Source organism: Macaca mulatta, chromosome 14 (genome assembly GCF_049350105.2).
Source record: "Macaca mulatta isolate MMU2019108-1 chromosome 14, T2T-MMU8v2.0, whole genome shotgun sequence".
NCBI lineage: Eukaryota > Metazoa > Chordata > Mammalia > Primates > Cercopithecidae > Macaca > Macaca mulatta.
The window spans coordinates 28,436,960-28,509,048 of record NC_133419.1 but is presented as its reverse complement, the minus strand read 5'-3'; the positions used below and the strand labels follow the sequence as shown (position 1 = coordinate 28,509,048).

At 39.2% G+C, this 72,089-nt stretch overlaps 1 protein-coding gene and 1 pseudogene across 2 annotated transcripts; one reads left to right on the top strand and one right to left on the bottom strand.

Moving 5' to 3' along the window:
* Nucleotides 1-50,801: 50,801 nt before the first annotated feature.
* Nucleotides 50,802-52,049, bottom strand: LOC717607 (succinyl-CoA:3-ketoacid coenzyme A transferase 1, mitochondrial pseudogene; annotated as a pseudogene). The gene has a single exon (XR_013670.5). The product of XR_013670.5 is annotated as a succinyl-CoA:3-ketoacid coenzyme A transferase 1, mitochondrial pseudogene (transcript).
* LOC716730 (succinyl-CoA:3-ketoacid coenzyme A transferase 1, mitochondrial) lies at nt 52,048-52,729 on the top strand. The gene has a single exon (XM_015114487.3). It carries the CDS (start codon nt 52,205-52,207, stop codon nt 52,712-52,714), a length of 510 nt encoding a protein of 169 aa, XP_014969973.3. The 5' UTR covers nt 52,048-52,204; the 3' UTR covers nt 52,715-52,729.
* The last annotated feature ends 19,360 nt before the right edge of the window (nt 52,730-72,089 follow it).

Sequence of the window (72,089 nt, the reverse complement as noted above, 5' to 3'; positions counted from 1 at the left end):
TGTTAGTTCTCCCTGTGTCTACTCTGTGATGGTAGTAAACAAATAAACAACAGAACAATCACAAAGTCCAAAAGGGATGAGAGACTTGAAGCCCTCCTTAAAAAATATCTTCAGGAAAGAAGTAAACAAAAACCCTTTATTTCCTGCACTAAACAAAATTTCTCTTGTTTTTGGACATCTTATTGAAATAATATTAAATCAAACAAGCAGGCTGAACAATAAATGGAGAGTCATGAACACTATAAGACCTAATCAGAAGCATAGGGAATTATAGTGAGTGGATCTTCGGTTGCATAATAACGACAATTTTTACTCTCAGGAAAGTATGCTTTTTTCCCTAAAAGCAGACAGAATGTCAAACAGAAGTTGTAATTGGATGATGTGATTTACATACAGATTAATCCATTATTAGTCTAAGTGAGAATCTTGATTCAGCAAGATACTTATCATCCAATTGCTTTGCTCACATAAATCCAAATGACTTTGTAACTTTAATTGTATTGCATGTTCCAGAAATATTGTCCATGATTACACCCTGTTTGCAATAATTAGGTGGTAATTAGCATTACAAGTGTCTTTTAAAAAATACTATCATTAGAGAGATGGCTAAATGAATTACCTGGCATGGGGCACTTGGTTTTCTTGGCATAGGTACCTTTCTCCACAGAAGGGGCAGTGGTGTTCAAAGGCATTCTCAGAGAAAGCCTGTATTAGTCTGAAATCACTGCTGTAACAAATCACCACAAACTTAGTGGCTTAAAACAACACAAATTTATTATCTTGCAGTTTCTGTAGGACAGAAGTCTGGTAGACTTTGGTCTGTTTGGACACCCAAAAGGCCAAAAGCAAAGTGTCAGCAGGCTGCATTCCTTTCTGGAGCCTCTAGGAGAGAATCTGTTTTCTTGCTCATTCGAGTTGTTGGCAGAATTCAGTTCCTTCCTACTATAGGACTGAGCTCCCTGTCTCCTTGCTGGCTGTCAGCTGAGGTTCATTCCCAGCTTTTCAAGGCTGTCTGCATGTCTTGGTTTATGGCCCCCTCCATCTCCAAAGTCAGCACTGACAGGCTGAGTCTCATGCTTTGAATTGCTCTTGCCTTTTCTTCATAGCATCTCTCTGACTTCGGCTGAGATTAGTTCTGTTTAAAGGGCTCATGTTATTATATTGGACTCTTCTGGATAACCCAGGCTACTCTCCCCATTTAAAGTTTCTTAACCATAATGACATCTTCAAAGTCCCTTTTGCCATATGAGGAGACATATGCATGGACTCCAGAGTTTAGGGCCTGGACATCTAAGGGAATCAGGAGGGGTGCATTATCAGCCTACTACAGAGCCTGAGCCACATATGTGTTTCATTAGGCATGCTGTATCTTCTTAAAAATAATAGCAGGATACTAGTTATTTCTGTCTTTCTTGGAGTATTGACTGACTCAATTAGAGAAAGACAAAAGGACAACGGAATGCTTTGATGCTTAGACTACATTGAGATGCAACAATAGGCAGAGAAAAGAGAATTTCTGTTAAGTAACTGGTTGATATTTTTGAGAGTGTCTCATAAAGAGCTACTGATTTTGAAAACATTGGCTTGTAGGATGCTAAACATTTATTTATTTATTTGAGACAGTCTTGCTCTTTTTGCCCAGGCTGGAGTGCAATGGTGTGATCTCGGCTCACTGCAACCTCCGCCTCCCAGGTTCAAGTGATTCTCCTGCCTCAGCCTCCCCAGTAGCTGGAATTACAGGTGCCTGCCACCACACCTAGCTAAATTTGGTAGTTTTGGTAGAGACGGGGTTTCACCATGTTGGCCAGGCTGATCTCAAACTCCTTACTGTAGGCGACCTGCCCACCTCAGCCTCCCAAAGTGCTGTGATTACAGGTGTGAGCCACTGAGCCCGGCCTAAACATTTATTTATTAAAGAAGGGTTTGTTTACTTGTGTTTTTTTTAAATTTTTTCCATCACATATGAGTCCATGAAGACAGAGGTAATGTCTATCTTGTTCACTACTGTGTCCATAGAGCTAGGAAGAGGACCTGGCATGGAATTGCTCAATAACTATTTTCAATAATACATATTTATTGAATGGACTATTTAGCTACAACTATGACAGCAGTTCCAGGAAACCTAGCAGTGAAAAAGGCAGACATGGTCCCTGCCCACTTGATCTTAAACAGACATTAAACACATGATGACATGACTAATTATAATGAGGATTGATATGGTTTAGATCTGGGTCCCTGCCTAAATCTCATGTCAAAGTGTAATCCCCGATACTGGAGGTGGGGCCTGGTAGGAGGTGATTGGATCATGGAGGTGGTTTCTAATGGTTTAGTACCATCTATCTAGTGCTATCTTGTTGTAGAGTTCTTAGGAAATCTGGATGTTTAAAAGAGTGTAGCACCTCCCCCACCTCTCTCTTCCTCCTTCTCTAGCCGTGTAAGATGTGCCTGCTTCCCTTTCGTCTTCTGCCATGATTAAAAGTTTCCTGAGGCCTCCCCAGAAGCTGACATGATTCCTGTATGGCCTGCAGAACTGTGAGCCAATTAAACCTCTTTTCTTTACAAGTTACCCAGTCTCCAATATTTCTTTATAGCAGTGTGAGAACAAACTAATACAAGGATAAAACTGAAAATCTTAAAAGTGGTAGAAATGTATTTTACTATTTGAACTTAAAATGTACAATTGTCCACCAATATTTTGATGTAGCATCAAGATATTTTGTTTGAATAGGTTTTGGTTGCATGAAGTTCTATGTTTTCCTACTTACATAAATCATACCCCAAATTCATATCTATGATTGTCAGTTTCTGCTTCTCTTCAGTGGTATGAGGACTCAAGATCAGGGTTTGGCAAACTATGGCTCCCCATCTGTTTCTGTATGACCTAGAGCTAAGAATGGGTGGTTTTACATTTTTTAAATGGTTGGAAAAAATTAAAAGAAGAATAATATTTTGTGACATGTAAAAATTATATGAAATTCAAATTTCAGTCTTTGTAAATAGACTTCTTTGGATCATAGTCATACTCAATCATTTACATATGATCTATGGCTGCTTTTATGTTACAGCAGTAGAGTTTAGTTGCCACTATACAGCCCGCAAAGACTCATTATGGCCCCGCAAAGCCTAAAATATTTACTATGTGACTCTTTAGAGAAACTGTTTGCTGACCACTGTTCGAGATGCTTGAATAGTAAATTGAGGGAATAAATCTTGTAGATTTCTACCCCAATAATTTTCTTGGTAGTATGTGTATGTTGAAAAGGGGCTTCAAGGGGAGGCCAGTAGGCTACTTTCTAAAGCATTACATCTTATATCAATAATTGTTGGTGACTCCACTCTATTCAATATTTCCAAAACATTGAAATCTTAATCAACTAAGAAAGGAAACAGCTCTCCTTCTTAGTTGATTCACATTTTATCAATTTACACTTGCCCCAATTAAATTATACAATGATGTCAACAGGTACGTATTACCATAAATTAGTTTCCAGATGAACACAGCTGACTCCTGGTAAGCAGACATCTCCAAGAGTGAGGCAGAAGTACATACTGTTCCAGAGAGGAGCCCACTAGCTGCAGACATAGTGAGGTCATCTGTCCCTATATTGTATGGAGGAATGGAAAGGTCTGGTTAATGCTGCAAGTTGGTCAAGTGAGAGCTTCAGCAGATAAGAAAATTTAGTACAAATTAAACATAAATTTGTATAGAATAACTAGAACCATGCTTTTCTAGATGTCATTTATCTATCATGCAAGGTAACTTGCATCTAGAATTTTGAATTTTAGCATTATTAATGTGGGGAACTAGTTTATGTTACAGAACTTTAAACCTCTAATATAGGAGACTTTCTTGCCAGAGCTCTTAAAACTCTGATTTTACTTTTATAGAAACCTTATCTTCCCTTCAAATATCAAAGTGAAATCCCTTATCCCACTCTGTTTAGAATTCAGTCAATAATTGCAGTGATTTTTTATGCTTTCCTCCAAGATAATTTTTTCCTGCAATCTCTTAATTCAGGAGAGAGTTATCCATAAAGTCTGCTTTATTTTTTTTAATGCCCAGTCATATGACTCTGTGCCTCATTAAATGAATATTCTATCTTCTGAATAGTAATTTCAATTTATTCTAATGAGGGTAATCATTGCAAAGTATAACAGATAATTAAAAAGTAACCACTTAGCCTGATGCAGGTGTTAAACATAGAGTTGATGCAGATTTGCTATCATTTTCAGTTTAGAAACTTTGTCTTTTCATATTTCAGTGGTTCCTTTAGTCCTGAAACATCACCTCCTCAATGAGCAACTGGCTTGTTTTTACGTTATAAGGACTTGGGATTACAAAGTCAAAAGGAACCTCTATGCATCTTTCCTTACTTGCCTCAGTAGATGCAATATGAAAAAAGCATAGCATTAAGGAAGAATCTTTTCTTTCTTTTTAGTTTCTCCCTCTGGAGCTGAGTTAAACTGAAGTACAGTCATTAAAAGGTTACCTAGAGTAACAAGCTCTCTGCCAAAAGCAGAGCAGAAGGCTCTATTCCTCTGTGAGTTGTTTTGTGAAGTAGCTCATGGCTGACAATCAGTGAACTAAATCCTCGGACAAGGAGAGATTTACAAGGACTTGTCTACAGAGACGAAGTGTTTCTACAGACTTGAGAAGAGCTGGGACCAGGGATTAGCAGCCTTGCACATAAATACAGCTTGTGGCTTCAGGATTCCATAGCTGGGAGCTTTCAATAGCCACTCTGTGTAAATATGCCTATGAAATTGAGTTCTAAATATCGATCGTGCTGCATACAGGATTCATATGGCTTCCAGGGTTTACAGATGGGCTAACCAGGTGTTCTCCAGACACATATCTCAACCATGGAGCTCTTTTTCCTGATTTCTTGGGAAGCTATAGTGCTTAAACTCTCTCCTCCTGCCCCGCATCCCATCACTAACGAAAGGGCTAACCAAGTTAAGTTTTCACCCCAATCTCCTTTCTTCTGGCTCACAACTGTGTATTGTCCATTGTGACTGGTGTTTCCTGGCAAGTCTGTTAGGTATTAGGAGTGGTGAGGTTATTGCAATTTGCCCATGGACATTTAATTCATGACTTTGTTTGGATGTGACTCCTAATATTCAAGGATTAATTTTGTTAGGCCCAGATAAAAGAAGTAATAATCAGAGATAAATTGCATAGGGACTTACGTGCATAGAATAACACAGCTGGAAGAGACATTAAAGATTATCTAGGACATCTGTACTGTTTTTTTAAATATGAGAAAATTAAGGCCTACAGAGGTAAGAGACTTATATATGGCCACAAAGATGGCCTAGTTCAATATGATGATTACAACCTGCGGGATTATAATAAGCCACATTGCTTGTGCACTATCAAGATATCGTCATTACAAGTATCCGCTGTGAAGCCAAATTTCCTGGGTTTGAATCCTATCTCTGTAATTCACTAACTGTACAACCATGGAAAATGTGTTTTCCTTTCTGTGTCTCAGAGTATTCATTGACAAATGGAGATAATAAACGACCCTCATAGGGTTGTTTGTTTATCAAATTAGTAAATACACATGAACCACTCAGAGTAATACGTATGAAGAGGAAATGCTCATGTTGGCGCTGGTGCTATCACTACTATCCTATTACTACTACTCCCTACTACTACTACTAGTTCTTGACTGATTTCTCCCAATTCAATGTGATCTGGGAACCAATAAAAAATTAAAAAGAAGAAATATACCATGTTTTGCATTTTCATCGGAACAATACATATAAGTGTGTTTGTGTATGTATGTGTACTATGTAGGTGTTTAAATCTATTGTATGTGTGTATCCTTTGTGTAAAACTATTAAATAAGATCAGCCAATTTTCCCCTGAACTAAATAGGAACTGACTCAACATTTCATCACTCTCAAATTGCTGATTTGCAAGTATTAACACTCCATTTTGAATTTACGTGTGTCCTTGTGGGACATATATCATGATATATATTACTGGGGTGTGCCTGGGGTTGGTACTTCCTCATTTTTTTCAATAAGTTGAGTCGTAAAGCAGACTGAATTTTTATTTTGTCTTGGTGCTTGAAATGTAGCCCTTGTGTAGGAGGTAGGAAACATGAATTTCCGTGTTCTAGTTACTCTTGGAATGCTTTTTCTTGGGAGGAGTATAAAATTGGTGGAGTAAATCCTCTACCAATATAAAGAGAAGGCCTGATGGCTTATATTAGTCTCACTTTGTTCTGAAGAGCCTTCACTCATGGTCTTGCAGAAGGTACTTATTTGAAGTAGCTTATTTATAGTAGCTTATATAAACTTATTTATAGTAGCTCTGTAATTACAAAAAAGTGGAAGCAATTTAATGACCATTGAGAAGAAAATGGAAAACCAGATTGCAATTTATATAAGATATTACATAGCAGTAAAAATGAATAATCTATAGCAATATAAAATAACCTAAATGAGTGTCGATAACATAATGATGAATAAAACCACAAATTCCAGAAGACAGTCTATAATGTGGCATGATTCTTATAATGTCTTAAAACAAACTACAAAACAATATGTTATTTAAGAATACATATGTATGTGGCAAAACTCTCACATACATATGTATTTACATATTAATTTCTAAGTAATAAATAAATGAATCAATAAAAATAAAATAAAACCGTGCATTGCCCAATGACAACATTGTATTATGAATAATCCAAGTCTATGCACCTGAGGTCCATAGGAAGAAAAAATAATTTCAAAAAGAATAATCACATAAGCCATTGTTTTGCAAGAAATAAAACTTCAGCATGTAGTGCATACAGAATAAAAACCACAAAGTGTGACTTGGGAATAAGAAACTGTTATTTAAAAGTCCTAAAATTTTTTAAAAATCTTATGTGATAACATCTGTCCTCTGTAGCTTTTTCACTCTGTGATTGCTGGCCAAGACATTGCTATTTGTATTTGAGTCCATGAGGTAAGGTTATGAGATCGCCTTCATAGGACTTTAAAAGAAATAAAATCTGGGCATATTTCCATTCCCTCTAGTCCTGCTAAAGCCCAGAGTAGAAAAAAGGCAACAGATTCCGAGGACTCATCATTCAAATACATGGAAAAAAGCCAGACGAATCCTTTTTTCTACTACTGGCTTCTCTTTCATCTCTGCTGTTTGTTTCCTTACTCTGGTGTGTAAAGAGCGGGTGAGTCCCAAAGCAAGAACAGGCCAAGAGAAGATGCATGACTCAGCTGGTGAGCCAGTGAGCCACCTGAGAGCAGCACGACATGTTTGAAACATGTGTCTGGGTTTCTCTTTTCCCTAAACGCCCGATCTTTGTTGACTTTTGAGTAGCATGGCTGCTGCTGAATAATAACAAAGAACAAACTTGCAAATCATAAAGTGCAAGGATAGGCTTACAGGAGAGGGCTGGGATTCACAGGCTGTTTTCCTGATTTTCCCTTTATCTCTTGTGATGCCAATAAAGATGTACTTGTGAGAAGAGCTTAGAGTTTTGAGCCTTTTCTGATGATACTTTGACTTGTAACTTTCCAACTTGGAAAACTTTCTTCCTCAGGTCAGATGTGGAGAAAATCGGAATAAATTTCCCCTATTTCACTGCAGTGCTGAGAGAAAACTACTACCCTCTGAAGGGCACAGAGAAAATTAAACCAGTGCAGCCCCTTAGAAGTAAACGACAGTGAACAGACCGAAGTGGCCTGCTGCTAGTCCCATAGTTTTTGGAAGCATTATGTTTTATATTAAGTAATGCAAAGTCTGCTTTCCACTTAGCAACATGCCTGAGCTTCTTTTAATAGAAAAGATCCCTATCTATCTATCTATCTATCTATCTATCTATCTATCTATCTACTTGCCAAATTGTCTAAGGAAAACAATGTTTCTGAAATATGTTTATGCTATGACTTCTGGTATCCCTGGGGTACACCACTCTATATTGTTAGAAATATTCATACCTTAGTTAGAAAAGTACAGAGTTAGACATTATTGGAAAGTAACAGTATTGTCTTTCTTCATATGCCAGGTTGTTTCAATCACACACAAGTTAAAAATTTCAAATTAAATTGAGTCTATCAAATTGATTGTCTCAGTAATTATTTGGCTAAACTTAAGCTCAAATCACAGATGAATAACCAGTATTGAGGCTAATTATTACTTTGTCATATGGATGAGAGAGAAAACAGACTAAATGCTATTGCAATATGTAGAAAAATCTAGCATATGATATGTTATTGTCAAAGCAGCCTTAAAATTTTTTTTGAGCTAGGAGACAAATAGATAAATGAAAAAACACACAAACATTAAGTGACTGGATATTTACAAAGGCGATATGTGACTAAGATATGTTTGAATGAACTGATGATCTAAGAGTTGCACTAAAATTGAGGGTCTGCCTTTCCCTCCCACATTTCTTGTCATTTGTTCTCTTTGTCATTAAAATCACATAGGAAGGTGGTTTTACCACTTTTTAATGTGTATAGAACTCCTAAATTTGTATAATCAGTTACTACCTTTCTCCTGAGCCCCAGAATAGCATATTCCACTAAAATATCTTTAAGAAGTATCTTTAACTTAACATGACTAAAGTAGAACTCTCCTCCCCATTTCAATAAGTGGCACCACAAACTACCAGTGACCAAAACTTCAAAGAAGATATTGTTTTTGATTTTTTCCTTTTCCTCCTTATCCTACCCCATATTCAAACCATCAACAACATACTTAGCTTTTTCAATAATGCATGGAAAGACACTGTCTATGTCCCTCTATCTCACTGCTATTACTTGGGTCTAAGACACCCTTATTTCTTTCCTGAGCTTGGCTTTCACTTTTGGCTGCTCAACCCCTCCCATTCTCCCAGCAGCCAGAGTGAATTTTTGAGAGTGTACATCAAGTTGTGTTGCATGCTTGCTCAAAGCTCTCCACTGGTGTCCATTACAGTTGGGTATAATACTTTCCCTGTGCACAAAGCAATGGGAAATCAGTTGAAAGCCTCTCTCTCTAATCTCCCCTTCCCACCCTGTCCCCCTGTTTATTGTGCTCTGGCCCAGTAGCTTCATTTCTGTTTCTGAGAATCTGGTTTCCATTCTGGGGACTTTGCTTTTACTGCTTGCTTTGCCTAGACTGGCTACTTCTGGATCTTTCCATGGCCAACTCCCTTCCATCATTCAGGATTCAGCTCAAATGTCACTTCCTCAGTGAGTCCTTTCCTGACAAATCTATTTAAAGCCATCCCCTCCCCTTTGTCACTCTTACAGTGTTACCCAGTTTTAGTTTTATTCTCTTAGTAGTAATAAACTTCTAATATTGTTCTGTATTCATGTATTTGGAGACTACAGTTTAAGCTTTGTTGTTCATTATTGTATTAATATCTCTAGCACCTGGCTCAGTGAGTATCAAGCATTTCCGAATGACTGGACAATTTTTCCTTAACCTCATTTGAGTCTTATAACAACCTTCTGGGTGGACACTGTTATCGCCTCTTTCTAGTGGTTGGCATCTTAATTTTGGTGTTTTGGGATTTTTTTTTGGTAAGTCCATAACTCATATTTCTAGAAAGAATGCATAGTTCTCATTTCACAGGTGAAGAAATCTCAGGGTTCAGAGAAGCCAAGTTACCTTTCCCAATGTTATACATTATGTAAATGGCACAGTTGCATCTAAAATATGTGTCTTAAAAATTAATTTATTAATTAACTTTCCACAGCTTTATTGAGGTATAACTGGCAAATATAAATTATATGTATTCAAGTTGTACAACACGATGTTGTGATGTATGTCATTGTGAAGTGATTTAGTCCTGGCTCCTAGCTATTTGCTATTTCCCTGCTAACTTGTTACTTTCCAAATGGCAATTTCCCTAGTAAGAAACTCTGGAAGAAAAATATTGAATGGTAAAGAGTACATTTAGTTAGGTGCTCAGGAATTGAATCAATTTTTTTTTTTTTTTTCAAACATGTAATCGGTGTATTCTTCAATGAACTTCTTTACTTTCTTGTTGTTCAGACAATTCTAGTATGGGCTCCGTTCATGTCCTAGTGGAAAATGCTGGTATAATAAGATTGGAAATGTCGTTTTGAAACACTTACTGTTGTTTTTTCCTGCTATTCTCTTCCTTGGTTTTCTCTTCCGAGCCAAATCTTGTTTATCCTGCACTCAGTAAGTAGCAAGCTTTCTGAGTGCAAGACCTTGTCTTGGAGGTGATATTGAAGAGTGTTATACAGTTAGTCTTTGACTTAATGTTCTTCAAGCTCAAATCCAGGCTGTTGCTTTCTAATTTTGTGACCCTGGAAAAGTCTGTTTTCTTATCTGCTAAAGATACATAATAATAATAATACATACTTCCTAGGATTGTTAGAAGAATTAAACAATGATAACTTGCTAATCTATTATTACACTCAGTGTTGAGTATATACTGAGTATTAAAAAATAGTTAACTATTATTATTTTCCATCTTTGTACTTTTTTTTTTTTTTTTTTTTTGAGACGGAGTCTTGCTCTGTCGCCCAGGCTGGGGTGCAGTGGCCGGATCTCAGCTCACTGCAAGCTCCACCTCCCGGGTTTACGCCATTCTCCTGCCTCAGTCTCCTGAGTAGCTGGGACTACAGGCGCCCGCCACCTCGCCCGGCTAGTTTTTTGTATTTTTTAGTAGAGATGGGGTTTCACCGTGTTAGCCAGGATGGTCTCGATCTCCTGACCTCGTGATCCACCCGTCTCGGCCTCCCAAAGTGCTGGGATTACAGGCTTGAGCCACCGCGCCCGGCCCATCTTTGTACTTCTAATACCTAAGCACAGAAGCTAGCATATAGCAAACATATAAAAATGTTAATTAAATGAATCCAGGGGCCATATTATCGACTGGATCTTTGACAGACTTTAGTAGGCTTATCCCTCTCATCAATTTCCTTAAAGTTAAAGAGGAATTGAGAATTGTACCTGTTGTTTCCCTCTAACATTTGTTATACCTTGCCTAACCAAACCCACTTCCTACCCTACAGTTATTTGACAGATTTTTCAAATATATAGGTTCTTTCAGCATAAATTATTGTTAATAAGAAAATGTGTTTTGTTGAGACAACCTCTGCTTTCTGCTTAGATTTTGAATTGCCAGATTCTAATTTATAGAATTTGATGACACTCCTCCTAAAAGCTGGTCTTTTCTCCTCAGGTCAAATTACCCACCATTAGTCTCTCTCCAGAGCACCTATATTTTAGTTCTGGAATGTTCTGTTATCTTGTTTCCCTTGTTGATGGAAACATATCATTTTTCAATATTGCCTTTAAATTGAGAAATTCAAAGGTACACACGGGTTTTAGGAACCAGGAGAATACGTGCCACGTGCTCCCTTCTTCTGAGTTTGTTGCTGCTGAAGGTGAAGCCCAGCATGTTTTCTTTTTGCTGATTATAAATACCCAGTCACCAAAACTTCAAACCAGATATTGTTTGGGAACAAGGGAAGTGACTGGGGAGCCTTTCACAAGTAATGAACTTACCATATCACAGACCTATGCTGTTCACCCAGATAAAGACACTGCATTTTTCAAGTTATCAGTTTTAGTATTGTGCTTGAATAAAACAGAGACATTGATATGTATCTAATCTTGTTTGGATAAAGTTTGACTTTGCTATCTAAGATGTTCATCTAAAAAATACAAAAAGAACAGGAAACTTAAATGAATCAATAGTGAATACTTTGTAATACAAATCCCATTATTTTTTAAAACCTCCTTCTGTTTATCAGTCAATGTTGGGTCAATATTATGCATAGAATTCTTTTTCTTTATATTCATAGCCCATGTGGAAAGATAGCTTCTCTTTTCAGTTGAATGATACAAGGGAGTTGCATCAAACATCAGAATAATTATATTGGAGGATCAAGTTTTTAAGATGTGAACAGTGACATCAGGTAAACAAGAAAACACTCACCCCTGATCATTCCAGAATCACAACTCAGAATATAGAACGCATCTATCAAAATAAATTCATCAGAAGCTCTCTTAACTGATCTGTGCTTATCCTACTTAGCACATCAACTCAATCCTTTCTCTCTAAAACATAGATGACCATGTGCTGCCCACTACTAGGTTCTGGGCCATTACCTGGTCCTCTCTCACACCTTTCCTCTCAGAAATTGAGTGACGTGCTTACCAAGACGCAGTTGTGCTTAGTTCCAAACCCTTCTATGTCATTGTATTCATTATACTATATTCTGTAATTTAAGATAATGATTTTTTCGGAAAGGGAATATAATTTCTTTAAAAAATAAGTTGAATGATTTAAAAATCATTGATAAAGATGATTTGATAAAAATAAAATTGCTTTTGAATTAGAGGTAAGACCACTTTAGAGGATTAGAAAAAAAAATTGGAAGGATGCTTGCTTTACTTCCTTTGCAAGTATCTTCAATCTCTTGCTTTACTTTAAGCCAAAATTGTAATGTGTTATGATGTGTTATGGTTATGTTTTGTTGTAGAAAGAAGATAGAGTACTCTACCTGTGCATCTACTGTGTATCTATCTATTCAAAGGAACACCTTGAATCTGCATAGAAAGATTGGAGAGTGAAAGTACACCTATACATTTTAAGTTAAAATATCAAGGTGTATATGTGTATTTTGGAGGGTCTGCTTTATTATTTTCAAATAATTGACTGTCTGAAGGTATCAACTAAGCCAGACAAGAGGGCTTTTGCTCTGATTACAAACCTCATGAAACTGAAGGTTGAACGTGATGAAAAGAGAGGTAAGTTGTTGAGGACCAAGTGACTTCTCTTCTCAAGGTCTCGGTTTCCTTTTCTCTGAAATGAAAGGGTTGGACGTAATCAACCTGAAAGTTCTTTCTAATTCTAATATTTTGTATTTCTTGATACCAATTTGGCCAAAGTAAAGACCTTTCCTATTATGTTACCTGTTAGATGACTTTTCAGTCCGCTGTACTTCTCTCAGGTATACTTTTGTGAACATTGTGTTGGCCCTGGAATATTTATTTGAGTTCATCCTGGTCTCTTGTTAATCATTCAAGAGACACTTGTCTGGAAGAGAGACCCAGGTTGAGTTGCGTTTGGTTTAGATCTATATAAGAGCATGTTACTCCCTTGCTTAAGGTCTTTCAAGAGCTCAGCCTTCGGTACAGGGCATCATGCACCTTCCTTAGTATGCATCTAAGTTTTTGCATAATCCAGCGTCTACAGAGTATTTCAGCCTGACTGTATAAACTTCTATTACTGAACTGACTTGATTATCCTTATTCCAAGGTGTTGTTTATACTTCTGAGACTTCATGCATGCTGCTTGCTCTGTCTAGAATGTTGTTCTTCATCTGTTTTTTGCTGGTTAACACACACACACACACACACACACACACATATATATATACACACACACATATATATATGTATATATTTTTGGAGATGGAGTCTCGCTCTGTCACTCAGACTGGAGTGCAGTGATGTGATGTCGGCTCACTGCAAGCTCCACCTCCTGGGTTCATGCCATTCTCCTGCCTCAGCCTCCTGAGTAGCTGGGACTACAGGTGCCTGCCACCGTGCCTGGCTAATTTTTTCTATTTTTAGTAGAGACGGGGTTTCACTGTGTTAGCCAGGATGGTCTCGATCTTCTGACCTCGTGATCGGCTCGCCTCAGCCTCCCAAAGTGCTGGGATTACAGGCATGAGCCACCATGCCTGACCAACTTCTATATGTTTTTTAAAGAGTTAGTTTTGTTGCTCCTTTCTTTAGGGAGCTTTACCTGATTACCCCAGGCCAACCCAGTTACTTCTATGACTTTCTTAGAAATCTAAGTTTACTACCAACATTTTAATATCCCACAATATATCTCTTCCACTAACCTGTAACCTCCTAAAAGAAAAAGACTGAATCTATGTTTGTTCCAGAACCTGTACATTTTGCAGCATGGGGAAGTAGTTCAAAATGTTTGGTCAAATGCACTGTTGTAAACTTGGGGGTTTTCAACTGGACTTGAAAAACGTATCTAGACTGCCTGGCTTAAAACTTCCATTTTATACATGAAGAAACTGAGTCCCAGATGATTTTATGACTTTGCCCAGTATCTATTACTAACCCTGGAAACTATAATTCACCCCACTGTGTCTTGTCCTAAGCTTCCCTCCCTGGGATACTCAAATTCAAGAGCATCTGACTCACAAATTCATAGGAGAATATAGCTATTGAACAAGAGATAAAAATTAACATAATGAAAATGCGTACTGGAATGTTTCCACCCCAGCTCAGATTCCAAAAATGAACATAGGCTAAGGCCTAGTGAATAAGCCTTTCCCTGACTTATCAAGTAAGCATCCTTCTGTCTATACCCCACAATAGCCGTCACAGGTCTTAACTGAGGCTATATCTTGATGTTTCTCTTTAAAGTCTCATCCAGTGCTCATCTTCTCTTGTTATGGGGGCTTGAATCCTTGTGATATGTAGCCAATTAGCACTTAAATGTTTTGATCTGGATAAAAATTCTGCTGATATTAACTACTAGGTAACCTTGAGGTTACTTCAAGTTGAAAGATTCTAACTCTGACTATCCAACTACACCCCAATCCTAAATGGAAAGTTGTAAAATGTTTTAGTAGAAGAGAATGAAAGATGTTATTGAGTACAGAATTAATCATTAAAAAGGGACTGCTCAAAAGGAAATTAAAGGGCGAAAATGATGAGTAAGGCAAGTTAAAAAAAAAAACCCAATCCTTAAAGGTGTATGTTGTTTAAGCTTGATATTCAGAAAAGTTAGAGATAATTTATTTTTCCAAACTGAGACATTTTTGAGAATGGAAAAGAGGACTACTAATAAAAGCACAAGCACAAACCAGGACTGCCTTTGCAAAATCAGGACATATGGTTACCCAAAAAAAGCTCACCTCTGTCCAGTGTAGTTTCGTTGCTTCAAGAATGTTCTCCTAGATAAGCCATATGCCCAACAGTTGAGCTGAGAGTGTCAGACATGCTTCTGATCTGGTTTTCTATCTCTTCCCATTCCATTCTGGTCCTGATGCTTCATTTCACCAAATTCCACTCTCACAGCTTCCCATTTGCCTAGCCTTTCCCATTGGAAAGACATATTTGACTTTCTTAAATCTCTACTTTTTGGCTGCATGTGACTTAACTCTTCCATTTGTTATATGATTTGTGACTCCAGTGATTTTCACACTATTTTTGGTGGCATTCTAGGTTTCAAAGGTTCAACAAATGTTTGATTTTCCTTTAAGTTTTTAAAGATATATTGTTTACCCATAATTATTTTGGCTGACACAGGGGATGAGAAAAACTGTGTGGGAAGATAGCTTGCTCCCATCTTCCATCAGAGCAGCTCTCCCTTCTTCCTCTGGCAGTGATTCATATCAGGCCATTGTGGGCACCCATTTCCAATGCTGCCAGCCTGTGCCCAAGCCCCTGGGTGTCAGGAGGCAAGGAACCCAGCCTTGGGCCTATGCTGCAACTGCACTGTGATGAGTGTCCATCATGCCCAGAGCCTTACTCAATGCTTTAGGGAGGATAACCCTGCTTTTACCTGTTTTAAGTATTTTGTTCGAAAAGACTTTAACCATTAAATTTGCTTAAAAACCATGACTCTAGCTTTTCCCATAGTAACTGACTTTCCTTTGTTTTAGCTCCCAGGTTACTGTGTCTATACCTGTGGTGGGCAGCTTCTGAAATAGCTTCCAATGATCCCTGCTTCTGATATTTACAATCTTGTGTATTCCCTCTTTGTGAGTGTGGGATGGACCTAGTTGTTTGATTTTAACAGATAGAATACTAGAGCAAAGGTGATAGGGTGTTACTTCCAAGATTAAGGTGCAAAAGCTTGAGTTACTTGGGTCTTGCTAGCACTCTCTTTTCTTCTCCCTTGCTCTGATGAAGCCAGTTCCTATATTGTGAGCTACCCTACAAAGGAAACCTCATGGAAAGGAAGAAAGAGAAGCCTCAGACCAACAACTCATGAGGAATTGAGACCCTCAGTCCAACAGCCCTTGAAGAACTGAATCCTGCCAACAAGCTGAGTGAGCTCAGAAGTGAACCTATCCCCAGGTAAGCCTTGAGATGACTTCAGCCTTGTAAGAAGCCCAGAACCAGAGGATCCACCTATGCTGTTCCCACAGTCTTGACCCAAAGCGACTACGGGACAATAAATGTTTTAAGCCACTAAATTTTGGAGAAATTTGTGATATAGCAACAGATAACTGACACAGTGTCTCATTTGAAAGGTCAATTTCAACCTCAGCCTTACCCCATTTTCCTTTGGCCTCAGGGGAATGAACAAGTCACAAACATCACACAGACTTCAGAGAACTAAGACTATAACTTGTTCTTTTAAATCCTAGATCCAGGCCTGGTTATGTATCCTGTGATTTACATGCAGAACTCCAGTAGTTCCATCAAACCCTTGTTCAAGTATTCAAATGAATTCAAAACTACTGCTTGGGAAGATGACAACAACAACAACAAGAAGAACAGCAACAACACTTTCTCATTTTGCAGTGTACCGCCTGTATACGAGTCAGACAGCAACTTACCATTTTTAATTTCCTCAGTAAAATACTAGTGATGGTGTCTTCATTTAAGAACTTAAGCATCTCCTTGCAATCAGCAGCACAGGGCACTTGCATGGAAGGACTCCAGTCTGAATTTGACTGTTATACATCGTTCATTAAAAGTCCTGCTGAGAAAATTGGTATGTCAGTATCAGAGAAGTTGAACCCTTTATTTTTATCAGATTTTTAAGGCTTTATCATGACATTGAAGCACACCATGAGCTAGCCACATACTGGAATTTATTACTCTGATTCTCTATATAAGTGCCTTGAGAAAACTGCAATTTAAATTTACTCCTTAAACTTTGAAATAAAGAATGCCCATAAATAGAGCTATAGTGATAAGCTTTTGTAAAATCATTTTCAAAGACACCATCAGTTTGTTGTTCACTATACGTACATTATGATAAATTTTTTTTTCAGTTCAACACTATGAAATAGGTGTATTTCTCTGGTAAACCGGTACATGTTCTTTTACTGAACAATAAGAATGATGTAACATACTAACTTTCTCATTTTGCTTTGGCTGCCGGGAAATATGTTTATTTTCTGAGCAGTTATAGTAGCTACTCTCAGCCTAAGTTTGTTACTATATCTCGTTTTGGCTCCATATTTTAGTACTTGTTTAATTAATTTTCTTTTTATTTATTTGGCTTTTATATTGTTTTGGTGCCTTTATAGTTCAAACTATCACATTTTAGGGAGTTAGGTGGTGAAATGCTGCCCCTTTAACATTTGAAAAAAGGTCTCACTAAGTTAAACAAGAAATCTTTCTTCTTTTTTTTTTTTTTTTACTTTAATAGTAAAACCCTCTTCACAGAGGATTGAAAACATTTCTTTTAGAATTTTATAAATTAATCGGTAGATACATCTTATTTTTAAAATCCACATTATTAAGTAAAATCTCACAGTGGAAGGCATGAGATCCTGGTTTTGCCAAGCAAAACTGAACCTGGAAGTAAGCCAAGTGAGGCTGCAGCAGGAGGGGGTCAGTCAACCTTCTGCACAGAGCAGCGGTGGGAGTGGCCATCTTTGGAGGAAAACATGATGGAGCCTGCTGTGTCCAGTTCTGATTCTGTGGTCAGTATTGTTCTTGCTTGGGTAACTCCTTAGTTTGTACCTCTGGCCCTCTCAGTGATTCTATGAGCCACCTAGTATCCTATAACAAAAGCTTTTTATCTGCTTGGATTTTATTGTATGCAACTAAGAAACCTGAGAAACACAGGTTTACAAACACATGTACCTTCAGGGGCTAGTCAAATAACAAAAAAGATTGATGTGGGTCAGTATAAGAGCCAGGGAACAGTCAGAGGGGAGGAGGGATGTATATGCCCCTCTAATGGTATTCAAATTCAACTTTTCTAAAACATTCTTTTCATCACAACTAACTTGGTAACATCTGCGCTCTAAATTTAGCTTATGGGGCTCCCAGTTTGTGACATTTGACACTGATATTTATTTAATAGAGTTTTTTTTTTTTTAATTTGAATTTAGGGAATTTCTTGCTTGCCTTTTTTAAAAATGAAGTTGGCATTTTCCACCTAAATATTTTGCCATTTTAGCAACATGGTTGTGACTCTGTGGATGCCCTGGGGTTCCTAAGAAATTCTCTTGTACTGATTTACCTTATGGTGAGGGCAATCATGATCCCAAGTAAAGAGAAAGAAATAATCCTGGATTATGGATGCTGGATGCTGCTGGCTGATAGCAGCAACACTCTTTTTCAGCAAATCCTCATTCCTTTATCACGGAGAATAGACTCCCAGGAAAACCAAGCAGCCACAAAACTGGAAGCCCAGCTAACATTTTTCAGTCCTGGGATATAGTAGAAATGAAAGTTCTGTGGCAAGTGATGTGTCTGAAAATTGCATTGGAAGAGTGATCATTAGGAGGACTGTTGGCCCATTTCCAGAGTGGCAGGTATCTGGGATAATGTTCAGGGGAAACTCACCTATTTCATCCTTCCCCTCAAGAGCTGGTTAGCTTTAGTCCTTGAAGCAGTGAGATTCAGCACCTAATTCTCTATGTTTCATGCAGAGAGATGCAGTGCTTTAAGCCAACATTTGATTTGTGGTTTTAAAACTGTATTTGGATTGCATTCTGTTTTGTGATTCATGTATATGTTGCCTCATTCCTTTTCATTGGAACACCACATCTACGGGCCTCATTATCTCTAATAGACCTTTTAGCTCTCTCAGGGTTATGTGGTTTCAAAGTATTACAAACTCATTCATGTCATTCTAATTTAAACACGATGTTGTTATTCCTGTATCTATTTTATGAACTACCCTTCTGCTTCCTTTTCTACTTACTGGGTGTTACGGGAAGTGGAAGATAGCATTCCAATCAACTGTGGAGCTAAAACGTCTGGGTAATTGCATTTGACAAATGTTGAAACCCTATCCCCCAAATACTTGCAACACTTTCCTTCCTGACACCAGCAATAATGAAAATGTCATGGTGCTAATGAAGGATTTCTACTGCGGTCCCTTGAACATGGCCCAAATAATCATTGTCAGGCATACACCATTCAGATTTCTTGGTATAGTCTTACCCATCAACTGAGGTTAGGCCTCCATTTATTTCAGGATGACAAAGATATATTTTTTTCTAGACACTTATCCTGGAAGCTTTGAGAAAAGGCAAAAAAAAAAAAAGGTTGACTGTGAAAATAAAATGATAATGGTTGTGTGTATAAGAAAGTCACCTTAATCTTACGTGTTTGCTTCTTAAAGCTCCCATAAACACAAGAAGAGAGTGACCATTTAGGTTATTGTTTTTCAACAGAGAAAGTGTTGCACCAGAATTGTAGATTAGCAGAGTTGGGAGAAAGGTTTAGAAACGATCTTGTCCCATGCCCTTTATTTGCAGGCAAGGCAATGTGGTTTAGAAAGTGGTAGTGAGTTGCCTCAGTAGGATATGAGGGTGAGTAAAGAGGAAGTTGATGGACAAGCAGATTCTCCATTAGACTATAGCTTCTATCTTTCTGGAAGGGAGTGACAAACAGGTGAGATTAAGTGACCTTAGTGGAAAATATGAATCCCAGTGGCAGAATATTGTTTGAAATACATCTTGATTTATTTTCCTTCCTCCTTTCTTCTCTTCCTACCTCTTTTCCTTCTTTCCTTACCTTCTTTTGTTACTCTTGTATTTACCCCTTGAGCTCTTCTTCTATTGATTCTACCTTGTAATTTTAAACCGGAAGTAATTTTTGTCCTGCAGGGCACATTTAGTGATATCTGGAGACATTTTCAGTTGTATCTAGTGGATAGAGACCAGGGATGCTGCCAAATATACTACAAGCATAGGATATCCCTGCCTATGCCCACAACAAAGGATTTTCTGGTCCAAAATGTCAATAGTGCTAAGTGTGAAAAATCCTGTCTGGGCTGATTCTTTCCAGCAAAGAGAAAGAGAGAAGGGACCAGAGAATATTTGGAAGAGAAAAGGAGATATGATAAGTTACCTCTCAATTATAGAGAAGGACAATGGGAAACTACTTTAGTACTGAGAGGAGAAATCTGGGGAAAGATTCTGAGAAGGGTGAGAGGTGAGAGTTGACATTACCCTGTGAGACTTCTACCTCCATTGGGCCATACCTTGGAAGGAACAGGAATGCAACAGATAGCAAACTACCCACATCAGTTTGGAGTTTGGTAAAATCCTAGAGCCGGATCTGCATGTTTTGACCTCTTGGCCTTTGGCCTAGTTTAGAAGACTTCATGCTCCTCAGAGAGAATCCAAATTCAGCTGGTGTCTTAGGTACTATGGACCCAAACCCAAGTCGTTAGTAGAAGTGGTGGAGGAAGATGCTCAGGCCAGGAAGACTGAGATAGTGCCCTTGGCTCTCCAGAGTCCACACTAGCATGGAGGAGGCCAGGAGATTACTGTGTGCCACAGAGGGCTGCTGTAGGTACTGGTTGAAGAGTTCCTCAGGGGTGTCTCTGAGTCAAGGAGTGAAAAGACTCTGAAGTGGAGAGCTGCAGGGCAGACCACCCTTGCTGAGTGCTCAGATCCAGACACCAGCCATCCCTGTAGGCAGACCAATGGACCTTGACTACATAGGAGTGACACCAGCTCACACATTCTGCAGCAACTGTTATGAGCCCTGAAGCCCATTACAAGAAGTAGAGCACCACAACCGCCTACACCATCTCACCCCACCCCATGACATAACACAAGCATCACCTTCTATCCAATGTCTGGAGAAGAGAAAGAGAACCGAAAGAGAAAGGAATCCAGAAAGGCCAATTACCTGAAAGAGATTATGTATTAAACTAGAAGAGACCAGAAGCTTGTAATTGGCAAGTACATTTTACTGTCAGCAGTAATGAATGCTGAAGGGAAAATGAGAAATACAGTTAACTTCCTCCCATTTACATTTAACCTCACTACATTCTTATTCTGTGTCCATACGACCCCAGTATCTAGTACTAGTTTCTTTTTCGACACCCTTGTCCACATTCATCATTTCTTCAGCCACATTCTCTCTATGATGGAGCATCTCACCTTTGAACAAACACCAGTTGCCACGTTGGCTGCTTACCTGCCTTTGCTCTGTTTTTTTCTTCTTCCATGTCTGTGGATATCCTCAGTGACAAAGGAGCTGTCTGTGTATTAAGATCACCTTGTCTTAATGGAGAAATTTATCAGTGTCTTGTACGTCCATGAGACCCAGGTCCTCTCTAACAAAGTATATGTCACTGCATAGTAGATCCAGCTACATTCCTGAATACACCAGGGCCCCAGAAGGAAACATATGACACTCTTAAATGGGGAATTTGAGGCATGCTTAATAAAGGGCCTATTTGAAAAACTGTGGACAGGGTTAAGGGACATGAACAATAGATGAAGAAGTGTCTCCAAACCAGTAATGGTAGTCTGAAGGGGAAAGAGGAAGTGGTGTTATTGGAACCCAGAGACATCTCTAGCTATAGAAATAACCTTTGGTAGAGGAAAAGAGTCACTGCCAATCTGTGGCCCAGCAGGGAAAAATAATCAGTCAGGAAAGATCTCGATCTCAGTCTCTTTATACCCTTTGATCTCTGGCTGGTAACTCTTTTTGGTCAACTGAACTGGAAACTAGGAGACAAGCGAGCTCTGTGGATGGAATTCATAGAAATCAGCATCTGGGATGCAGGAGAAGGCTGCAGAGGGTGTCTTTAGGGATGAAATGAGAATATCCAAAACAACAATGTTTTTAGATGTTCTTTGGGTCTGCTAACTTAGAGTTTGGGCTCTGCCATGCACTCGAGCTTGAACAGCTTTTAATTTTTCTGTAAATTAGTTTCCTCTTCTGAATTATGGCAATATAAAAAACAGTACCTACCTCATTTAGTTGCTTTGGGGATTATGGGTAATAATACATGTAGCACACTCATAGCAGTACCAGGCGCACAGTAAGTGCTCAGAAAATGTTAGTGGCTTTGATTTTCCTGGTTCTTTGGTCTTCAGCAGGACAGGTAGCAGGGGTTCTGATTTCAGGATGCTGTGCAGTCATTTGCGCCTCATGTGCAGGATGATGCCCTGCCAGGGAAATCCTGAATTTGAAGTGGAGAATTAGGCAAACTCTACCCTATAGCACTGCTGATTTTACACTTAGTTTATTTTGCTTAGATTATGAGTCTGCCTCTTCCTCCTTTAGAGGATGATTTTGAGAAACTGTTCTCCAGGAAAAAAGAATTAGTCACAATTACAGCAAAACTTTTACTGCTCTGTTGTAAATTAGGTGACTTATTTTAGGTTCTCATAGCTCCTGTAGTGTTAGATTGGGTGACGTAAAAATCACTAGACCCTCCACTTGATTCAGAAACAAAAGCTGGCCTGCACTCTTATTTGATGTAGTTCATGCTGTGGTGTGGCACCCAGATCATCCTGCCTGCTTCCAAGATGGACATGCCTATTTCCCAATTATTGGAAATATTGGTAATTGACAGATTCCTTTGACTTTCTCTTTCAAATTTTCCACTGGCTGAAGAGAGTCACCTTGTCCATACCCAGTGGCTGGTCAATATGGTTTATAAAGACCTGGCTGCTTTGCCTCAATTTGAGAAACTTTAAGGGGGTCAAACCATTCACCTTTGCCCTCTGTGGGATCATCTGAAGCCTTTGTTGTGACTACATTGCTGTTTAACTTTCCCCCCTGCATAGTCTTGCTTTCCTCACTCCCTCTTGTGTATCAATCCCAGTTTGTATACTTTAACAAACTTCCTGCATGCAAATCTCTGTCTTGTAGTCTGTTTCCAAAGAAATCTCACCTGCAACATTTGGGGTCAAGAGTTATTTTTTATAAACCTTTCTACACACTGTTGTATTATCCGGGATGCTCAATAAGTGTTTATTGAGATGAACAATTGCACTTGAAAAGCTGACTCAATGGGACCCTAGATTTAGGGTGATGTGGTTCTCACAAAGGTCACTATTTTAATCTTTAGGATTGATTTGGATAACTAGATTGGTTACATATAGTCTTCTTTCCTCCCTCACTGTTCCATGAGTGTTCTACAAATGCCACATTTTCCACCAGAGAGGACCCCTTCTTCAGAGAGAGGAGAGCTGTACTTTAGTTTCATAGTGGTTGGATTTCCACAAAAGAATTGCCATTCCGAAGACCAATTTGACTTGGCATTTTAATTATGGAATTATATATTCCAATTAATCAGCCCATAGACAGTAAAGTTCCATTTTGTACCCTTCACAGTGAATCTTTGAGTCTGTGCCAGATTTTATAGTGTTAATGTATGCTCAGAGCTCCTGAGGCAGAAATGTCCATCAGAATGATGCCGAAGACAGTAGTGCTGTTGCCTCATGGTCTGATGTGATTCGTTAAGACTCTTATTCTATTTTAACACTGCTATGGGAGAGTCGTGTTTGAAATATACTATTATGATTATGAGAAAATGCAGATCCATTAGCAAAATCTTCCTTAATAAACATCAATGTTTTGGTAGCTTTCAGATGTCTGGGGGCATTAGGCTGACTTTGCTGAGTCAAAAGACACACTTCAGTTTTGCCAGCTGGTTGGAGCAGGTGTACCAGTAATGGCATTGCCCACAGTGCATGCTTTGGAGTACAAGCCACGGGCTCTGCTTTTAATGGTGCTAACTTGATTGCACTCTTGGCTTTTGTGAAGATTTGCCAGGTTTTCAGGGCAGATTCTGTCCATGCATAAGTAGCTCAATAATGTTTTCTCATATTGCTAGAAGTTAGTTGCACTCTGATATTTTCATCATGGCACCTATGCCTGAATTCAAGTTCCTGCATCATAATCAAATTATATCATCCAGATTTTTAATTTAAGATCCACAGCTGTAACTAAGTTAGGAGGCAGTGTAGGGTTTATTGTGATAAAGTTTTATTTACAGTGGGATTTTCTTGGGAGTCCAGACATCAAAAGACAATTATTCTATGGACCCCTACCAGAATGTAATTAATGAAAGTATTGAAAACACTGATTAATCTGTAAAACATCAAGAATAGTGTTAAAAGTCAGATGGAAATAACTTCATCTGGTGAATGATGAGCTCTGTGTGGTAGGCTGAAGTATGTGACGGAGGAAGCAAATGTGTAACTACAATTATAGATTAAATCATCCTTAACAAAAAGGAGGGATTAGTGTAATATCTCGTAAACACTTAGGGCTTTCTTTTCTTTCCAATATTGCTCTAAATTGAAATGTTGCCTACTTTAAATTTTTGGTGAAACAGATGCACAGAGACACAAATCAGTACATTTTAGAGAGGATATAGAACATGGTTATTTTGAAATATTTAACTTTGGACCTAACTGGGATCAGGTTTGAGAGAAATATTTACAAGAGAGGTTTGTGAAGAGAAAAGAATACAGTCAACTTCCAAGTGTAGAAGACCTGAGCAAACTTGAATTATCCCCACATCTCTCAGAGGGAGAGATGCTCGATATCCATAGAGTTTGAAAACTCCATTCAAATCTATGCACTGTGACTAATACAGCCTATTAGGCAGGAGCACAGATGGATATTTCAGTTGTAGGAAAGACACATTCTAATTGAGAGTGAAAAGACTCATAGGAGAACTGTATATTATTTAAAAAGTTAAATGTTCATCTAGAAACTGAACATGATACAATTTGCACAAAAAGATGCAGAAATACATCATAGACATACCTAAAATGAAATGCAAATGTTCGGTTATAAAACCCCTAAGAGTCATATTTAAGGAATCTGTGGTCATGGTTGACCAAAGGAGACAGGGAAGGGTGTGGACTGTCACTGGAACTGAGTCTCTGGCAGAATCAGGGCTTGGGGAACTGGCCTGGTTGCAGCTGCTAACTGCAGAGGTTCCAGCTGGGGACAAAGTGACATGTCCAAAGGGAGCACAATAACTAAAGTTTACAGTCTAGGCAACTAGTAAACACTGGCATGAAGAGATTACAGGGGGGTCTAAGGAAAATTACTGAGGCATTAAATTGAGGGTGGGTCTCAGAGATGGTGAATTTAAGGTTAGGTGTTACTAGAAAGGCAGTTATGTCATAGAAAGCTATTCAGGGCCCCTGTCACAGGGCTAGGCCTCACAGACAGACTCCAGTATGTCAGAGAGGACAAGCAAGAGCAACACAGAGCTCCAATTTTAGTAGATATCTTGGAGAACCATGCAAGATTTAGACATAAGGACGCTGCTCTAGAATACAAGTCTGAATTCAGTTAGGAAACTGTGGTTGAACGTTGGAGATATAATCACTTCCAAGATCAAATGGGAGTCCACTTCTTCCATCCTCAGGCACTCTTTGAACTAAATTTCTGTAGGTATGCTTGCTATTAATGAATGATTGCAGGATGTCCTAACAATCAGCTAGTTCTGGTGGAATGGTTCATCTAATGGTTATCAAGTCACCAACTCAGTAATATAAGCAGATATAATCTGATTCTCACTATACCACTCACTCTTTAATCTTTTCCATTGTTCCTTGGGATGCCTGGAGACTAATTTAGTTTGCATCTGTTTTCATTATTCTTGCCAGTAGTGAATCACTTTGCTCCGCCTTTCAGCAGCAGATTCTCTTTTAAAAGCAAATCAATGTATCTAACGGGTTTTCAGAATGGGTACTTATGATCAATGTGCATTATTTATCACAGAATTGCCTGTGTGCATATTTTTTTTTTTTAAAAGACTTTTAAGAAGGCAATACTCTAGGTATGCATATGGAAAATATGCATAATAATCAGAAACTTAATAATTTATAAATAAAATATTAAATTAGCCTTGAAATTAAAAGAAACTCTCATCTTTCTCATCATTTGGGATGCTCTCTTATTGTTCTGGATGACTTCTAATAGATCAGTGATAAGATAAATGAAGACATGTATATATACATCTATAGTGTTATTTAATGATAGGTAATAATTGCAGCACAAATGTAAACACACATACATGGAAAAGATTATAGAAATAAAAAAGAAGTTAGAAACCATGTCAAAATAAGCCAGAGTTAATGACACTGTGCAATAAATCTGTGCATGAGTTTCCTGGCTGTCAAGTCAAAAACGGGAGAAGGTTGTCTTTCTCTGCAATAAAAGCATGCAGGCAAACGTTTCCTGGCACTGAAATCAAGGTTGTGTAGTGGTAGTTAAAACTGTGAGCTTAGGACTCAGTAGAAGTGACTTTGAGTTCTAGCTCCCTCATGTATAAGTGTGGATCCTTGGGTTAGTGATTTCAACTCCTTGAGTCTCCGTGTCTACATCAGAAAAATGCAAACAGCAATACCTCATCCTAAAGGTAGCTGAGAAGTTTAAATTAGAAAACTCATTTAAAGTACCTAAGGCAGTGCATGCTACAGAGTACCTGCTCAATAACTGCTAGTCAAAACCCCACAGCACACAGGGGTCATCCGAACCAGAAAATTCCCCTGCAGGTGAGATACCAATTTAGGAGAACATAGGAAAAGCCAAAGTATTTATTTAAAATAATAGTGAAAAGTTTATAGGCACAAAAAGTTTAATTCTTTTCCTCTTTGAATTTTTATAAAGGTAAGATGAATCCAAAGTGAGTATTTGAGGCTCATAATAATTAACATCTGTTGCTAGCTTTGCTTTGCACTCATTTCAGCACATTATGGGAATAAAAATATTTGCTTGATCTGAACTACTGCTGAAGTGTCATAGTCTGAGAATAACACTTGGGCTTATTCATTACTTAAGAGGGTTAAACTGAGAGATGTTTATAGTTAAGTGGCGTAAATATTTTTAAATGTGTATCAGCTCCAGGTTGGAGGTTAGAGGCATGCTTAATGTTTGAGAAGCTGTAAGACATCTTTTGTCTACTCTGCATAGACTGGAGTCTTGAATGGTGTGCTCATTGTACATGTGGATATAAATAGTGTGCTGGGTGGCTTGATGCCAGTTCAGCATCTCTGCTACCTCCTTCTACAATCTGCTGCATTTTGGAGAATCCAAGAGCGACATTTCCAGGCACCTTTTCCCATGTGACTCTGCCAATAGAACCAGTGTACTAGCTAGTGAGTGGCGCACCATGTCAGATCTGGAAGGCACAAGGAGGAAGGCTAGTGTTCTCCTGAGGCAGTTGCAGCCACGACAGATGGTCACATGTGAGGTTTGAAGCAGCTTTCACCACACTGGTGCCCAAGCTGAGTCCATCAGTGGTAGTGCTCGACCCTCACACTCCAAGCTCTTTCAGCAACTGGGTAAGCCTCTGAATCCCATATGTAAAACCTCTCATTGAATAAGAGCCTCAGTTTTCCTGACACGATGTTGATTATTTACACATACCCACACTCATTTACTGAGCACCTACTATATAACTTATTGTAATCATTTTACAAAAATTATGTCATTTAAACCTTTCAACAGCCCTACTAATGCTGCCATTTTACAAACGAGGAAATAGAAAGTCAGATAATTACAACCTCATTTAGCCCCTAGCAGCATTTTCCCATATATTCTACCTTCATACTATTACTATTAATTGAATATCTATGTTTCTTTCTAAAACAAATTCTTTTTTGTGTATAGTAATGTCCTATTCTCTTTTGCCCACTCAGGAACACCACTATAGCAATTCCCATTTCTCTTGTACATTATTAAATATCTCCTCTTTACTGGGTTATTCCTGTGGGTATAAAAACATACTTTATTTCTTCCATCTTAATCCCACTGTTCTTTCCAGCTGTTACCCAGTTTCTCAGTTTCCTTGAATGTTAAATCAAAATTTTTCTTTGTCTCCAATACCTCTTCTCTCATTCTCTCTTAAACTCTATTTAACTTCTTGTCAAAGTTATCAATGACTTCCGTGTTAAACCCAAAGTTCAATTCGCAGCCCTCATCTCACTGAACTATCAGCGGCCTTAGATTCAGTTGATTTCCCCCTCTTTGGCACACTTTTCTTCACCTGCCTTTCAGAGGCAGGCTAGATTATCTCCTGCTTCACAGATTGCTCCAGCTCAGTCTCCTTTGCTGGTCTTGCCTCTTCTCTCAGGCCTATAAAGATTGGAATGTCTTAAGGATTGGTCCTGTTTTGTTTTCTTTCTTTCTGTACTCTCACTCCCTTGGTAGCCTTATCCAGCCTCATGATCGATAATACCAGGTATATGTCAATGTCTAATAAATGTTTATCTCCAATGCAGACTTCTCCCTTGAGCTCCAGCTGCTGGCATCTAGTAGACGTACCAAGCTCAGTCTGTGCAAAATTACACTGCTATCTTCCCTTTCAAGCTTGCTTTTCTCAGCCTTCCCCATCTCAGTGGAAGGCAACTTTGTTTTTCCTGCTGTTCAGTCAAGAGACGTTGGAAGGATCTTGAACTCCACTCTTTCTCTCTCACCCATTATTTAATCTGTCAGAAAATCTAGTTATAATACCCTTAACGTATACTAAGGATCAGATTGTTTTTCAGCATGCCTTCTACTGCCTTCACTATGGTCTTAGCCACCATTATGTGTCACTTATTGCTACAGTGGAGTTTGACTGGTTTCCCTGTTTCCATTTTTTTCCTGTGGTTGATTCTCAGTAGTCAGATTAACCTGTTTGACATAAGTCGTATCATGCCATTTCTCCACACGAGACCTTAGAAACGTTCTTTGTTGTCCTCACAATGGCCTACAAGGCCCTGCACGATATGGCCTCTTGTCCTTATTTAACTTCTTTTCGTCTTTTTTCTTATACTCTACTTTAGCTACATCAGCCTCCTTGCTGCTAGAAATGCACCTTAGGGTTTTGCACTGGCTGTTCCTTCTGCATATAATGCCATCTCAGTGGATAACTGCATGGCTCACTTCTTTATCTCCTTCAGGTCTTAGCTTAAATATCACTTCCTCAATAAGGCCCACTCTACTGTATTTTTATTCCTATGTTGTTATTATTTTTCTATTTTTATTTCAATAGTTTTTGGGGAGCAGGTGGTTTTTGGTTACAAGGGTAAGTTCTTTAGTGGTGATTTCTGAGATTTCGGTGCACCCATCACCTGAGCAGTGTACATTGTACCCAATGTGCAGTCTTTTATCCCTCACCCTCCTCCCACCCTCCCCCTGACTCCCCAAAGTCCACTATATCATTCTTTTGCCTTTGCATCTTCATAGCTTAGCTCCCACTTACAAGTGAGAATATGTGATATTTGGTTTCCATTCCTGAGTTACTTCATTTAGAATAACGGTCTCCAACTCCATCCAGGTTGTTGCAAATGCAATTATTTTTTTCCTTTTTATGGCTGAGTAGTTTCCCGTAGTGCGTATATACCACATTTTCTTTATCCACTTGTTAGTTGATGTGCATTTAGGCTGGTTTCATATTTTTGCAATTGCAAATTGCACTGCTATAAACTTGTGTGCAAGTGTCTTTTTTCATATAAAGGCTTCTTTTCCTTTGGGTAGATACTCAGGAGTGGGATTGCTGTATCAAATGGTAGTTCTACTTTTAGTTCTGTAAGGAATCTCCGTACTTTTTTCATAGTGGTTGTACTAGTTTATGTTCCCACCAGCAGTGTAAAAGTGTTCCTTTTTCACCACCTCCATGCCAACATCTATTATTATTATTATTATTATTTATTTATGGCCATTCTTGCAGGAGTAAGGTGGTATCTCACTGTGGTTTTAATTTTAATATAAAATGATATATAACTTATTATTTATTCCTTCACTCCCCTTCCCTCCTTCCAAATGTAAGCTACATGAGAGTAGGAATTTTTTTTTCCTTGCCAGTTTCATTCACAAGTATCCCAAGCTCTCCTAAAAGAGTACCTCGTGTATAGTGAACCATTAATAATTTTTTGTTGAATGAGTGATAGAAATTAAGTTATTTGCCTAAGGTCAAAGGATGCACCCTCAGTAGAGCTGACTTTAAAGACTGGGCTCTTTTCTGTATGTCAAATTACCTCTCAATGATCTATGTCTTTACAATATGTTTCGTGATCTCCTCACTCAATCTTTAAAAGTGATTTTGCTGTTAGGGAGTTTGGTATCTGGTCCATATGGAGCTCTTGGTTGCCTCTTCCTAAAGTTACTTAGAATTTTGAATGTCAGAAAGGAACTGACTAATTTTTTTTTCTCTTATTGGAGTGTCTACCCTGTGTAAACCAGTAACACTCTAATCATGGCTCAAGCAGGCGGAGTTGGAGAAGGTGACCCCAGTCTCATGAAGGTAGACTTGGACAAGACAATCCCAATCACTAGCTAAAGGAGAGGTCACTTCTATTTTGATTATTCTCAATTATGTTTTTATCCATGTTGGCAAAGTTATTAGGTATAATCTGAGAAAATATCAAAATGGATGGGTGTTTCTGGGCACAGATGATTTCTGCTGTGAAGACTCTCCCATGTTAAGTGTGTCTGAGTTTTGTAGTATGATGACATTACATGGGGTATATTCATTTACAGTTTGTTTCCCCCACTAAACCAAAGTGAGTACCTTGAAGGCCAGGACTACTTCTCATCTGCTGTTTAATTTCCTTCTCATTTTATACCTCTGCAAGGTGTTTGCAGAATAACAGTCAATCCATGATATGTATATGTGATATGGAGGTAGAAGAGGCAGCTCCTTCATGGGCTAGATAACAGGGAGAATTCAGACAGAAGTGGCATAGAGCTGATGGTCCAGAGTGTGAACTTTGGACTCAGGAGGGCCTAGTCCCAGGACTGCCTCAGATATTTACCAGCCTGATCTTCGGCCTCAGTTTATGCATCTGAATGCTGAAAAAATAAAATATATATATATATAGTGAGGACTAAATATAAAGTTTTACCATAAACCCTGAGTTATGTGCTTTATAAAATTAATTCATTATTCTCATATTTCTGCAAGACAAATCTGATTGCCTCTCTCCCTTGCTAATTGCCCTACTGTGGTAGGTTGAATTGTCTCCATCACCAAGAAAAGTTATCCAACTTCAAATCCCTGATACCTGTGAATGTGACATATTTGAAAACAGGGTCTTTGCAGAGTAAGTAAGGATCCTGAGATGAAATCATCCTGGATTTGGGGTGGCCCATAAATCCAATGTCCAGTGTCCTTGTAAGAAGACAGAGAAGGGAGATAAGGCTCAGAGACACAGCTCATGTGAAGGTGAACAGCAATTGGAATGATGCCGCCAGAAGTCAAGGAACACCGGGAGCCCCCGGAAGCTGGAAAAAGCAAGGAAGGAGTCTCCCCTGGAGCCTTCAGAGGGAGCATGGCCTTGCCAACTGTTGGATTTTAGACTTCTGGCCTCCAGAACTGTGAGATAATAAATTTCTATTGTTTTAAGCCATCAAGTTTGTGGTGATTTGTTATGGCAGACCTAGAAAACTAATACATCTCCCCATAACCACTACAGAATAAATTCTAACTCCTTAACTCAGCATACAAAGCACCATTTAGCTCATCTTATCCTTGCCTGTATCTCCAGTCTCTTCGTTTGCCACATTCATTTTTCTATTAACTCTTAATCTTTGTCTCCCCCTGCACTGATCCTTCTGCTTGGAATGCCATTCCCACCCTTCATTGCATTGATAACTCTTGGTCCTTCTTGGAAACCCAACTCGAGTGTCATTTTCTCTAGATCCACCCTGTCTATGTGGTAGCCACTAGTCACAGGTGACTGTTGAATACTCGAAATGTGGCTTGTACATGAAGGAGCTGACTTTAAAATTGCATTCACTTTTAGTTTAAATTTAAAAGCTGAAGCACTATAAATTTTTTAAAATCTTGAGTTCATGTAGAAATGATACTATGTTAGATACTAATTTAGAAAATAATATTATTGAAATTAATCTTGTTTGTTTCTTTTTCTCTTTCTTAACATGGCTGCTAGAATATTTACAATTCTGTATGTGGCTGATACCTATCGGACTGCATTGAGCTTATTGAGCCTATTCTCTGTTACTACAGCACCAGTGCACATATACCACATTATATGGAAATAGTACTTCATGTATCGACCTCCTCTATTAGGAAGGTTTTTTTTTTTTTTTTCTTTTTTAGACAAGAGTCTTACTCTGTCACCTAGGCTGGAGTGCAATGATGCAATTTCCGCTCACTGCAATCTCTGCCTCCCAGTTTCAAGCAATTCTCCCTGCCTCAGCCTTCCGAATAGCTGGGATTACAGGCACCCACCACCATACCCAGCTAATTTTTGTATTTTTAGTAGAGACATGGTTTTTCCATGTTGGCCAGGCGGGTCTCAAACTCCTGACCTCAGATGATCCACCCGCCTTGGCTTCCCAAAGTGCTGGGATTATAGGAGTGAGCCACCTCTCCCGGCCAGGAAGTTTTAGATGGTGGGACTGTAACTCATTTTCTTTTTGTACCCCTGTGCCTAGCCCAGTACTTCGTACAGAGGAAGTGCTCAGTAAAGCTTGGCAGAAAAGCATAGATGAGATGCCCATTCTTGGCATCCCTGTAGTGGGCTTTTAGTAAATTAACCATCCCCCTGAATCATAGTTGTTGGTTTGGTGGTCTCTGATGAGACTGGGACACAGGAGTGGAGAGGGCATGTCTTCTCTGCCTTTGCTTCCCTGTTGTCTGGTACATAGAACTGCTCAATACCAATCTGGATGCTATGAGTTTCTTTTGGGTGAGTATCGTGATGAAAATATCTTTCCTCTGACTTCAACCCACTCAGCTGCAATTTAAGCAGACTGTGTTTGAGGCTGGCCTCTGGCGATGAAGAGCAGCTCTTCAATAATGACCATCTCCCCACTGATTCCCTTGGGCTCCCTCTTTCGCTTCTCATCTTCTCAATTGCTCCCTTGTGGATTTTGCAGTGGTACCCAGTGCTCTGGGATGAGTCCTGCTAGTGCTGATGCATCCTACTGTTTGCCACTTGTGTAAAATGTCTATTTCCTGACTCATTTCCAGTCTTGGATTGATTAGGTGGCAAGAGTAGAGTCTGTGTGGTGATAAAGGAGCTTTCATGGGTGAGCTGGTCCAAGCCAGCCATCCAACCTTTAGTTTCACATGCCCCCTTCTTGGATGTTATGCCTTAAACATAAAGGGATTATCTTGATTTATCAGCCAAACCAACACTTGAGAGTAAAGACTTTCATTCATTTAGTAAACATTTATCAATGAGGTGATGGGTCATGAAAGCTGCTAGGCACTAGGGTTGAGATGGGAGTCACAGGGTGAATGAGTCATATTTGCTGACCTCAGTTTGTCTGAATTCTAGGGGAGGTGATAGGTCGGCAGTCCTTGCAATGGGTGCTGTGATAGAGGGAAACACAGAGGGTCAGAGAGGCCCGCAGGCAGGGCAGCTCATCCATTCTCCACTAAGCATCAGAATCAGAGAGACCTGAGTTTGAAATCTCATTCTGTCCCTTACTAATGGTGTGATCTTTTTTAAAAAAACATTTGAACTTTAGTTTTCTTATCCACAGTAATAGGAGATGTAATTGTTATCTGTAAGATTGTATTGAGAATTACGTGGAATGATTTGCACAGTACATTTATAATCGTGAACACTTCCAGTATTCAACAAATGGCTATTATTATTATTTCCTTAGATTTGTCATGCCTGTGATGTCTGGCTTCTGAGACGATGGCCCTCTCTTTCCTTCTTGGCATATATTAACAACTATGGGTTTTGCATTCAAAACGATAGTGTCCAAGACTCAATGATACTCAGGACACCAGCCCCTTTTTGCAGCCACATTGGTTGACTTGCTTTTCCCAGTATGTTTGATAAAATCATACCAAGATCCATATCTCACACATTCCTTTGCTTGGAATTCCTATCCCTGTCTTCTCCATCTACTATACTAAAATCTTATGTGGCCATGAGGCTGTCTCAGGAAGCCTGTCCCTCCCACCATGGTCCGCAGCAGCTTGTCCCTTCTGGGAGTTTCTGCAGTAGCCCTGGTTAGCACATTCAGGGGGTGCCCCAGGTAGCAGCCTCCTTATCACAACTTCTCATTTTCCTCCAATCCTGTGAAGCAATTTGGCTTTATATATATTCTGTATTCTCACCACCATTTTCAATGAATAGGTCATTAATAAACAGTTGTTCCTTAAGGGAGAATCTTATACATACTCTGCAATGTTTTTCCCCGTGTCTGTTGGGAATAATTTTGGCTGCAAGTAAAAGAAAATGTGACTTAACCCAAAGGGTTAAAAAACCAACCCTCCCCCTCCCACCCCCACACAAAAAGAGTTAAAAAACCAAAGGGTTCCTGTTTAACCAAGAACAGGCCTGGAGGGAGGCAGTGCTCGTGTTCATTTCTTAGCTCTGTGATGTTAAGGTGTTTCGTTGGGTTGGCATCTCTGTAATTCTCCTGGCTTATATTTCTCATGCTTACCAGATTTCTTCTGCAGCCCCAAAACCCTATTCTTTATCCAGCTGTGTTCAGAGGACAAGGGAGGAAAATACAGAAATGAGAGAGAGAGAGAAAGTGAAAGAGAGAGAGAGAGAAAGTGAAAGAGAGAGAGAGGTCTCATTGAGGGTCATTTTCCTCTTCTTCTCAGTGAGGGAAAAGCCATCTCAGAAATCTCCTTATTTCTATTAGCAGGAACTGAGCTCTATGGAACCGTTAACTGTAAGGAAGTTAGAAAATGTACGTAAGTGCCTGCCTTTTAAAATTTCTACAGTAGGAGAAGGGCCAGGGTCAAGGGTGCTGGCAATGGGTGTTAGGGGGCTAAACCAGCGTGTCTTCCATGTGTCCTCTGTATGGAGTTGACAAGAATTTGTACCACAGACATCATTACACATTGAGGAAGAGCTCATAGAAAGAAGCACCAGACAGTGGAAACTAGCAGGCTTCTGGGAGTAGAATGTGGAGGCCAATTGCATCTGTTCAGAGGAAGTCTTAGACTTACTTTTTTTTTTTTTTTTTTTAATTTTGAGACGGAGTCTCACTCTGTTGCCTAGGCTGGAGTGCAGTGGCGCGATCTTGGCTCACTGCAATCTCTGCCACCCAGGTTCAAGCGATTCTCCTACCTTAGCCTCCTGAGTAGCTGGGATTACAGGCACCTGCCACCGTGTCTGGCTAATTTTTGTATTTTTAGTAGACTCGGAGTTTCACCATCTTGGCCAGGCTGGTCTTGAACTCCTGACTTCGTGATCCACCTGCCTTGGCCTCCCAAAGTGCTGGGATTAGAGGTTTGAGCCACCACACTTGGCTGGCTTAGATATTTTAAGACTAAGTGAGAATGGATGCCACTTGGATAACCCAAGTTACAGAATGCATGGTTTGGGGAGAGGGAATGGTTTTGGGAGAATGATGAAGAGATAGGTTTGGTATGAGTTTTGGAGCTTGGATCAAAGCAAGATGTAGGAGCAAGAGTAGTTGCTGCTGGAGTAGAGCTGGGTTGGTGAAGCAGATTGGGGGATGTTGGATGAAATGTTCCCTTGAGTATTACCTTTGGTTTGTTTTCATAAAAGCTAACCCAGAGACAAGGATTTGGGTGTAAAAACTTTCTTTGGGAGATGATTGGGAGCCTGTGGCAGAAGTGAGGAAAGGCAATAGGGAAGGGAAAAAGCTAATAAAGGATGAATTCATGAGCATATCACCACCATGGGCAATTGAAACTTTATCCTACTGTGGATCCCTGAAAGATTATTGTAAAATATACTCCATGATTGTCCTTCCAATGAGATGAAGAAATGGAAATATCTGTCTACCATTTTACATCTCTCACTGGTGGGGTCAATTCTGTAAGCACTGCCTCCCTGAAACTTTTGACCTATCTTACCCTGTGGGGCTGAGCATGGCTCCACAACCAGAAGATGATATAGGGTGCCATTGGAAAGTATGTGAATTGTGTGCAGGTAGCATCTCAGAGGGGCTGAGATGCTATGGGGAGGGCACCCACCATTTCTGATACTGGTAACATCTCTTGGTGATCTGAAAGGGAATAAGAGAGGAGGTACAATAGCTCATCTATTGTAGGCACAGAGAAAATAGTTCAGCACCCACCCTGAGGATGGAAGGAAGTATAACCAGCTACTGTCTTTTCAGTGACACTCTGAATAAATGGTTCTCTAAGCAGACACCTAAAGGCACATCTGGAATAGCTATGTGTACTTGGAACGAAACAAGAGTTGCAAAATTTTCCTTGAAGTTTAGGTATCTATAATTTTCTCTTAGGAGCAATGCTGGATACTTTTACAGTCCCCTCTTAGTAAAACCAGTCAGCCCAGAGTCCTGCTCAAGACATGATTTCCAAGACCAGGGGTAGGTGAGAACACATAGTTGGGCCAGCCACCTATGGTATGAGCTGGTGTGAAAAAACAAGAGGGGATATCAGATAACTGTCCTGAGAATTTAAGTTTGAAACTTGGAAAATCTGTTAGTTTAAGTCAGTTTCTGCCATCATTGAAGCTGAAGTGGAAGGAGTCCTAATAATCCATGTATATTTATCTTCCAATAAATAAACACCCTCCATTTTTAAGTTAACTTGAGAGGGTCTCTGATGCTTGTAACTAAAATAACCTAAAAGGAAACATGAATGGGGATTCATTTCCATTTAGATAGTTGATCATGGGGATATGTTGATATCTTTACCTTGAGAGATTGTCTCTCTCTCTCTCTCTCTCTCTCACACACACACACACACACACACACACACACACACACACACACACACACACCCCAGAGAGATAAAATGAATCAACTGAGTTGGGTTAATGGTATTACAAAGTGAAAAGTTTTTTTTTTTCTATCTTTCATTTTGTACTTAAAGGCATCCAAGATTCAAATATTCATTGGCTTTCTCCCTAAACTTTTGGAAACTGCTCTATCCACACACCCGCCCTCTGTTTTTAACCTTCATAGATATTAAGGCTTTGTCTTTTGTGCAAGTTCTTTTAGATTGATATTTCTTGGTTTTCCAGGGCAGTCTTGATTTCAACTATTGTCCCGTTGTCTCCATATACTATCAATGTCCCAGAACTGCCAATATTTTGGCATTTAAACTATATCTCTCTCAGACAGCCTAATTCCCAGAAGTGAAGAAAAGTTATTTGTTAGATTTTGTGTCCTGATTTTTGGTTTGGAAGATAAGGTCATCATAGCCTTATTCTACTATTCTTTCAGGTCTTGAAATTTGTGAGTTGCCACTTTCTTCTCCTTGAGCAGGTATAACCTATGCAGCTTTCATCATTGAAGCACTGCGTTATATGAAATAAGACATGTATCAGAATTTATTTTTTTCATGCTTCCTTGGAACACTCATTACTGAGGATCTGCACATCCTATGGAATATTCAGTGGAGGAGAAGACAAAATGTGGACATCAGTCCTCTGGAGCTGAGTGAGCTCCCTGCCCCACACCAGGGGGACTGGATGGGAGGATGAAGCTGAGTTAAGAGTGCTATGCCATTCTAAAGACATGCAAATCTAATTCTTCTTCTCTCAAAAGCATTTTGTATTTGCTTTCTATGGCCCTTAGAGATAGAGCAATTATTCTTATTAACTGAATGGTCAGAAAAAAAGATGTATTTCAGTATGACTGCTATGCCTCTATGGTACTCATTGCCCTTGTTGACCTATCTTGTCCTAATTGACTTTATCCCTCACTAGACTCTGAGGTTAATGAGGGTGATGGAGTGTGGTCCTTCTACATGCTTAGCTTGGTCCTGGTTCGTAGTGGGTGATAAATATAAATGTAAAATACATGCAGGAGTGTGTTCTCAGAGGCAGCAGTCTCAGGAGTGCGCTGGATTAGTGTAATTGTTATTGAATTGTACGTAGTAGATTCTTAAATTTTATTGGTCACTGCTACTTCTGAAGAGTTGCAGACATATGATGCTTGATTAATTTAAACAAAATTTATGATCAGGACCATCTTGTTGTCATAATTATTCTCTTTTTAAATGTCTACGCTGATAATGAGGGTGAAAGCTTATTTACTTATGGGTTGAAGTTGGCGGTTGAAAAAAGATAAGTAAATTAGTTTATTAATTTATTAATTAGACTTCTATAGTCATTTTAAGCAATTGCTCATTTGGCTCTTTTCTTATTAATTAGTATCCTGATTGTTTGTTAAATAATAATGTATATGTAAGTTCAACATTTCTTTCATTTTACCCTTGTTTCTGAAATTCATGAAATCCAGTCTTAAAAATGGGAATGGTAATAACTCAACTTTTGCTTAGATAGCTAATAGAATGTTGAAATAATAAATGAGAAATTAATCATCCAAGGAGATTCAGCATAGTGAAAATGATGATAATAAGTGCAAAAATGATAGCTATTTTATTGAGAGATAAATACATGTTGAATATTATCATAAACTTTTTGCATGTAAGACTAATATAGCCCTTGCACAACTGATGTTACAGAGGAGGAGAAGGCACAGAGTGATTTACTTGCCCAAGGTCATATATAGAGCTAGTAGACTGAGGAGTAGAGATTGAGATACTACAAAACTGTAAGTGTATATTGTGAATCATAAGGAGAATCACTTGGGTTTCAGTTCCAGGAAAGGGAACCAATGGTTTGGAGATGGAGAAATTTTATTTTAAAAAATTTGCTTGTTATAAGATGAAAGACTCTATAAGTTGTCTGAACTTCAAGATGGCAATCTACTAGGTTATGGATTTTTCAAGACTTATTTTTGAAATTAGATTGATAGTGAGAGGCTGAGTGCCTAAAAGGGGCAGGTAGGTTTGTTTGTGATGTTGAGACTCCTGATTAGTGCAACCTTAGTATTTATGTGAGTCGCACCTCCACCAGTAAGTCCACATTGTTATCTATCTTAGCTTTTCCAAATTATGCTTGTGAACATTACTTACAAGATATATGAATGGGTGTTAGGTTCAAAATAAGGTTCCTTTGATCAAATAAATTTGGAAAGATTGTATCTAACAAAATGAAATTAGTTTCAAGACACAGTGTTCAGGGTTCTAAACTACATTGTGAATGTCCAAGAGGGACATAAAGTAGGTAGCATTTCTCAAACTTATTGATGGCCTTTTTCAATTTTTTTCCTGGAGAAGCTTATGAGACTCAATGGCTCACAGAACAAACACATTTTTGGAAATGCTCTTATTTCTACATTACGGAAATGAATATTTGTACCTATTTATATAAAGAAATACCATCTAGACACGTTTTATGTATAAGGGGGAAGAGAAATCAAAGACTGTGTAAGGCAGTGTGCTCCAGTGGAAAGAGATAGAAGCTCATAAATTTCACCATTTCTTTCTAGTTGTCTTTAATTTGCTGTGCAATGCTGGATGGAAACATGGCAATTGTGTATCTTTGTTTCCCCATTTAAAAATTAATGATGAAACAGGATGATAATGATGGGGAGAATGGGGAACAGGGGTGGGAAGAAAACAAGAAAAGGTACTTGATGATTAGAAAAGGAAACATAGTATCAAGTAGTCATGCAGAAGCAATAAATTCAGATCTATTGCACAGCATGGTAACTATAGTTAATGACAATGTATTGTATACATGCTAAGAGTAGATTTTTAAAGGTTTTTACCACAAAATAACGATGAGAAGTAATGGACATTTTAATTAGCTTGATTTTTGCCATTCCACAGTGTATGCATATATCAAAACATCATGTTGTACATCATAAATATATATAATTTTTGTCAATAAAGATTAAAAACTTCACTGACAAAACAAAAGTAGCTAATTGTCATCATATGTCCAACATGTTCGTTCACTTGTCATTCATTCATGCATTCAACAGCTGTTTTATTCCATTTACTGTGTGCTAAGAATAGAAGGATGAATAAAATAAACACGTTTTCTGCCCTTTTCGATCTGTTAATCTGAGGATGAGGGGAAATAGACAATAAAGAAGGAAACAAATAAACAAAAATAACACAACCAGCTGTGAAATCGAAAAAAATAAACTTGAGTGAAGTGATGGAGCATAAAGGAATTAATTTCAGCTTCATAAGATATAAGGACGTATTCTCTGAAGACCCAGAGGGGAGCAGGCCTCCCATTGGCTTCTTTGATGGGGGAGGATGATTGATTTCTTCCACCCCCACATAAACCTTCATGGGGCTTCCCATGACAGCCTTAAAATAATCTAGCATTTCATTGGTGAGTCATAAAATGTAAGTGAAAAACTGTTTATAATATATTTATGATAACTTCCTGCCCAGATGTGCCTTGAAATGTTTCCAATTCTAGTAAATGTCCTGATACTCCATTATGATTTTCCTGTAGGTGGAGCAGAGGAGAGACCCAGTGCTGGATGCCAAAAAATTTGTCTCAGCTCTGCCATGAATGGACTGAGCCATCTGGTCAATTCACCTGAACTTTCTCAGCTTTATTATTTTCTCTTTTGAAAAACGAGGGCATAGAATATGTTGTCCCCAATGTTTTCTAGCCCTTAAATATCCATTCCAGGTTCCTTAGACCCTTGGTCTTGCTCCACTCTTGTCTTTAGCATTTCAGTTCTGATGTTGATGCTGCATCCTACTCTCTTGAACTGTCACTTGTGATTTAGCTCATTCCAGCAAGTTTATGAGCTTAAAGGAACCAGCAGGTCTCAGGCTTCTATATCACACAAATAGAAATGTTAAGAAGCCATCCCCCATGCCAGCCATTTGACGCTTGTGAAAGGCTAATTTAATACAGGAAAGTTTAGGTAACTTCAGATGGAGGTGCCCATTTACTCACTGCCATGGGTCAGGCAGCTCAAGTTAATATCTACACTAATTGAATACATGAATCAGAGAAAATGATGATTTGTCACGAGTATGTGTATGCTTAAAAATGGGAATAACGAAAAACTAATAGAAGACAAATTGTGCTGTAAGAATTTTGTAAATGGAAATTTCTGCCCGAAAAAAAAAAAGAGCACAAAATATATTGAGGATCCTTGGAGACTCCTAGCCGAGCTTCTCATTTTTTCCTGGCTGGCCTGTTTTCTTTTTAGGTATCGTTCGGTGTCATAAATAAAATTGTCTCTGCTGGAAAGGCTCTGAAGACCTAGGGAGAAAGGGGAAACTGCTGGCTATGCCTAATCAGAATAAACGATGGGGCTCACTCCTAGGAATTCTTTATTTTTAGACACTGGTGTGTGTGTGTGTGTGTGTGTGTGTGTGTGTGTGTGTGCGCGCGCGCGCTTGTGTGTGGTATATGCACTCAAGTGCATGTTGCATTACCTGGCTGTACACTCCTGGCATGGCACCTGAAGACTCCAGCTCAGTTTTCTGGTAGGTTATTGTCATTTGTTTGTCATTAATAGGAAAAATGGAGTGAACCTGGAGATGTTCTGCCCAGATTCCTCCTTTGATGAAGGACTTATTGTCCCAGCTGTTGGGATAGCGTCAGCTACAGAGGACCAGGACCTCCCTCAATGTCAATCGCTTTACCCAGGGTGGTCCACATCCAGTGAATGATTGATGGAGGGGATAGTGTTGTGGCCTTCTTACCCCAGCTTAAGATAACTCTGAAGGGCTCCTGATGACTCCTCGGTCAGCCATGCATTGTAGGGATGGCAGTGCCACCGACTTCTCCCTCTGCCCAATCCTGTTTGTTTCTTCCGTCTTTCCCAGAGGTTGGTCCCATGGGCACTCTTTAATAAACATCCTGCAAAGCCAATCTCCAGCTTAAAGTTGCTTCTGGGAAACCTGTGACAGAAGACAATAATATATTTGTGAAATGCAAATCGGATCATGTTATTTTCTTGCTTAAAGTGTCTCTAGGTGGAAGTTCAAACTCCTTAGCAGGCTTTAAAGGTCCTTCAGGAACTGACCCTTCCTCATGTTTTCACCTCCATCTCTCATTGCTGGCAACTTGCACCCTGAGCTCCACTTTGGCATCCTTCAAATGTCCCAAGCATTCCTATGCTCTGAGACTTTATATATAAATAACATCTTTTTTGTTTGTTTGTTTTTGGCCTTGCTCTTGCCTTCCTTGGTTTCTTGACAAACTTCTATCTTTCCTTCAAGACACATCTTATATCACAATGACAGTTCACATTTATTGGGCCCTTCTGCTGTGCTAGGGACTGTGACTGTAGCAACGTGCTTTTTTAATCCCTAGGGGTTTATGAGGTAGCTATTATCATCATTTCCATTTTGCTGATGAGAAAATAGGGTACAGAGAGTTTAAAAAACTTGCTTAAAGTCACAAAATTGGTACAGAGTGGAGCCCAGACTCATGGAGGTAAATTGTACCCTTATTCATTATATGAAACCAGTCTGTATATTTCTTGAGAGAAAGAACTTTTTACATTTCTTTTTAAAAGGTCTTTTAAAAAGACCTTTTCATATTTACTTTAATTTCAACCATTACTAGAGACCTTACTTTCTTTTCAGCTTTATTGAAGTATAATTGATAAATAAAAATTAGATATATTTAACTTATACTGCTTGATGTTTTGATATATGTATACCTGTGAAAGAATCACCACAATCAAGCTAATTTATATCCAGCATCTCACTTAGTTACCATCTTCTTTTTCTTTTTTTTTTTTCTGGTGAGAGCACTTAATGTTTACCTGCTTAGCAAATTTCTATTATACAATGTAGTATTGTTAACTATAGTTACATTGATGTACATGAAAACTTCAGAACATATTCATCTTGTAAAACCAAAAGTTTATATCCTTTACCAGCATCTCCCCATATTCCCTCCCTTCAGTCTCTGATAGCCACTATTCTACTCCAGCTTCTGTGAGTTCGACTCTTTTAGATTCCACATTCCACATAGAAGTTGAGATCATGCAGTATTTGTCTTTCTGTGTCTAGCTGATTTCAATTAGCATAACGTCCTCCAGGTTAATCATGTTTTTTCAAATGGCAAACATTTTTTCCTTTTTTGAGTCTGAATAATATCTCATTTTACATATATATGCATGTATATCAATCTATATACCTATTTATGTCTGTACTGATCTATATATCACTATATAGAATATATCAGTATATCACTATGTAGAATATATCAATATATTTATATGTAAGTATACACCAGTGTATTTACATAGATATATAAATATGGTATATATATGTTATATATTAATATGTAGATCTATATCTATGTTAAATATGGTTATATCTATATACTGAATATATCATATGTATATACATATGTATATGTATATTGATATATAAATATACATGTAATCGATATACATGTGGAGACTGATAGACATATATGTAGACATAGGCTTAGCTATATATTGATATATAAATATGTAGATATATTAATATATGTAGACATAAATATATCTATATATAGTATTGATATTATATAATATAAATATATAGATGTACCTCTATAGATGTACCTATGCCTACATATACATTTATCAATCTACATATATTTATCAATTTGTATATCGATATATCTATATATCATATATTGATAGATCTATCTATGTGTTTATATATCAATATATCCGTATCTTATATATTGGTATATATCTACATATAAATATATAATATATCTCTATATCTCTCTATATAGGTATATCAATGTATAGATATACCTATGTCTATATATATATGTCTATATCTGTATCAGTATCTATATGTGTATCGCATTTTTTTTTAATGATACTTTAAGTTCTGGGATCCATGTGCAGAATGTGCAGGTTTGTTACATAGGTATACATGTGTCATGGTGGTTTGCTGCACCCATCAACCCATCATCTATATTGGGTATTTCTCCTAATGTTATCCCTCCCCTAGCCCCCCAGCCCCCAACAGGCCCTGGTGTGTGATGTTCCCCTCCCTGTGTCCATGTGTTCTCATTGTTCAACTCCCACTTATGAGTGAGAACATGTGGTGTTTGGTTTTCTGTTCCTGTGTTAGTTTGCTGAGAATGATGGTTTCCAGCTTCATCCATGTCCCTGCAAAGGACATGAACTCATTCTTTTTTATGGCTGCATAGTATTCCATGGTGTATATGTGCCACATTTTCTTTATCCAGTCTAACATTGATGGACATTTGGGTTGGTTCCAAGTCTTTGCTGTTGTGAATAGTGCTGCAATAAACATACATGTGCATGTATCTTTATAGTAGAATGAGCTATAATCCTTTGGGTATATACCCATTAATGGGATTGCTGGGTTAAATGGTATTTCTTGTTCTAGATCCTTGAGGAATCACCACACTCTCTTCCACAGTAGTTGAACTACTTTACACTCTCACCAACAGTGTAAAAGTGTTCCTATTTCTCTACATCCTCTCCAGCATCTGTTGTTTCCTTACTTTTTAATGATCACCATTCTAACTGGTGTGAGATGGAATCTCATTGTTGTTTTGATTTGCATTTCTTTTATGACCAGTGATGATAAGCTTTTTTTTTCCCATTCATCCATTGACAGACATTTAGGTTGTTTCCATATCTTAGCTATTGTGAATAATGCTGCAATGAACATGAAAGTAGAGCTATCTTTTTTAGATACTGATATCATATTCTTTATATATATATCCAGAAGTGGTATCAATGAATTTTTATTTTTTTGAGGAACCTCCATACTGTTTTCCATATGGCTATACTTTCATTCCCAGCAGCAGTGTACAAGTGTTCCCTTTTGTTTAATCATAGGCTAGGGCTGGAACATAGTAGAATTTCAAGGAGTGTTTGCTGAATAAGTGAACAAATGCAATAATGGCTTTCCTCAGTCCCAGCCCCATCATGCTGAGTAAAGGAGTATGGACCCTTCTTGCCTTAAAAGGATGTCTCTTGATGAGTAGGCAGTGGTCTTCTCTGAAGTTTCTACTCCTGTCCAGAGCTCCCAGCTGCCCATACTTGGAAGCTTTCTGTTAGTCTGTTTTGGTTAAGGATCCAGCTGTGACTTTTTCCTCCTCTGATGCCCTCCACTGCATCTGGGATCAGAATCAGAACCTTCCGGAGCCATCTCTATACAGCAGCTTATCCGCATCTTCTTTGCTGAGTTTCCTAGTGGGATTCTAGAGCTGGGAGCACAAGTTTACTTTCTGCTTTGCCATGTTCTGATTTGATGCTTTCAAACTCAGTTTTTTAAATTGCAAGACAGGTGCAATCATAATTCACAGACTTTTGGTGAGGATAAAATGAGATAGTGTACGTATCAAAGTTCTAAATACCAACAAATATTATTTATTGTTAAAATGTTCTAGTTGTCTTTCAATTCAAAAGTTGTCCCAGTCAAAACCCTCAGTCCCATCCCATGCCCCACTCCTCCTCCCTATTCACAAGTCCTTTCTTATATTGTTCCAGTTTTCTTCTCTCATCAACTACCAAAGTAATTCATCCTCAACACATATGTTTCCTATGGGAAGAATCAATCCTCCCATCTAATTTCTATTCTGGACTTTGACTAACTGGATTCTTATGTCTTCCAGAAATGATAAAATATCAGAATCTGAAAACACAAACAAGAAAAAGAAATTGAAACTCCAAGAAGCAGAGTGACTTGCCTAGAGGTCACAGAGTAAGCTGAGGGTCCAAAATCCACTTCCAGGATTAGGACCCTGTTCCTTTGGGGTCTTACCTTCAGACTTACTTTTGCATTCTATGTATTGAAAGGGTTACAGAAGAGCTTCAGTGCTTTCTTGGGTGGCTTTCTCTGATTCTACAGGATGCTTAGATAGTCTTTTTACATGCCCCTAGGGCACTCTACACATCCATGTAATGGCACTTCCACAATTGTAAGGAACTGCTGGATGGCTGTTTTCCCTAATAGACTTTAAGTTCCAAGAGTGCAGAGTTTGGATCTGTCCTGTTTGCTATCCTATGTGCTTGATAGGGTGCTTGTCATATAGAAGCTGGTCACTAATATCTATGGGAACATGGTAAGTGGCCAATAAATACCTGAGACTGACTGATCAACTGCAGAGTACATACTGCATTGAGAATCCTCCTCATTCTTCTCTAGTTGGACCCATCAGGAAAACAAAAACACGAGGCTGAGTGTTTACATTCTCCGGCCCCATCTGTTGCCCTCTCCCCTTCCCCCTGGGCATGAAGATCCAAATTTTCGCAGGTAATTTCCCAGTTAGATTCCTGCATTATTTCCCCGTCACCCACTTTGTCTGTTACCATTATCAGAGCCAGTAAATGAAAGAAAAGAGATTGGGTCATCAGGTGACTTGGCAGTTTCCTTTCAGTCTTGAGATTCTATTATTCTCATCATTCATTCACTGTCATCATTCACACACTCAACAAATGTTTATCGAGCACCTACCATGTTCCAGTATGTTCCAGGCACTTAGGCACTAGGAATACATTGGTGAATAAAACAAATACAAACCCCTGCCCCACTGAGCTTACATTCTAGTGGAGGGACATGGACACTGCAGATTCACATAAATTAAATAATAGTACTGCTGTGGAAGTAAATAAAGTGTAGTAGGGAATAGGAATTCTGGGAGAATTGGGTGTTTTCATTTAAATATAATTATTTGTAATTTCAACTTTTACTATAGATTAAGGGGCACATGTGCAGGTTTGTTACATGTTACATATTGCATGATGCTGAGGTTTAGGTACAACTGATCTCATTAGACAGGTGATGAGCATAGTACCCAATATATGGTTTTTTAGCCCATGCCTGCCTCCCTCCTTCCCTCTCCTGTCTAGTAGTCCCCAGTGTTCCCCATCTTTATGTCTATGGGTATTCAATGTTTAGCTCCCACTTATATGTGAGAATATGTGGCATTTGTTTTTCTGTTTTTGCATTAATTCTCTTAGGATAATGGCCTCAAGCTCCATCCATGTTGCTGCAAAGTATATAATTTTATCCTTTTTGATTATTGCACAGTATTCCATGGTATATATATAACACATTTTCTTTATCCAAGCCACTGTTGAAGGGTACCTACCTATGTTGATTCCATGTCTTTGCTATTATGACTAGCACTGCAATGAACACACAGGTGCATGTTTCTTTTTGATATAATAAATTATTTTCCTTTGGGCATATACCCAGTAGTGGGATTGCTAGGTTGAATGGTAGTTCTGTTTTCTGTTCTTTGAGAAATCTCCAAACTGCTTTCCACAGTGGCTGACCTAGTTTGCATTCCTACCAGCAATGTATAAGTGCTCCCTTTTCTCTGCGAACTGGCCAGCATCTGTTATTTTTTGACTTTTTAATAATAGCCACTCTGACTGATGTGAGACGGTACCTCGTTGTTGTTTGGTTTGCATTTCTCTGATGATTAATGACGTCAATCATTTTTTCATGTTTCTTGGCCACTTGTACATCTTTTGAGAAGTGTCTGTTCATTTCATTTGCCTACTTTTTAATTAGTTAGTTTGTTTTGTGCTTGTTGATTTAAATTCCTTGTAGACGCTGGATATTAGACTTTTGTCAGACGTATAGTTTGTGAATATTTTCTCCCATTCTGTAGGCTGTTTACTTTGTTGGTAATTTCTTTTGCCTTGGAGAAGTTCTTTAGTTTAATTAGGTCCTTTTTGTTTTTGTTGTAATTGCTCCTAGAGACATAGCCTTAAATTCTTTGCCAAAGCCCATGTTGAGAAGGGAAATTCCTAGGTTATCTTCTAGGATTTTTATAGTTTAAGGTTTTATATTTAAGTCTTTAATCTATCTTGAGTTAATTTTTGTACATGTTGAGAGGTAGGAGTTCCAGTTTCATTATTCTGCATATGGCTAGCTAGTCATCCCAATATCATTCATTGAATAGGTAGTCCTTTCTCCATTGCTTATTTTGGTCAGTTTTCTCAAAGATCTAATGGTTACAGGTATGTGACTTTATTTCCATGCTCTTTATTCTGTTCTATTTTTCTATGTGTCTGTTTTTGTACCAGTACCATGCTGGCTTGGCTTCTTAGCCTTAGAGTATAGTTTAAAATCTGGTCATATGATGCTTTTGGCTTGTTCTTTTTGTTTAGGATTGCTTTGACTATTTGGATTCTTTTTTGGTTCCATATGAATTTCAGAGTAGATTTTTCTAATTCTGTGAAAAATGACATTGGTATTTTGATAGGGATAGGAATGAATCTGTAAATTGCTTTGGGCAGTATGACCATTTTAACAATAGTGATTTTTCAAATCAGTGAGCATAGGATATTTTTCCATAGATTTGTGTCATCTCTGATTTATTTCAGCAGTGTTTTGTCATTCTCCTTGTAGAGATCTTTCACATCCTTGGTTACATACATTCCTAGATGCTTCATTTTTTGTGGCTATTGTATATGGGATTGTGTTCTTGACTTTGTTCTCAGCTAGAATGTCACTGATATATAGAAATGCTACTAATTTTTATACAATTATTTCACATCCTGAAACTTTACTGAATATGTTTACAGTTCCAGGAGCCTTTTGGGAGAATCTTTAGGGTTTTCTATGTATAGAAATATATCATCAGCAAAGAGAGATAGTTTGACTTTTTATTTTCCTATTTGGATGACTTTATTTCTTTCTCTGACTGATTGCTCTGGCTAGGCCTCCCTCTACTATGTTGAATAGGAGTGGTGGGAGTAGGCATCCTTGTCTTGTTCCAGTTCTCCTGGGAAATGGTACCAGCTTTTGCCTGTTCAGTATAATGTTGGTTGTGGATTTGTCATAGATGGCGCTTCTTATTTTGAAGTGTGTTCCTTTGCTGCCTAGTCTGTTGAGGATTTTTATCATGATGAAATGTTGGATTTTATTGAAATATTTTTCTGCATCTCTGAGATAATCATATGATTTTTGTTTTTGATTCTGCTTGTGTGGTGAATCACATTTATTGATTTGTGTGTGTTGAATTAACCTTGCATCCCAGGAATAAAGCCTACTTGATCATGGTGAATTAACTTTTTGATGTGCTACCGGATTTGGTATGCTAGTATTTTGCTGAGGATTTTTGTGTTTATCTTCATCATGGATATTGGCCTAAAGTTTTCTTTTTTTTGTTGTGTCTCTGACCGATTTTGATATCAGGATGATGCTGACTTCATAGAATGAGTTAGGGAGAAGCCCTCTTTCCTAAATGTTTTGAAATAGTTTCAGTAGGATTCATATCAATTCTTTGTATGACTGGTAGAATGTGGTTGTGAATCTGTATTAGTCTGTTCTCATGCTTCTATAAAGAAATACCTGAGATTGGGTAATTAATACAGCAAAAGGGTTTAATTGCAGTTCCACATGGCTGGGGAGGCCTCAGGAAGGTTACAATCACGGCAGAAGGGAGAGCAACAGATCCTTCTTCACATGGTGACGAGAGAGAGAAGAATGGGTAAAGGGGGGAAAGCCCCTTATACAATCATCAGATCTCATGAGAACTCTCTCTCTATCATGAGAACAGCATAGGGGGACCGTCACAATAATCTAATCACCTCCTATGAGGCCCGTCCCCCAACACCTGGGGATTACAATTCAGATTACAATTCAAGATGAGATTTGGGTGGGCACACAGAGCCACATCATGTCAGAATTAATCTATTCTTGGGCTCTTTTAGGTTGGTAGGTTTTTTTTTTTTTTTCACTTTGGAATATTTATTATATTCCTTAATGCGTTTCTTAGCAAGTATAGCACTCTTTAATCAAGAATATAAAGTCATCTACTTAGAATCACAATATCTTAAAGACGCATACTGGAATGATAAGCAAGTTTGAAGATGTAACTATCAACAATTCTTTTCAAAGTCATATCAATATATTACTCTCATGAAACTTGCATATTCTAAGAAAGGTCGTTTTTTTTCCCCCAGTACTGGGAAGGTATGCATTTAACCATGTGGCCAGACAGAAAGGCTATTTTATATATGGTGTGTGTTACTTATTAAAAGCCTGTCCTTTCTCTAATATTGTATATTACACAATTGTAGCTACACCTGAAGAGAAGTGAGTTTCAATGACCACTATCACTTAAAAACATGAATAAGTTCCTATATTTAGGACCAGAGGAATGATATATTGTACTGTACGATGCCTGCCTCTGTCCAGAGGCCAGCTATCTCACCTGTTCTTCAGGGTGCCTAGACTTCTTACCCATCTATTATCAGGGATGCTTCTGAAGTCATTCCCATGGGCCCCTGTCTAGTATTGAGAATACCTCTAAGGAAGTTTCTTTCAAATCTGATCTACCCACCATGTTTATTCCCTGACACTAAAAGTTCACTGACTTCAAATCCTAGACTTGTCCATCATTATTTTCCCTAGTTGGACAAGGCTGAATTAAAGACACTTTGTTAAAGGAAGTAGCCTTGGCAGAAGAAAAATCGTTGTTCTGTAGAAGTGTCATTCAATATTTAAAATCTTTTCTGAACCAAAACGAGAGCCTGAAAGTAAAGCACCTTTTATGTTTTAACTCTGCTGTCATTGCTACTAAGGATTCATGGTAAATTATCCTGCAGCCCTTCTTGGCTTGAGAGGAGGTACAGCACAAGTAGCCCACAGGGTCTCAATAACAGAAATATTCTCAAGGACCCTTGAGAATACAAAGGAATACTGGGCTGTTTTAAAATGAGACAACAGAAGAATCAGTTTCTTCTGTTCCTATTCCTATAATATGCCTTAGTCTTTGAAAAGCACAGATAGATAGTTGGTTTGAACTAATTATTTCTCCCTGCTCTCCCCCACAAGAGACATTCCTGCTTGCCTTCTTGGGCATCTGTTTAAAAGCAGTATGGGAAGAAGGGGGATGCTCTAGGGGGACAAGATGTAATCATAAAATCTGAAGCCCCAAAAGAAAAGTCAGAGGAGGTTGAAAAAAAAAAAAACATGAAAGCAACTCTCCTAACCAGAAAATCAAATATGTTATCTTTCTTTCAGGATTAATAATTAATAGTTAAGAGGAAAGCCACATCAATTTATAGGGCCCTTCTTTGGGAAAGGTTCATATAATTTAGCATACATACCATATTCAGTGAAAATGCATTCAATATAATTACCTATTATAAAGACATCCTTCTCGGTACTTAACAAATGAGATAATTATAAATGCTCCTTTTGCTTTTTATTAAAATGTCACAGCATGCCTAGAGAACAGTTTATATGGATGCATAAAGTCTGAAACCCTAGAAGAAAACTAATCAAAAACCACCTGTTAAATACACAATTATGATTACTGGTGGCCTTTCAATTAAATCCTATGTGTTTAAAATGAAAAACACGCAGCCTGGTACAAATATTCATGTTTCAATTTGCGATCTGCTGCATTGGCATGAGTTTTGGTGAAACTGCAAAATCACACCCGGTACTCTTCTGTGTGTCATCCACTGTCAGACCTTCCCAGAGCTCAATCAGAGTCAGCCCTTTTTTCTTGTCCACATCAAACACAGCCTTTTCAGTAATAATGCGGTTGACACATTGCTTTCCAGTCAATGGTAATGTACAGTTCTCCATGATTTTATGTGCATTTCCCTTTGCAGAATGCTCCATGGTGACCACCACTTTGGTTTTGGCACTGGACACTACATCCATAGCACCTCCCATTCCTTTCACCATCTTCCCAGGTATCATCCAGTTAGCCATATTTGGAAACCTGCATCGCTCCTAGCATTGTCAGATCGACATGTCCCCCTCTAATCATTGCAAATGATTCATCGCTGGAGAAAAAGGAGGCTCCTGGAAGAATAGTAACTGTTTCCTTGCCTGTATTGATGAGATCTGCATCAGCTTCATGTTGTCGTGGGTGTGGACCCAAACCCAGGACTCCATTTTCACTTTGAAGATGAACAGTCATATTTGGGCTGATAAAGTTGCTGGCCAGGAGAGGGATTCCTATGCCCAAATTAACATACATGCCATCCTCAAACTCAAGAGCAGCCCTCTTGATGATTCGTTCCCTTACGTCATCTCCAGGTTTAGCAGATTTGGCTTCCTCATCTCCCTCTTTCTGGATTGATAAAGGCTCAATTCTTTTCTCATATTTTTCTCCCTTTATAAGGCGATGTACATAAATCTGAGGAATATGGATGTCTTCTGGAGCAAATGCTCCAATATCCACAATTTCTTCAACCTCTACCACTGTGGTTTCTTCACCTTTGCACATTGGCAAGTTGAAATTCCTTGCACTTTTCCTGAAAATCGCGTTTCCTGCTCGGTCCGCCTTCCAGGTTTTCACCAAAGCAAAATCCCCTGTAATTGCTTCCTCCAAAATAAAGTGCTGACCATTGAACTCCCTCGCCTCTCTTGGCTTACTGGTAATGGCAACACTGCCATCTTTGTTGTATTTGATGGGCGATGCTCCTCGAAAAGCCGGGAGGACGTCATAGCCGCGCTGTGGAGGCTCCAGCCCGCCCCTCTTTTCTTCGCAGTGAATCGGCTGCGCCCGGGACAGCGCGCACCGACGCTCAAACGCGCGCTCCACCCGGTAGCCTCCTCCTGCCTCAGGCCCGAAGATGGCGGCTCTCAAACTCCTCTCCTCTGGCCTTCGGCTCTGCGCCTCTGCCCGCGGATCTAGGGGAGCCTGGTACAAGGGATGTGTTTGTTCCTTTTCCACCAGTGCTCATCGCCATACCAAGTTTTATACAGATCCAGTAGAAGCTGTAAAAGACATTCCTGATGATGCAACGGTTTTGGTTGGTGGTTTTGGGCTATGTGGAATTCCAGAGAATCTTATAGGTGCTTTACTGAAAACTGGAGTAAAAGGACTGACTGCAGTCAGCAACAACGCAGGGGTTGACAATTTTGGTTTGGGGCTTTTGCTTCGGTCCAAGCAGATAAAACGCATGATCTCTTCATATGTGGGAGAAAATGCAGAATTTGAACGACAGTACTTATCTGGTGAATTAGAAGTGGAGCTGACACCACAGGGCACACTTGCAGAGAGGATCCGTGCGGGCGGGGCTGGAGTTCCTGCATTTTACACCCCCACAGGGTATGGGACCTTGGTACAAGAAGGTGGGTAGGTTTTTAAAATTGCTGATTCAGTTTTGGAACATGTTATTTGTCTGTTCAGGTTTTTACTTTCTTCCTGGTTAAATCTTTGGAGGTTGTGTGTTTCCAGAAATGTATCTATTTCTTCTAGATTTTCTAATTTGTGTACATAGAGGTGTTCATGGTAGTCTCTGAGGATGTTTTGTATGTCTGTGGGATCATTTGTAATGTCATCTTTGTTATTTCTGATTGAGCTTATTTGGATCCTTTTTCGTTTCTTTGTTAATGTAGCTAGTGATCTATCAGTCTTGTTTATTCCTTTGAAGAAACAATTATTGGTTTCATTAATCTTTTGTATGGACTTTTTGGTCTCTATTTCATTCAGTTCTCTGATTTTAGTTATTTCTTTTCTTCTGCTATCTTTGGGGTTGGATCATTCTTTTTTTTTCCCTATATCTTTAAGGTACAATGTTATATCATTAATTTGAGCTCTTTCCAACCTCTTCATGAAGGCATTTAGCACTATAAACTTTCCTCTTAACACTGTTTTAGCTGCATTCCAAAGATTTTGGTGAGTTGTATCTCTATTTTCATTGATTTCAAGGAACTTTTTAATTTCTGCCCTAATTTTGTTGTTCACCCAATAGTTATTTAGAAGCAAATTGTTTGTTTTCCATGTTCTTATATAGTTTTGAGAGATATTATTGGTATTTTTTTTTTTGCACTGTGGTCCAAGAGTGTGCTTAGTATGTCTTAATTTTTTTTGAATTTATTGCGACTTGCCTTATGACCAAATATATGGTCAATCTTAGAATATGTTCCATGTGTAGATGAAAATAATATATTTTCTATGGTTGTTGGATGGAATATTCTGTAGATGCCTATTAGGCCCAATTGGGCAAGTGTCAAGTTTAAGTTCAGAATATCTTTGTTAGTTTTCTGCCTCAATGATCTGTTTGGCACTGTCAGTTGGGTGATGAAGTCCCCTATGTTATTTTGTGGCTGTCTGAATCTTTTTGTAGGTCAAAAACTTGTTATTATAAATCTTGGTGCTCCAGTGTCAGGTGCATATATATTAGGATAGTAAAGTTTTCTTGTTGAAATAAACCCTTTATCATTATGTAATGCCCTTCTTTGTTTTTCTTGGTTGTTGTTGGCTTAAACTCTGTTTATCTGATATTAGAATCGTGACTCTTGCTTTTTTGTTGTTGTTTATTTGCATGTTAGATCTTTCTCCGTTCCTTTATTTCTAGCCCGTGGGTGTCATTACATGTGAGATGTGTCTCTTGAAGATAGCAGACAGTTGGCTCTTGTCTTTTTATACAGCTTGCCACTCTATGCCTTTTAAGATGGATGTTTAGATAATTTACATTCAGAGTTAGTGTTAATATACAAAATTTTGATTCTGTTGTCATATTGCTGGCTGTTTGTTTTGTAGACTTGCTTGTAAAATTGCTTCATATTGCCTGTGAGTGATGCGTTTGAGTGTGGTTTTTTTTTTTTTTTTTTGTGGTAGCAGGTTTCAATCTTTTGTGTCCATGTTTACCATTCCTTTTAGGGCCTTTTGTATGGCTGATCTGGTGGTAACAAATTCCCTTAGTGCTTGCTTGTTTGAGAAGGATTTTATGTCTCCTTTGCTCAAGAAACTTAGCTTAGTGGGATGTGAGATTCTTGGTTGGAATTTCTTTTTTCTAAGAATGCTTAAACATGCCCCCAATCTCTCCTAGTTTGTAAGGTTTCTGTTGAGAGGTCTGCTGCTTGCCTGATGAGGTTCCCTTTTTAGTTGACCCGACCTTTTCCTCTAGCTGCCTTCCATATTTTTTCTTTTGTATTCACTGTGGTGAATTTAATAATTATATTCCTTGGGAGTGGTTGGCTTGTATAATATTTTGCAGCAGTTCTCTGTATTTCTTGAATTTGTATGCCCTTCTCTCTAGCTAGATTAGGGAAATTTTCATGCACTATATTCTCAGATGTGTTTTCCAAGTTACTCTCTCTCTTTTTCTTTCAGAAATATTCATGAGTCATAGATTTGGTCTCATTACACAATCTTATATTTCTCAGAGGTTTTGTTCATTTTTTAAAATTATTTTTTCTTTGTTTTTGTTGGATCGAGTTGCTTCAAAGAACCAATCTTTAAGCTCTGAGATTTTTCCCTCAGCTTGGTCGATTCTGCTGTTTATGCTTCTGATTATGTTATAAAAGTTTTGAAGTAAATTCTTCAGTTCTAGAAGTTTATTCTGGTTTTTTCTTAAAATTATTATTTCATTTTTCAGCTCCCAGGTTGTTTAACTGCTTTCCTTTTATTCCTTGGATTGGGTTTCAACTTTCTCCTTGATCTTGATGAACTTCCTTGCCACCCATATTCTGAATTCTGTTGCTGTCATTTCAGTTATCTCAATCTGGTTAAGAACCATTTCTGGGGTACTAGTGTGTTCATTTGTAGGTAAGGGCACACAGTGGCATTTTGAGTTGCCAGAGCTCTTGCACTGATTCTTTCTCATGTGCAAGTGCTAGTGTTTCTTTAACTGTTATGTAAGTTGAGTACAGTCAGTTGGCTTTGTTTCTGGAGGCTTTCAGAAGGCCAAGACTCTGTGCAGATCTTTTTTTTGTAGTTGATTTTTTCCTTTAGCTTTATTTTTTATTTTTATTATTATTATACTTTTAAGTTCTAGGGTACATGTGCACAATGTGCAGGTTTGTTGCATATGTATACATGTGCCATGTTGGTGTGCTGCACCCCTTAACTCGTCATTTACATTAGGTATATCTCCTAATGCTATCCCTCCCTACTTCCCCCACTCCACAACAGGCCCCACTGTGTGATGTTCCCCTTCCTGTGTCCAAGTGTTCTCATTGTTCAGTTCCCACCTATGAGTGAGAACATGCGGTGTTTGGTTTTCTGTTCTTGTGATAGTTTGCTGAGAATGATGGTTTCCAGCTTCATCCATATCCCTACAAAGGACATGAACTCATCCTTTTTATGGCTGCATAGTATTCCATGGTGTATATGTGCCATATTTTCTTAATCCAGTCTATTATTGATGGACATTTGGGTTGGTTCCAAATCTTTGCTATTGTGAATAGTGCTGCAATAAACATATGTGTGCATGTGTCTTGATAATAGCATGATTTATAATCCTTTGGGTTTATACCCAGTAATGGGATGGTTGGGTCAAATGGTATTTCTAGTTCTAGATCCTTGAGGAATTGCCACACTGTCTTCCACAATGGTTGAACTAGTTTACAGTCCCACCAACAGTGTAAACGTGTTCCTATTTCTCCACATCCTTTCCAACACCTGTTGTTTCCTGACTTTTTAATGATTGCCATTCTAACTGGTGTGAGATGGTATCTCATGGTGGTTTTGATTTGCATTTCTCTGATGGCCAGTGATGATGAGCATTTTTTCATGTGTCTGTTCGCTGCATGAATGTCTTCTTTTGAGAAGTGTCTGTTCATATCCTTTGCCCACTTTTTGATGTGGTTGTTTTTTTCTTGTAAATTTGTTTGAGTTCTTTGTAGATTCTGGATATTAGCCCTTTGTCAGATGAGTAGATTGCAAAAATTTTCTCGCATTCTGTAGGTTGCATGTTCACTCTGGTGGTAGTTTCTTTTGGTGTGCAGAAGCTCTTTAGTTTAATTAGATCTCATTTGTCAATTTTGACTTTTGTTGCCATTGCTTTTGGTGTTTTATGCATGAAGTCCTTGCCCATGCCTATGTCCTGAATGGTATTGCCTAGGTGTTCTTCTAGGGTTTTTATGGTTTTAGGTCTAACATTTAAGTCTTTAATCCATCTTGAATTAATTTTTATATAAGGTGTAAGGAAGGGATCCACTTTCAGCTTTCTACATATGGCTAGTGAGTTTTCCCAGCACCATTTATTAAATAGGGAATCCTTTCCCCATTTCTTGTTTTTGTCATGTTTGTCAAAGATCAGATGGTTGTAGATGTGTGGTATTATTTCTGAGGACTCTGTTCTGTTCCATTGGTCTATATCTCATTTTTGGTACCAGTACCATGCTGTTATGGTTACTGTAGCCTTGTAGTATAGTTTGAAGTAAGGTAGCATGATGCCTTCAGCTTTGTTCTTTTGACTTAGGATTGACTTGGCAATGCAGGCTCTTTTTTGCTTCCATATGAACTTTAAAGTAGTTTTTTCCAATTCTTGATGAAAGTCATTGGTAGCTTGATGGGGATGGCATTGAATCTATAAATTACCTTGGACAGTATGGTCATTTTCACGATATTGATTCTTCCTATCCATGAGCATGGAATCTTCTTCCATTTGTTTGTGTCCTCTTTTATTTCATTGAGTAGTGGTTTATAGTTCTCCTTGAAGAGGTCCTTCACATCCCTTGTAAGTTGGATTCCTAGGTATTTTATTCTCTTTGAAGCAATTGTGAATGGGAGTTCACTCATGATTTGGCTCTCTGTTTGTCTGTTATTGGTGTATAAGAATGCTTGTGATTTTTGCATGTTGATTTTGTATCCTGAGACTTCACTGAAGTTGCTTATCAGCTTAAAGAGATTTTGGGCTCAGATGATGGGGTTTTCTAAATGTAAAATCATGTCATCTGCTAACAGAGACAATTTGGCTTCCTCTTTTCCTAATTGAATACCCTTTATTTCTTTCTCCTGCCTGATTGCCCTGGCCAGAAATTCCAACTCTATGTTTAATAAGAGTGGTGAGAGAGGGCATCCCTGTCTTGTGCCAGTCCTCAAAGAGAATGCTTCCAGTTTTTGCCCATTCAGTATGATATTGGCTGTGGGTTTGTCATAGATAGCTCTTATTATATTGAGATACATCCCATCAATACCTAATTTATTGAGAGTTTTTAGCATGAAGGGCTGTTGAATTTTGTCAAAGGCCTTTTCTGCATCTATTGAGACAATCATGTGATTTTTGTCTTTGGTTCTGTTTATATGCTGGATTACGTTTATTGATTTGCATATGTTGAACCAGCCTTGCCTCCCAGGGATGAAGCCCACTTGATCATGGTGGATAAGCTTTCTGATGTGCTGCTGGATTCAGTTTGCCAGTATTTTATTGAGGATTTTTGCATCGATGTTCATCAGGGATATTGGTTGAAAATTCTCTTTTTTTGTTGTATCTCTGCCAGGCTTTGGTATCAGGATGATGCTGGCCTCATAAAATGAGTTAGGGAGCATTCCCTCTTTTTCTATTGACTGAAATAGTTTCAGAAGGAAGGGTTCCAGCTCCTCCTTGTACCTCTGGTAGAATTCGGCTGTGAATCTCTCTGGTCCTGGGCTTTTTTTGCTTGGTAGGCTATTAATTATTGCCTCAATTTCAGAGCCTGTTATTGGTCTATTCAGGGATTCAACTTCTTCCTGGTTTAGTCTTGGGAGGGTGTATATGTCCAGGAATTTATCCATTTCTTCTAGATTTTCTAGTTTATTTGCACAGAGGTATTTATAGCATTCTCTCATGGTAGTTTGTATTTCTGTGGGATTGGTGGTGATATCCCCTTTATCATTTTTTATTGTGTCTATTTGTTTCTTCTCTCTTTTCTTCTGTATTAGTCTTGCTAGTGGTCTATTAATTTTGTTGATCTTTTTGGAAAACCAGCTCCCGGATTCATTGATTTTTTGAAGGGATTTTTGTGTCTCTATCTCCTTCAGTTCTGCTCTGATCTTAGTTATTTCTTGCCTTCTGCTAGCTTTTGAATGTGTTTGCTCTTGCTTCTCTAGTTCTTTTAATTGTGATGTTAGGGTGTCAATTTTAGGTCTTTCCTTCTTTCTCTTGTGGACATTTAGTGCCATAAATTTCCCTCTACACCCTGCTTTAAATGTGTGCCAGAGATTCTGGTATGTTATGTCTTTGTTCCCATTGGTTTCAAAGAACAATTGAAACCAATTTCTGCCTTCATTTCATTATGTACCCAGTAGTCATTGAGGAGCAGGTTGTTCTGTTTCCAGGTAGTTGAGCAGTTTTGAGTGAGTTTCTTAATCCTGAGTTCTAGTTTGATTGCACTGTGGTCTGAGAGACAGTTTGTTATAATTTCTGTTCTTTTATATTTGCTGAGGAGTGCTTTACTTCCAACTATGTGGTCAATTTTGGAATAAGTGCAATGTGGTGCTGAGAAGAATGTATGTTCTGTTGACTTGGAGTGGAGAGCTCTGTAGATGTCTATTAGGTCCACTTGGTGCAGCGGTGAGTTCAATTCCTGGATATCCTTGTTAACTTTCCCTCTCATAGATCTGTCTAATGTTGACAGTGGGGTGTTAAAGTCTCCCATTATTATTGTATGGGAGTCTAAGTCTCTTTGTAGGTCTCTAAGAACTTGCTTTATGAATCTGGGTGCTCCTGTATTGGGTGCATATGTATTTAGGATCGTTAACTCTTCTTGTTGAATTGATCCCTTTACCATTATGTAATGTCCTTCTTTGTCTCTTTTGATCTTTGTTGGTTTAAAGTCTGTTTTATCAGAGACTAGGATTGCAACTACTGCATTTTTTTTGTTTTCCATTTGCTTGGTAGATCTTCCCCCATCCCTTTATTTTGAGCCTATGTGTGTCTCTGCACCTAAGATGGGTCTCCTGAATACAGCACACTAGTAGGTCTTGACTCTTTATCCACTTTGCCAGTCTGTGTCTTTTAGTTGGAGAATTTAGCCCATTTACATTTAAGGTTAATATTGTTATGTGTGAATTTGATCCTGTCATTATGATGTTAGCTGGTTATTTTGCTCATTAGTTGATGCAGTTTCTTCCTAGCATTGATGGTCTTTACAATTTGGCATGTTTTTGCAGTGGCTTGTACCCGTTGTTCCTTTCCATGTTTAGTGCTTCCTTCAGGAGCTCTTGTAAGGCAGGTCTGGTGGTGACAAAAGCTCTTAGCATTTGCTTGTCTGTAAAGGATTTTATTTCCCCTTCACTTATGAAGTTTAGTTTGGCTGGATATGAAATTCTGGGTTGAAAATTCTTTTCTTTAAGAATGTTGATTATTGGCCCCCCTCTCTTCTGGCTTGTAGAGTTTCTGCCGAGAGATCTGCTGTTAGTCTGATGGGCTTCCCTTTATGGGTGACCTGACCTTTCTCTCTGGCTGCCCTTAACATTTTTTCCTTCATTTCAGCTTTGGTCAATCTGACAATTATGTGTCTTGGAGTTGCTCTTCTCGAGGAGTATCTTTGTGGCGTTCCCTGTATTTCCTGAATGTGAATGTTGGCCTGCCTTGCTAGGTTGGGGAAGTTCTCCTGGATAATATCCTGAAGAGTGTTTTCCAACTTGGTTCCATTTTCCCCGTCACTTTCAGGCACACCAATCAGACATAGATTTGGTCTTTTCACATAGTCCCATATTTTTTCATTTGTTTTTACTCTTTTTTCTCTGAACTTCTCTTCCCGCTTCATTTCATTCATTTGATCTTCAATCACTGATACCCTTTATTCCACTTGACTGAATCAGCTACTGAAGCTTGTGCATTCATCATGTAGTTCTCGTGCCATGGTTTTCAGCTCCATCAGGTCATTTACGTACTTCTCTACACTGGTTATTCTAGTTAGCCATTCATCTAATCTTTTTTCAAGGTTTTTATCTTCTTTGCGACGGGTTCGAACTTCCTTCTTTAGCTTGGAGAAGTTTGATTGTCTGAAGCCTTCTTCTCTCAACTCGTCAAAGTCATTCTCCATCCAGCTTTGTTCCATTGCTGGCGAGGAGCTGCGCTCCTTTCGAGGGGGAGAGGTGCTCTGATTTTTAGAATTTTCAGCTTTTCTGCTCTGTTTTTTTCCCCATCTTTGTGGTTTTATCTGCCTTTGGTCTTTGATGATGTTGATGTACTGATGGGGTTTTGGTGTGGGTGTCCTTTCTGTTTGTTAGTTTTCCTTCTAAAAGTCAAGACCCTCAGCTGCAGGTCTGTTGGAGTTTGCTGGAGGTCCACTCCAGACTCTGTTTGCCTGGGTATCAGCAGCAGAGGCTGCAGAACAGCGAATATTGCTGAACAGCAAATGTTGCTGCCTGATCGTTCCTCTGGAAGCTTCATCTCAGAAGGGTACCTCGCTGTGTGAGGTGTCAGTCTGCCCCTACTGGGGGATGCCTCCCAGTTAGGCTACTCGGGAGTCAGGGACCCACTTGAGGAGGCGGTCTGTCCTTTCTCAGATCTCAAACTCCGTGCTGGGAGAACCACTACTCTCTTCAAAGCTGTCAGACTGGGACAATTAAGTCTACAGAGGTTTCTGCTGCCTTTTGGTTGGCTATGCCCTGCCCCCAGAGGTGGAGTCTACAGAGGCAGGCAGGCCTCCTTGAGCTGCAGTGGGCTCCCCAGTTCGAGCTTCCCTGTGCTTTGTTTACCTACTCAAACCTCAGCAATGGCAGGCACCCCTCCCCTAGCCTCACTGCCGCCTTGCAGTTTGATCTCAGACTGCTACACTAGCAATGAGTGAGGCTCTGTGGTCATGGGACCCCCTGAGCCAGGCGTGGGATATAATCTCCTGGTGTGCCATTTACTAAGACCATTGGAAAAGCACAGTATTAGGGTGGGAGTGACCCGATTTTCCAGGTGCCGTCTGTCATAGCTTTTCTCGTCTAGGAAAGGGAATTCCCTGACCCCTTGTGCTTCCCAGGTGAGGCGATGCCTCGCCCTGCCCCCATTGTCTGACAAGCTCCAGTGAGATGAACCCGGTACCTCAGTTGGAAATGCAGAAATCACCTGTCTTTTGCATCACTCATGCTGGGAGCTGTAGACTGGAGGTGTTCCTATTTGACCGTCTTGGAACCACCCCTCGTTTAGTTTTCACAGGTGCTGTATATTGGCAAAGTATTTTGGTGTTGTGGTTTGGGCTGTTATTGAGTAGGTTGAAGTTAAGAGTTGTGGCCAGCAGATAGACTCTTAGCCCATGGATCTTTTACATTTTGATGCATTTTAGTGGTAGTGCTCTATGGGTATGGGGGAGAGAGTTGACTCCCTTACCTGTGCTGCTCCTGGGCCTTGGAGGAACCCCCTCCAATTACTGTTTTCATGCCAGCATTTTCTTTGTTAGGTGTTCTGGGTCACAATGCTCCCTCAGGAAGGGGATGTGGTTGGCAGACAGGCCATACCTTTCCCAGACATACCCGGTGCAGGGAGGCATGTCCTAGTCCCCTGCTGGCCTGTGAGAACTCAGGCATCTCAGCCCTCACAGTATTCTAAGAGTGAAGGCTCCCCCACCTGCTTGGGCACCAACCAAGCCAGCAAGTCCCACTCAGCTAGGAGTAGCAGGAGTGGATGGAATCATCTGATCCACCCTCTGAGTGCTTCCCAGGGGAACATGGGACTGTGCCCACCCACAGAATTTTGGTAGAGGCAAGGCTTTGTGCCGGAAACCCCAGCTGGTGTGTCCCACCAAGCTAAGAGCAACAAGGATGGGTGAGGTCTCCGGTTCCACCATTCAGGTGCTTCCTGGGGGAACATGGAGCTGTGTCCCCTGGCAGAGTTCAGGCTGAAGCTGAGCTGTTGTGCTGGAAGCTGGCATTGAGCCTTGTCTGACAGGGGGAATGGTCCAGTCTTCCTGCTTCCAGACACCATGACTGTGGCCTCTATCATGGCTATGGCAGCTAGCACTGAGCTGGTCCAGGGTCCAAGGCCTGTGGGAGGTCCCCTATGGACTTGAGTGTTGCCTTTATAAAAACTCCAGGTGGCTCTTTGGATTAATCAAGGGACCCAGGAGGCTGAGGTCATTCTCTCATTTCCAGGATTGTACAGGTCCCTGTGGGAAGTGTGAATCCCCCAGGGGCTCTCACTCATTCACCTTTTCTCCATGAAAAGGAGCCAGCTCCTTCTGGCTCCATGTTGATCTCAGAGGTGCTGCTGCCAAGCTTAACTGTTCTCTGTTCTTAGTGTCCCCTCACTTCCTTGATGGATCCCTATGAGGCTTTTTAGACAATTGACTTGTAGCATCAGTGATTACTCACCACTCTGTCTGTGAGAGCGGCACACACCAGCTACTTCTAGTCTGCCATCTTGACCCCGTCTTGTTTTAATTTTATAGTATTAGATATCTGCAAGTCTTAGAAAATCTCAAGGGAGCGGCCCAGATTCTGCCTTGGGCACATGCAAGACAAGGAAAAGAAGAAAAATCCTGCTTATGACACATTCCTCCCATCCCCATGTGACCTTTGCTGCTCCCTTGAAAGGTGTTCGGTTCTACTTAGGCTGATTTAGCCTTGCTGGGGCTGAGACTCTGCAGCTGAAGATAACTGAGGATAAGGTATTAGTTTCTAAGGAAAAAATCCCCATAGGCTAATCTGGCATCAAGATGATTAATACTTTTCACTAACAAATAAAAGTTCAGGAGTCCCAGGGAGTTCAGTCACCTTAATGCCATTAAAGCTATAAATACTCTTTGAAGACATAGACTGTTGGTGTTGAAATATTAGCCAAATGATCTCTAGTGGCTGTGGAAATTTACCACTTCCCTTGAGAAGTGACTCTGCTCATAGCCTGTGGAGCCTTCTGAATTTGCTTCTCCTATTCAAATTGTACACTATCTTCCAGAGTTCTTAGCAGTACCGTTGGTCATCTTTGAGGGGAGGATAGACCCTACTAAAACCATCATTTAGGAGGCGGTGGAGGACTTTGCCTAGGGTGCCTTCATTAATTTCTATTTTTTACTCCTGAATTCATTTTCTTCTACAAAAAAAGCTATTAACATGGTGTCAAGATCCATTTGTTTCAGCCATTTTCCTTATTGTATTCATTCTGCATGCTATTAGGATCAATTTCTTCCTATGGGATCCTGGATCTTATGACAGGACATTAGCTCTTGTTCCAGGGAAATCTCACAAAAGTAGCCACATTGATCAGGGTAGCATAACATCCTAGCTCCTGGGCTTGTTATACCTTCATAGGACCTATACTGCACTTTGGAGACACAAATCTCAGATGAAGAAAAATTCAATCCAAGGAAATGCACTAATGCTGCATGTCTTTCATTTTTGAATTCCCAGAGTCTAGAACTATGCTCCAACTTTGAAATGAATCACTTAAAAATAATATATAAGTATGAAAACGCGGTGGAACTTATGGTCTGCACCTTTTTGGATTTGGGTATGCCTGGAGATCTGGGATCTTGGGTGGGTGAGGTAGGGGTGAGTGAATGGAACATGATAGCAGTTTGTGGAGGTCTATTTGTGTGGGGAGCCACTTTGGGTAGGAAAGTATCTTAAAGGGAGAAATATGTGTGCATGAAGGGCTCGGACTATTTACGTGGCTTTGGTGATGGAGGTGGGGCAAGAGCAGGTATGATTCTGCATGTAATGTGGTACCAGTCCCTCTGATCTATGCCCAGCTCAATTCCATGGAATTGTACCTGAGCTGTAGAAGAGACGACATCCTGCAATCTATTTCATTACTACTGTCTCCACTTTATATTACACTCAATTGGAGGGGTCTGGCAGTGCTGTGCTGGTTATCCCACCCCTTGGTGCCACAGACCACTTTGCAGTTTTGGCTGTTCCAGAGAGTGAGTAATGGCATCAGGTAGGAAACTATAGTAGCCTGAGAGAAGACAGCAGAGGCAGTGTGGTAGCAGTGTGCCCAGAAAAGACACGTAGTTCTTGACTAGATTTGCATGTGTACATATAAATAAACTCCCATAAATGCTTATGGGGGTTGAGGTCTTCGTCAGAGGCTGAAGTTTTACGTGATCAGATGGTGTCAAGGATAGAGATATTTTTATGGTTGTTGTTAATGTTATGTCACCTGGACCTTTAGGCTGTGGAAGTGTGTGTGTATGTGCATGTGGATGTGGATGTGTGTGTGTGTTTCTCAAATTCAGGGATACTCAGTTGAATCTCTAGGGATCCTTAGAGATTGGAGGCTCCTTCACAGCTTCTCTGGCGCTAATTTGAAATGTGGCTGGGTCAGCATGTCTGGATGACTTTCCAGTTGGTTTCCCAGGAGAAAGAAAACAGCTCAGAGCACTTGTTAGTCCAAAGGTTTAAATGCACTAGAGTCAAGATAATTAAGGATCTCCAGGAGAGCACAGAGAAGAGTAATTGAGAGAAGCCAAGTGAAAAATAATGTGGGGAGAAAGGGAGATGAAGGGCATTAACACACAATAAGTTGGCAGGTCCTTGTTTAGATGATAGAAGGGCTGAGATGATAACAAGAAAGGTTGGGACAAGCTGTAGCCAAAGGAAATTTCATTTGAACATTTATCAGCATGTCCAAAATGAGGGATCCATTGAACGAAGGGCGCAGAAAGGGAGTCCTCTGACTCACTAAAAATGAGCATTCCCCTAGCTGAACAAAGATCAGCAGACTGAGGGGGTGGCTAAGAAAATACCATTATAGCCTGTGCTGCTTCTAACCCTGACAGAGTTGGAACAAAGCTGAGTTTTGAAGGCAGAATTGACACCATAATGATGGAACTTGTGTCTTGCTGTGCCAATGCCATCCAGAGATGTGAGCAGTTAAAGGACTAAAATGAAATGGAGCCAGAAGATCGATGTTATTTGGCTGGGCAGGCAGTTGGGAGCCTGCAGTTCACAGGGGGCTCCATCTAAGTGCTTGATTTCTTTTCTGTTTTTTAAGAGAGACTAGTAGTTCAGAGGAGTCCAGTGCTCCTGCTCCTTCCTTCAACTTGGAGACATCGGTGGGCAGAACTGAAGTGCAGTTTGCTAGAAACAGAACACTGTTCTGGATGAATGATGCTTCTGTACAGGATAATGCCTTTCTGAGGCTGGAGCACTGGCTTTGAGACTTCCCCATTCAGTGCAAGCTGGACCAAGCAGGCCTGTGTCAGACAAGGACAATGAATCTAAGGCAAATCATATGATGACTCCCTGTTGTTAAAAGAGCATTCATGTACTACCCAGCACTGTCTGTGCTCAGGTGAACATGATACTTCACTGTTATCCTTCCTGTGGGGTTATGCCAACCATCCCAGTATCTCAGGATGTAGGACTCTCAGTACTAAAACCAAGAGAGCCCCTGGCAAACTGGGACAGTAGTAACACTAGCATAGGAGAGCCTTATTAGGTATGCCTTGTGCTTAGTGCTTTACCTGATTTATCTCAAGCATTTCCTCTATCACTTCTGAGGAAGACTGTTACTTGTTCCCATTTTATGGATGAAGATAGGCAGGCAAAAACATGTTAGTTCACTTGCCTAACAAAATGTTAATGTCCGTTCTCTTTGGGTAGTGAGAGTCCAAGTGAACTTTACTGTTTTTCCATGTTCTATACAGTGTTTAAATTTATTAAGTGAACATGTATTATGCCATAATATATATAAAAAAACCCAATGTACCTATTTTCCTTGTGGGAAGGTAAGTAATTTACCAACATCATGTATTTAATGAGTTGAATCTGGAATCCTGCATTGATGAATTGCCAGCCACCATAGCAGCAGGACAGGCTTAAAGAAGAAATTCCCTCATTTTAAGGTCTTTCTGATTCTTTGGGAAGTTTCCATCCTCACCTCTGACTGCCTTAGAACCAACCTATGCTGAATTCTCTATAATACGAATGTTAGAATGAGTTTTCTTTGTGTAATAGCTTCTCAACTAAGTGGAGTACTCTCTTTTGCAGTGACCAGATTTCTTTTTAGCTATAAGATGCCAGATATGAGAATCTTACTCTTAGCATATTTAATTAGCACCCTGGGGCAAATGCTGATAAAGTCCTATTTCTCATGATTGTGGGAGAGTATGTGGAAACCCAGTGGAGGGCTCCTAAATTTCTCGATTTTATCACCAGGGCTGTCCATCCCCTGCTGTCTTGCACATCTGTGCAGTTCCAGTTGCTGCCTCAGAGAGAAAGGGCAGCAAGGAAGGTCAGCCAAGTGACCCTACTAGTGGAGGAGGGGCAGAGGAGGCTTTGAGCTCAGCTTGGCTGAAGTCCTCAAATTTACTTGGGAAACAACGCTTTTCTATACCTTCCAGGTTTGCCTTGAATGTTACAAATTTATGGGACTCATGCTCATCCTAAAGCAAATTCCTCTGTGTTTCCCCTTAATAAGCTTGAAACATTTAAGTGGATTGGAAGTCTCCTTGCAATGATTCTCCCACTCTGACTTGTACACACTTTTGGCACTAGTTTGTTGGGAAGCACTTTGGTATATTGATTAAGGTTCTGGAATCAGACTGCCTGAGTTTGAACGCCAATGAGTTAGCTATGTGACTTTGTGTAATTCAGTTCATCCCTCTAAGTGTAAATGTTTTTATATATAAAATGGGATTATAATCATACCTAACTCATAAGATTGATGTCAGGATTAAATAATAAAATGTACATATATTAGCTGCTGCTGAGTAAATGCTCAATACCTGTGTTTTCACCTGGATTTAACAGGGGCAGGCAGGGTCATGAGGAAGCTTGAACTCATAGGCATGAGCTGAAGCTATTGTCCATGAGTTTTCTGGAAGGGAAGGACACAAGGAGGCTGGAACTACATGGTTATGTTCATGATGTTTGGGAAAGCCTCATTCCTGCTTTTAAAGTCTTCCAACTGATAAAGTTAGAATCACCCAGGATCATCTCTCTTACTTAAAGTCAACTGATTAGGGACTTTAATTACATCTGCCAAATCCCTTTACCCAAGTACCTAGATTAGTGTGTTTTGCTGAATAACCAGACCCTGTAACTAGCCAAGGTGATGCCCCCAAAAGCCATACCCAGCTTTTAGCTGTGATCATTTATTTTAGTTTCCTGTGTCTGCTGTGACAAATTACTACAACCTCGGTAGCTTAACAGAAATGTATTCTTTCACAGTTCTTGATGCCAGAAGTCTGAAACTAGAATCACTGGGCTGAAATCAGTGTGTCAGGAGAGTGGCATCTCCTCTGGAAGCTCTAAGGGAGAATCAGTTTCTTGCCTCTTCCAGATTTTGGTGACAGCCAGCATTCCTTGGCTTGTGGCTACATTGTTTCAATCTCTGCCTCCCTGGTCACATTGCTTTCTCCTTCACTATGTATGTCAAATCTCCCTCTTCCTCTTTCTTATAAGGATACTTGTGATTACATTTAGGACCTATCCAAATAATCTTGCATCTCAAGACCTTTAATGTAATCATGTTAGAAAAGACATTTTCCATATCAGGTAACATTTCCAATTTCCAAGGATGAAAACCTAATATTTTGGGGGACCATTATTCAGATTGCTACATCACCTCTTCATGTATTTTTGGAAGCTTGCTTTATGCCGGGGACTTTACCAAGCTGTTGGGAATATGGAGATGAAATAGTTACAGTCTCTTCCTTCAAGGAGCTGACTGGTAACAAACAGAGATTCTTCAGGTACATGAGGAGCCTAGCAGTAATACCAAGAGCTGAGTCAAAGTGCCTCTGGATGGTTATTTGTGATGTGGTGAAGGATTTTAGAGGAGAAAAGAGATCACTGTCAACTGTGAAGATCTGGGAAATTTTCATGGAGAAGAGAGGATATGATTGTCCAGAGCAATCCATTTCAAATTTGAGCATGTGTAACATCACCTATGAAACTTCTAACAACACAGATTGCTAGGCCTTACCTCCAGAGTTTCAGATTTAACAGGTCTAAAGTAGGGCCTAAGAATGTGCATTTTAAGTAAGTTCAGAGGTGATGAAGATGCTGCTGGTCTGGAGACCACACTTGGAGGAACGCTGTTTCTATACACAAAAAGATGATGGTGGGAGGGGAGGTAGCTCTTTCCTTTCTTGAATTAATTTAGGTCACAATTTAGAGGTCACTTTCTCAGACAGCACTCCTCCTTTAAGACAGAAGAAAACCTTGTCACATTAATTTACCCTGCTACGTTTCTTCATATTATTTATCATCACTGTCGAGGGGGTAGTGTCTGTCTCTCCTGCCAGGAGGTAAGCTTCATGAGGATGCAAACTCTGGCTCTTTTGTTCACAGCACTTAGAAAAGTGGTTAGCACATGGTAGGTGCTCAATAAATATTTGTTAAGTGAAAGAGTGAATGATCTTAGATTTCATGTAACTTAAAGTTCGTTAACTCCTCTGACCTTGTTCCTTCAACACTAAACCAGTCTCTTCATCCTGAGAGCAATTATTTAAATAGAATTAAGTCAGTCAAGTTGGCTGTTTGAGAGGACTTTTTCATTTTTTTCAATATGTTCTAGTTGACACAGTCTATGCAGAGCTGAAGATAATTTGGAGTTTCCTTAAGCAGTGAAGAAATGCCCATAAAGTAATTAGGTTGGTTTAAACTCATTTACTTCTTAATATTTCCATTTTTGAGTAAATATTTCATGCATTGCTCTTCTGGGAGGCAAAGAGCCAGGAAATTTCAGCAATAATGTGTGTATAGAATTTCTTTTTTCCCCACAGTAGCACATTTTGAAAGATATCTCAACAGGTTATGACAAGTAGAACAGGAAAATATTATTTTAATTTCCCTGGGTCAATTATTAGAATTACTGAAAAATACACTTAAATCACACTTTATCAGTATGATCCAATCTGAGGAGGAGGGTAAGTAAAAAAGGACTGGACTGGTTTATCATGATTAAGTTTGTGCCCAAAATGCCAAAACAAATCAAGCCCACTGGATGCATCTGTCTTCCAGCTATTGAATATAACCGTGAAAAGGGGGATTCAGCCTGTCTAAATGTGGCATGCTGCTATAAAGCAGGTGGTAAAATCTAAAGAAAATTTAAAGCAAAGTACATCTTATGAGCTATGTTCCTAAATTTTCCCTTCAGAAACAGATGTCACATAATAAACCGTAATAAAAACTTTGAACATGTAGAAGGACATTTTGAATAATTAGAAACTTATTTTAGTCATCGAGTTTGATGATAACTACAGGGCTCTTCCCTAATTCATCTCCTTCCAAGCAGAACAAGAGAGGTAGAAATGGGGTCAGGTTAGGGGCAACATGCTCTATGTGGAAAGGTGGGGTGATCAACTCATCCCAGTTTGTCTAGGACTTTCCCAGTTTTAGCACTTCTTATCTTGTATCCCAGAAAACCTCTGTGTTCTGGGAAAACTTGGACAACTGGTTGCCCTAGGCACAGGCTGGCTCTGTTATTAGGTAATGACTTCCTACTACTAAGGATAGTACATAGAGGTTGAATGGCCATTTCCCTGCATGAAGTGGTTCAATCTCTAATGAATTTTAGAGGTTGACTGGCTGCAATTCTCTTATTCTCCAAACAAATAAATCCTCATCTCAAGAAGCTAAATACCTAATTATAGTCATATAAACCAGCATGTACTTGTGCAGATTCCTATTTTATCTTAACTTTAAAACAAAGGTGGATGAATTTATGAATTCTTAACAGTTGATCGTTGCTTTTAAAGGTCTATTTGACAAATAATTCACTCCCCTTCCAATTATATACAGTTATTTGGTGTTTAAATGTCCTAATCTTGTACCAAGACTTTTTTTGCTTTTTTTGGTAAAAGGACTAATTTAAATGTGTGTGTGTGTGTGTGTGTGTGTGTGTGTGTGTGTGTGTGTGTGACAGAGAGAGAGAGAAAAGAAAGAAAGAAAGAAAGAAAGAGAAAGAAAGAAAGGGGGCAGGGAGAACAAATACTATGTAGTAGGATTTTCTTTTCTTTCAACTTTTATCATTTATTAGCTCTTCTATTGATACTTTTCACTTGAAACAAAAGCTACACACCATTTGTTTTGGAGGACAACTTCTTAAACTGTCATTCACTTGTCTATTCTCCCTTTGGGATACGAGTGATGTGTGGACATCAAGGAATCTCAGACTGTAACCTTGAACCCATAGCCTCAGAGTGATAGGAATGGGTGGGTTTGAGCGGGTAAGTGGGAGGCAGTGCAGCCTAACTAGAAGAGTGAGGTTTTCTTCCTCATTTCCCTACCATCCCAGGTCATCAAAAATAAACACCTGACTTTTTAGATTAAATTGTGTGTCTGCTCTAGAAAGGATGAAACAGTTCCTTGGACAATCAGTATGTGTGAAAGATTGTTAAAAGGCCACGCAGTACTAATTCTCTTCTTATTTCCGTCTGACAGATTCCTCATTTTGTTTGAGGCAGCAGTGTGAGCAGTTTAAAACACTCAATTTCCCAGCTTCATTTGCAGGTTGGGTGGCCATGTAGTATAGTTCTGACTAATGAAGTACAGGCATAAATGCCCTTTGCTTTTCCTTTACTGGAGAAGCAGTGACCATATTGTGACCACAAGGCAACAATCATGAAGAAAAGGGAAAAGAAATCTCACAACATCAGTTTTGACATTGTTGAGTCGGTGAATGAACACCTACTTCTAGAATTTTTGTTAAATGAGATAACTGGTTAAACTTCTGTTAGTAGCTACAGTTGTAGGATTTTCTGTTTCTTCCAAATAATTGCTTTCTAACTGATCCAGGATATATGATACAGTGGAGAGTGTGCCACAGGAGGAAGCCGGAAAACTGTTCTTGGTTTATTTTTTTTCTGCTGTTACAGATGATATTTTGAGGTCCATTTTAGGTCTAAGAGGTCGAATTCCAATTCCAAGTCATTTTTGAAATAGAAGTTGTTATTTCTTCTAGTGTGTGTGTGGGTGCAGTAGTATCTATGATAGTTAATAGTAATAATGAAGATTATTTAGTCTAAACCAGAGCCTATTTTCTTGCTGCTCCCTACTAAGTTTCTCTGGCAAAGATGTTTGTCTTCTCAGGGTTACATTTGGTTCAGCTATGGCAATTCTATTATGTATCCTGTCCTTCTACCCAAAGTTTGTGTTGAAATTGATTAATGTTGATGAATTGCCTTGAGCTTCATGAAGATCTGAAATTATTACAACCTGAGGAAGGAAGGGCCATGCTTATGTGACTAAGACAGAAAAATCTATAACAGAATCTGTGCAATTTCTGTTTTCCTTAAGCTGCACTTGTGAATGGACCCCTGTTCCTCCTTGTTCACCCTTTGTAGCACCATGGAGTTAAAATGCAATAAGTTGAAATGGCTGTGCTCTGAGTCTATCTGATGTCACTGTTGTTACCTTGACACAGAAGCAGGCAAGTTTTCATGACTTGTTGGAGGTTATGAAATCCACCGACTTCAGGGATGACCTTGATGTCTTCTAGGAATTCAGGCTCTGATAAGTATAATTAACTCTAACCAGTGGGAAATCTCAAAAGAAATAGCTTCTTCCTCAACATTGAAGTAACAAAGAAAGCGAGCTGCCATTTAAGATAAATATCAACATGCTGCCAATAACTGAGTGAAGGTTTGGAGATATTTATCAGTGTAGATTTTTCACAGAAGAAGTTGTTTCACAGAAGAAAACAAAATGTTGATTGCCTTGGTTCCTCAAACTGAGAAACAAAATGTCAGGGATTATTTCAATCTTGTGCTCCTACTAAGCTTCCTTTTTGACCAGTGCCTCCCCTTCCAATTCCCTCATGCCCATTTAATGTTAATAATTTTCTGGAGCAGCTGACTACTTTCTTCTTGTGTTCCCCTTCATAAGCTGGCTACAAAGCTTGTTCCTTAGTTACCTCT

Excerpts from the sequence above, each read along its gene's own strand:
- LOC716730 (XM_015114487.3), top strand. The coding sequence starts at position 52,205 with ATGGCGGCTCTCAAACTCCTCTCCTCTGGCCTTCGGCTCTGCGCCTCT.